This window comes from Rutidosis leptorrhynchoides, chromosome 4 (genome assembly GCF_046630445.1).
Source record: "Rutidosis leptorrhynchoides isolate AG116_Rl617_1_P2 chromosome 4, CSIRO_AGI_Rlap_v1, whole genome shotgun sequence".
NCBI lineage: Eukaryota > Viridiplantae > Streptophyta > Magnoliopsida > Asterales > Asteraceae > Rutidosis > Rutidosis leptorrhynchoides.
Genome location: NC_092336.1, coordinates 155,922,828 through 155,994,916, shown reverse-complemented (window position 1 = coordinate 155,994,916; position 72,089 = coordinate 155,922,828).

Sequence of the window (72,089 nt, the reverse complement as noted above, 5' to 3'; positions counted from 1 at the left end):
GACCTTGGCCAGTGCGTTTAGCTCTCATTCGGTCTTCCATACTTAGAGGTTCCAGATTTTCCATTATCGAATTTGTTGAATCTGAATCACTAGAGGATTCTGTTTTAATGGTTGGTTCCTCAACAATCTCTGTTTGAATGATTGGTGGTTCCGGAGGAAAGATTAGTGGTTCAGGATCTACGAATTATCCCTGAATATTCTCCGGATTCTTAATTGTGAGGTCGGGTTCAAAAAAAAGATTATCGAAAATTTGAATTGGAGTACTTGGTCGACTGGATGACGATTCTAAAGAAAAATCAACGTCGATAATATTTGCTAGATGTCTTGATCGAGTTACAGGTGGTGAACGTACAAAAGGTGATGAACGTTTTGCTCGGTGCATTCACTGAATATCCTATTATTTTTTAAAAAGAAAGAAAAATTATATAAGTTATCAAATTAATAGACTTTTCTGATTTTGCCCACGTTTCGAATAGCCAAAATATGCAGCAGAGGGGCAGGATTAATTTGGTCTCAATATAATTGAGTACTGTTTGGCTCCAATAACCCGGTCCACGTACAAATCCAACTATTACTACGAACCAGAAAATTTTGATGTCTATCAATTTAACCACTTAAAATAATTTTTTGTAATTTAAAGAAATTTTAGAGAAGAAATAGAAAAAAATCTAAGTCCTAAAAACTAGAATGGCGAGAAATAAGAGAGAAAAAGAGCGCGTCGAAAAACGTCGAAAAATAAAAAGGCGAAAAATAATAGGCGTCGAAAAATGAAAATAAGAAAGTAGCGCGTCTAAACTTAAAAAGGCACTAAAAACTAAAAATTAAAAGTTGCGTCTAAAAATATTAAAGCTTAAAAGAAATACTATATCCCAAATGGCAATATCTTAATAAGGTACTAAAATATAAAAACAGCGTCGCAAAATTCTAAAGCACCTAGATCTTAGTCTAAAGAAAAAGCACTTAAGGGATTTTACGGCAAAGCCTAAAAATCTAGAAGTAAAAATAACTATGGCAAAAACTATGTCTTAAAACTAAATATGAGCGAAAAATACAAAAATTACGCTAAAACAATTAAAAGGAGTACAAAATATAAAAAATATACTTAAAGTTGTAAAAAGTACAATTTTTTTTAAAATATTTTTTTTATATTATTTATTTTATAAAAGTATTAATTTTATAATTTATAAAACTAAATAAATTAAAAATACAAAATAAACTTAAACTAATAACTAATTAAATAATAAAACTTAATTAGGGTTAATAATAAAATTAATAATTAATTTAAACCCTAATCGTATTAATTGCTGTACGATGTTTGACCTGTCAGAGGACCTCCGCGAGTGCAGTTAGTCCCAGTTCAAAAGCTCCGCGAGTCGCGGAGGGTTCAGGTTCAGAATTTAATTTTTTTTTCTGTTTTATAAAATATAAAAAATATAAATATAACTTAAATACAAATTTAATTTTAAAACTAAAATAAAAATACTTATTTACTTTATAAATATTATAAACTCTTTAAAATATAAATATATTTTTTTTTTTCTTTTTATATTTTTATTATTTTTAAAACTTATATTTTTATAAAAAGAACTTAATAAAAACTTTTATAAAAATCTTTTTTTTTTCTTTTTTTTTAGCGTTGCGCTTTCGGCGTTTAACCTCCCCGGCATCGGCGCCAAAAATACTTGATGTTATGCGAGGTGTATATGAAATAGCTTATATTTTACTAGGAAAAACTATTAAATATGATACAATTTTACACAAGATATTTATTTATTTATAGAATGGATATACCTAAACTTTGCTACAATACTTATAGGCAGTGTACCTAATCGTACAGTAGTGTAGTTTTTAGTAAGTCCGGTTCGTTCCACAGGGAAATCTTTTAAACAAAGCTTAACGCTATATTAGTTTTATCTTATAAAAATACAAATATATATAAGTAATATTATTATTATAAAAATGGGGTTTTTTTACCGTTTAATGACCGGTTTGTCGATTTTTAAAACTTTAGTCGCAGTTAAAACCTAATGTAAAATATTAAATAAATAAAAGACTTAATTTAAAGCGTAAAATAAATAACGATAATGAAATTGCAATAAATAAAAGTGCGATAAAATAAAATTACGATAATTAAAGAGTACGAAAATTAAAAATGCAATTAAATACAATAACAATAAATAAAAGTGCAATAATTAGAAGTTCAATTAAATATGAAAATAAAGGAATTATGCTTATTTAAACTTCCGTAATCATGATATTTGACGTGTTGATTTTAGTTTATTCCCATGGGTTAATTGTTCTTTGTCCTGGATTATTCAATATGTCCGTCTGGTTTTTGTTCATAACAGTCCATCAGTCATAAATATAAAGTGCGAGTGTCCTCGTCAAATTATCCTTATACCCGAAGTCAAATATTCCAACTAATTGGGGACTTACTTTGTTTAATAATTACAACAGGATATCGACTGCGTGTAATCCAAGGTTTTAATACTTTGTTAACAATTACGCCAAGTGTCCTTGTACATAATTTCACCCCTATTTTAATAATTCTATAGACTATTAATCCATTCCCGTGTCCGGTTAAATGAACGATTATTCGTACATATTAATACCCCGCCCATCGTGTCCGATTGAGTGTATATGGTTATTTATGGGTATGTCCAATTGTAAATCTTTATATTAAAATTAACAAGCTATCATTTAGTTAAACAAATATAAAGCCCATTAATAGCCCATAGTCTAATTTTCACAAGTGTCATTCTTTTGTCCAAACCCCAATTATGGTACACAACCCAATTACCCAATTTTAATATTTTTAGTCAAACATCACGATTACTTCGGCATTAAATAAGCATAATAATAACTTAGCTACGAGACATTAATGAAAATAACATAAACATAACTTACAGTGGGTGTTATTAGCGTAGTGGTACACGGACAGAGTTTCGACTTACAAAACTTTAAAACATTTGACTAATCGATCCTTATTATTATCACTAACTTAAAATTAAAATTACAAATTGAGATTACGATTTGGAGTGATACTTGATACATAAAAAATGGGGAAAGGAAAATATATATAAAATATAAAAGGTATATCAAAACCGTCGAATTGCATGGGCTTTTATAGAATTCTTTGCTCCGCGAGTGCGGTGGATTTTACTCTTCAGAGCTCCGCGAGTGCAGAGCCCACAATTTCAGCTCACCAAACCAGGATCCAAAGCTGCCGACGGTTTTTATTATAAATATAATATAAATATATAATTTATATAATTAATTATATATTATATTATATTTATATACATAATTAATTTATAATTTCCGTTCCGTTGCGTCATACTTTGAAAGCTGGTTCATGTCTCGGTTCCGGATTTTCGAACGTCCTTTCGTATAATTTAATATCTTGTACTTTGCTTTTTGCGTCTTGTACTCTTGTAATTTTGAGACGTTTCTCATCAATAATTTGAACCACTTTGATTGTACTTTGTACTTTTGATCTTTTTGGTCGTTTGCGTCTTCAATTCGTCGAATCTGTCTTTTGTCTTCACCTTTTATTATTTAAACGAATATCACTTGTAAATAGAACAATTGCAACTAAAAGCTTGTCTTTCTTGAGGGATAATGCGATGAAATATATGTTCGTTTTTAGCATTATCACCTGTACTGCGGCTATGTTTGCAGCAAGAAAGGTACAAAATTCCTCTTCGCTCATATTCATCGTTTGTCGAGTAGTCGGTGCCATTTTCTTCAAAATAGCCAACTGAATCGAGTTAATCATACAGAATATTAAGAGTAGTCAATAGTATTTCGTAGAATAATATGAACTCATTTATAAAAGCTTTTTCTTCATATTAGCGTTTTATAAGTTAAAATTTGGGTACTACCTACCCGTTAAGTTCATACTTAGTAGCTAATATACAATTCAACTACTATAATTCCATATGAAAAACTGATTATAATAATATATCATATACAAATATTCTTCAAACTTACAACTTCGCTATATTACATATAGCATGAAATATAGTACACTTTGATACAGGACAGTTTTGAAGATAAACCTAGTTAATACGTAAGTTGTTCAGCAAAGGAAATAAAGACACGTAATTCATAAGTCCAGAAACAAGTCATGCATTATGGTTTTACTAAGACGACTTCCCCTCCTTGGTCTTGTGGAAAATAACCGTTATGACCATTGGCTAGGCAGCATGTTGTAATGTCGTCAAAATGACGAGGGTTTCGTAATGTCCAACAGCCCCGTAATAATCTAAAAACCTTGTTTTTCACCCCAACTACTGAATCCGTCACTTGTGGGAAGGTTTTATTTAAAAGTTGCAATCCGATGTTCTTTTTCTCATTTTGGTAAGAAGCGGACATCACTAACCCATAAGCATAGCATGCTTCTTTATGTTGCATGTTAGAAGCTCTTTCTAATTCACGAAATCATATGTTGGGATATGTCGAGTCAAAATAGGTTCTTAACCCGTAGCGTAAAATTGCATTTGGGTTCCCCGCATTTAACGCTTTAAAGAAAACACGGCGTAACTTACGGTCTCCCCAATGTGATATACCCCACCTATCAAAGGAAAGCCTTTTATAAACTAAGGCATTTCTGGAAAGTCTTTCAAATGTTTGACAAGTTAATTTCGCCATAACTAAATGTGCTGATGAATTCTGACCGACTAAAGACAAGATTTCCTCAATCATATCCTCTGGTAGGTCTTCTAAAATATTCGGTTATCTACCCTTAACGTCCATTTTGTTTTTATACTGTAAAATAGACAAGGATTAGATTCTTAAAAGATAATTAACAAATAATACAAGCAATTTTTACATAGAACATAAAAGTACAAGCACACTACAATACATATAATACACAAAATGATTACAACCCTCTAATCTGAATCAATGGTTTCTTCTTCTTCAGACTTGGTTCGTTTTTCTAATTTTCTAGGAATAAATGGTGTTCCTCTAATACGAGCCGTCATTTTCCATAATGGTTTAGAAAAACCTGGTGGTTTAGAGGTTCCCGGGTCATTGTTACATTTTTGGAAATACGGATGTTTTCGATACATATAAAGTTCATCGGGGTTGGAATCGGGTTTCTCCATTTTTATACCTTTTCCCTTATTATTTTCTTTCGCTTTATTAAATTGGGTCGAGGTAATTTCTATAATATCATCGGAATCCTCATCGGGATCCGATTCATCGAAAAATTGGTAATCTTCCCAATATTTTGCTTCCTCGGCGGAAATACCATTGACCATTATTAACTTTGGTCCGTTGGTTGAGGATTTTCTTTTATTTAATCGAATTACTATAGGTATCAATATTTCTTCCTCTGGAACCTCTTCCTCTTCCGGTTCCTCCTCTTCCGGTTCCTCCTCTTCCGGTTCCTCTTCTTCCGGTTCTTCTTCGGGAATTTGTGAATCTTCCCAAAATATATTCGACTCTTCATTATTATTAGGTTAATCGATGGGATTTGTACTAGTGGTAGACATCTATCACACAATATCAAACACATTAAGTGGTTAATATATCACATAATATTTACATGTTAATGATATATAGTTTCCAACAAGAATGTTAAGCAATTGTTTTTAAAGAAAACACAATATCAGACTTACTAATGTATCCTAACATACTCGATAAGACACACTAATGCAAATTTCTGGTTCTCTAAGACCAATGCTTGGATACCAACTGAAATGTCCCGTTCATATTGATTATAAACGTTCCATATTAATTGATTTCGTTGCGAGGTTTTGACCTCTATATGAGACGTTTTTCAAAGACTGCATTCGTTTTTAAAAACAAACCATAACCTTTATTTTATCGACAAGGTTAAAAGGACACCACCTAGATTATCAGAAATGATAATCTAAAAAATATCCCACTTACACACTACCAATACATATTGGTTTACAATATTAATATGTTACAACAAAGTAAATTTCGAATGGAGTTTTAAACAATATTATACAAGCATGCTGACTCCAAATCTTGTCCATATATTAGCATGCAACAGCGGAAGCTATTAATAATCACCTGAGAATAAACATGCTTTAAACGTCATCAAAAATGTTGGTGAGTTATATGTTTAACCTATATATTTATCAAATCGTAATAATAGACCACAAGATTTCATATTTCAATATACATCCCATACATAGAGATAAAAATCATTCATATGGTGAACACCTGGTAACCGACATTAACAAGATGCATATAAGAATATCCCCATCATTCCGGGACATCCATCAGACATGATATAAAACTCGAAGTACTAAAGCATCCGGTACTTTGGATGGGGTTCGTTAGGCCCAATAGATCTATCTTTAGGATTCGCGTCAATTAGGCGTGCACTAATTCTCAAAATTAGTGATGTTCCCTAATTCTTAGGCTACCTAGCTAAAGGGGCATATTCGACTTCGATCATTCAACCATAGAAGATAGTTTCATGTACTTGTGTCTATTTTGTAAAACATTTATAAAGCTGCATGTATTCTCATCCCAAAAATATTAGATTTTAAAAGTGAGACTATAACTCACTTTCACAGATTTTTACTTCGTCGGGAAGTAAGACTTGGCCACTGGTCGATTCATGAACCTATAACAAATATGTACATATATATCAAAGTATGTTTAAAATATATTTACAAAATTTTTAATACGTTTTAATGTTTTAAATATTTTCAATCAGCTGTCCTCGTTAGTAACCTACAACTAGTTGTTCACAATTAGATGTACAGAAATAAATTGATATATATTATCTTGAATCAATCCACGACACAGTGTATACACATCTCAGGCTAGATCACAACTCAAAGTATATATATTTTTGGAATCAACCTCAACCCTGTATAGCTAACTCCAATATTACTGCATATAGAGTGTCTATGGTTGTTCCAAATAATATATATAGATGGGTCGATATGATATGTCAAAACATTTGCATACGTGTCTATGGTATCCCAAGATTACATAATATATTAGAATACACGTATAATACAATATAAGTTAGCTAGGATATGATTTTTACAGAATTGTTACAATATTTCCCGTAGCTACAACAATAAAAAAATATCCAATCTTGTTTTACCCATAAGTTCTTCGTTTTAAATCCGTTTTGAGTGAATAAAATTGATATGGTTTCATATTAAACTCTATTTTATGAATCTAAACAGAAAAAGTATAGTTTTATAGTCGGAAATATAAGTTAAAAGTTGTTTTTGTAAGAGGTAGTCATTTCAGTTGAAAGAACGACGTCTTGATGACCATTTTGAAAAACATACTTCCACTTTGAGTTTAACCATGATTTTTGGATATAGTTTCATGTTCATAAGAAAAATAATTTTCCCAGAAGAACAACTTTTAAATCAAAGTTTATCATAGTTTTTAATTATCAAACCCAAAACAGCCCGCGGTGTTACTACGACGGCGTATGTCCGGTTTTACGGTGTTTTTCGTGTTTCCAGGTTTTAAATCATTAAGTTAGCATATCATATAGATATAGAACATGTTTTTAGTTGATTTTAAAAGTCAATTTAGAAGGATTAACTTTTGTTTGCGAACAAGTTTAGAATTAACTAAACTATGTTCTAGTGATTTCAAGTTTAAACCTTCGAATAAGGTATTTTTATATATATGAATCGAATGATGTTATGAACATCATTACTACCTCAAGTTTTGCGGATAAACCTACTGGAAATGATAAAAATAGATCTAGCTTCAAAGGATCCTTGGATGGCTTGAAAGTTCTTGAAGCAGAATGATGACACGAAAACAAGTTCAAGTAAGATTTCCACTCGAAATAAGATTGTTATAGCTATAGAAATTTAATCAAAGTTTGAATATGAGTATTACCTTGTATTAGAAAGATATCTTACTGTAAATAAGAAAGATTTATTGAGGTTGGATGATCACTTTACAAGATTGGAAGTAAGCTAGCAAACTTGGAAGTATTCTTGATTTTATGAAACTAGAACTTATAGAATTTATGAAGAACACTTAGAACTTGAAGATAGAACTTGAAAGAGATAAATTAGATGAATAAAACTGAAGAATAAAAGTGGTTTTAGGTGTTTTTGGTCGTTGGTATATGGATTAGATATAAAGGATGTGTAATTTTGTTTACATGTAAATAAGTCATGAATGATTACTAATATTTTTGTAATTTTATGAGATATTTCATGCTAGTTGCCAAATGATGGTTCCTACATGTGTTAGGTGACTCACATGGGCTGCTAAGAGCTGATCATTAGAGTGTATATACCAATCGTACATACATCTAAAAGCTGTGTATTGTACGAGTACGAATACGGGTGCATACGAGTAGAATTGTTGATGAAACTGAACGAGGATGTAACTGTAAGCATTTTTGTTAAGTAGAAATATTTTGATAAGTGTATTGAAGTCCTTCAAAAGTGTATGAATACATATTAAAACACTACATGTATATACTTTTTAACTGAGTCGTTAAGTCATCGTTAGTCGTTACATGTAAATGTTGTTTTGAAACCTTTAGGTTAACGATCTTGTTAAATGTTGTTAACCCATTGTTTATTATATCTAAAGAGATGTTAAATTATTACATTATCATGATATTATGATATATTAATATATCTTAGTATGATATATTTACAGTTAAATGTTGTTACAACGATAATCGTTACATATATGTCTCGTTTCGAAATCATTAAGTTAGTAGTCTTGTTTTTACATATGTAGTTCATTGTTAATACACTTAATGACATGTTTACTTATCATTTATCATGATTAAACATAGTGTATCAATATATTAATATGATTCATATGTATTTAGTAAGACGTTGCTATAACGATAATCGTTATATATATCGTTTCGAGTTTCTTGATTCAATAAACTCAATTTTATGCATATAACACATTGTTAAAATACCTAATGAGATACTTAATTATCATAATATCATGTTAACTATATATATAATCATATATATGTCATCATATAGTTTTTACAAGTTTTAACGTTCGTGAATCACCGGTCAACTTGGGTGGTCAATTGTCTATATGAAACCTATTTAAATTAATCAAGTCTTAACAAGTTTGATTGTTTAACATGTTGGAAACACTTAATCATGTAAATAACAATTTCATTTAATATATATAAACATGGAAAAGTTCGGGTCACTACAGTACCTACCCGTTAAATAAATTTCGTCCCGAAATTTTAAGCAGTTGGAGGTGTTGTCGTATCTTCTGGAAATAAGTGCGGGTATTTCTTCTTCATCTGATCTTCTCATTCCCAGGTGAACTCAGGTCCTCTATGAACATTCCATCGAACCTTAACAATTGGTATTTTATTTTGCTTAAGTCTTTTAACCTCACGATCCATTATTTCGACAGGTTCTTCGATAAATTGAAGTTTTTCGTTGATTTGGATTCTGTAATGACCCGGAATTTTCTGACCAAATTATACTTATGAGATTAATATTTACATAAATTAAACCATACCAACATGATAAGCAATCTAAATTGTTGAGACTTGTGTTTTTGAAAAGAGTTTTGCACAACGCTTGACTGTCCAATATGACCGATGATATCACAAACTATATAACATACGATAATTATACGTTTGTGTATATATATGTATTTATATATATTTAACATGATCTAAGGATAGTTTAACATCTCATTGTGTACTAATGACAATGAGTTATAAGTATATTTTGAAACTACTAACTTAAGTTTTTAAAACGATAACTATACGTAACATTCTTTGATATATATACTTATAATCTATAATGCTTATACATGTATCGTATATATAATATATTTAATCACTTTTTAAGGACTTAAATACATAAAACAATATAAGTATATTCACAAAAGATAGCTATATTTGAATTCTCGTTCCGTTTCCTCAAGATTTCTATACATATATCTAGGGTATATGTACCCGTATCATACCCAGCTTCTATACGTATTTACTATTGGTATATACACATCAAATCAACATCCTAATCAACATTATTATTGCCCTAGATATGAGGTAACTAGGATTTGTCAAGTAGTATGAATTATTAGTAAGAAAACAAAATTAGGAATCCTTTTCTTTCTTTATAAACTAAAAACGTTTTTATAAATGAACACCATTTGTTCACTCCATTTTCTCATACCTACACCCTCATTTCTCTCTCAAAATACTCCTAACTTTATACTTGATCATCTCCAAGCATTTTCCCCATCATTTAGCTTCAATTACAAACCTTAAACACCATAAGAAAACTCTTTCAAGAACATATCAAAATAACCACCCATTTGAAGAAGTTTACTTCCAACCTTTTAATCTAACTCCACAACTCTTTGATTCCAAGATTATTTCTTATCTTTTGCAGTAACTTTATCCAAGTAACTTGAGGTAGTTACCTTGTTCATAATCTTATTCAATTCATATTCATATAGCTATCTTATTTTGTGGTATAAAATTTTCACAACAAGAACATAGTTTGAATGATTTCAAACTTATTTGCAAACTAAATAGATCCTTCTAATTTGACTTTTAAAACACTTCAAGACATGTAATATATCATAATGATATGCTAACCTAACAAGATATAACTTGGTTTTACAAAGAACATCTTAAAAACTGAATCTACGTCGTCGGAGTGCAACCGGGGGCTGTTTTGGGTTGGATAATTAAAAACCATCTTGAACTTTGAATTGGAAGTTCATGTTCTGGAAAAATGATATTTCTTATGAATATGTTAACACGTAAAAATTTCATGGTTTAACTCAAAGTGTAAGTATTTGTAGAAAAATGATCATTAAATGTTGTTTTTATGATGGAAAATGATCACTTTCATAAGTTTCACCAAAGTTTGACCTATAACCTATGATTTAGAATACAAACTAAGGTATTTTAAGTTCATATTCTTAAAATTTGACTCGATCCAAGGAAGTGTCAAGTTGAACCAACAAAAACGGAGTTGTAATGAAGAAACTACGACTAAAACAAGATTGGGTATCCGAAGCTAGTTTAGCTACGAAAATATTTGGAGAAAAAGTAAATTAATCATATATTTTCTAATTAATATGATATCTTGTAGCGACCCCGACAAATCGTCAATTGACGGCGTCGACTACTTAGGTCCCGTTGCGTGGTCATAGGTCTTTAACGTGACGTTTGACCAAAGATATGTCGCATTCCTTTCAAAAATAAAGATTGTTTTAAAGTTTACAAGAATTGTTCATCCAAAAGTTACGTTACAAAGTTATAGTTACATGTGAAACCTATGCGACACAGTTTTAAAGAAAGTCAAAAGACGCTCCATGAAATGCATGTATACTCGACATCCAATGCAAGTATCAAATAATGAGCGGAAGCATGTTTCACATAGCGTTCAAAGACCTGAGAAAAACATAGAAATCTGTCAACGAAAACGTTGGTGAAATCATAGGTTTAAGTAAGTAAGTACAAGTGAACCACAAGATTTGCATCAATGAAATAATAGTAATACATTCCAAAAGTTTGTTTCACGAGCACCCAATTATCAATGCTTAACATTCCTTCCATAGAACCCCATCACTTAGTGCTAGAACATACACTGTTTCTCGAAAATATATTTCATTCGTAAACGGTAGCGAACCGTTTGAATGAGGGTTTGTCAAACCCATATGGATCCATACAACATAAGTTCTCGCTTACACCCGGCAAGTGTAACTAATGATAATCGAATTGAGGATTTTGTTCTAAACTCGTATGTAGAATGTTTGTTTTCCTGTACTTGTGTTCACTTAGTAAAGAAATGTTTATGTTTTCTCATCCCAAATGTAAGTTCAAAAAGAGTAAAAGTGGGACTATGATCTCACCTTGAGTGCACGAGTAGTAAAGTACTTCAACAAGTAAACGTGTGCAAAGAACAATGCTAGTCTTGACCTAAACAATAGGTTGTATCAATAACGGTAAACACGATAGGTCAAAGATGTTCAATTAGTCCTATGGCTCGTTAAGACTCGATCATAATAGCATGTGAATCAAATTGTCATGTTTCATGCAAGGTACAAGTATAAAAACATGTTAGAACGATTGCACAAATATTTGGTTAAGTTTGATTAAAAGTCAACTTGGTCGGGTCAAAGTCAACGAAAAAGTCAATATGTTCGGGTCGGGTCCCGAACTATTTTTCTGAGGTTTTTAATCATATATGAGCATGTTAGAACAAGTTTCATGTGAATCGGAGGTCCGTAGTATGCCAAACATTTTTCGTATTTTGGACATGGAGGTCAGAGCCTGGACACGGCTTATGCCGCGCCGCGACAATACACGGGAGCTGGTACCTGGCCAGTTTCAAATGTTCAAGTCTTGATCCAAAATTCGTTTTAGCACAAAATGCAAACCGTAAACATTTAGAACTCGCACCTTATATCGTTGGAAAGCTCTTTTGACAAAGAACATAACTAAACATGTTTCATTAAACAAAAACATCATTTCCAATGACCGATTTCTCGTCATGTGATCATTTAAAGTCCATTTTCAAGTTTCAAGTTCACAAAATGCATTTTAAGTTTCAGGAATCCAATTCACACATATGATATGCCGTTTTGAAGGTAATGAAACATGCATTACAACTAAACACTAACAATTAACATTTCATGGTATTCAAGCATCAAAAAGTTCATCTCAAGAACGATCAAACCCTAATCAAGAATCACAAAATCATTAATCATGTTTTTGAAGTTTTACAAATCAACCTACACATCAAAATGAAGCTAGTGATACTAGTAACACAATTAAAACATGAACTTTAACAATTTAACAACATTTAATCTTCCAAAATCAAAGATTAAGCAAACCCATTTTCAAGTGTTCAAACTAGTTACTCAAAACAACAAATCGAACAAACAAAACATATATTCATGTTATACACGAGCCATAGACACTAATTAACACTTTTATAATTCAAAAACATCAAGAACACAAAATCTAGTAATTTTAGAAAGTTACCCAAATGAGATGAAATTGGTATCAAGTTGAAGAGGATGAAGAGAGGATTCCAAATATGAAATTGGTTTTGATGTTAGCCTCCAAATCCGAAATTAGATGATGAATCTTGGTTGAGTTCTTGAGAGGAAAATGGAAGTATGAAAAGAGAGAAAGAGAGAAAATGAGAGGAGGAGGTTGAAGGTTTGACTAGTTGACCTAGTCAAATCTTTGGCCTCTTTGCAAGTTTAGTCCCTCTAGTTCGGGTGCGGGCAAACCCATTTTCAAGTGTTCAAACTAGTTACTCAAAACAACAAATCGAACAAACAAAACATATATTCATGTTATACACGAGCCATAGACACTAATTAACACTTTTATAATTCAAAAACATCAAGAACACAAAATCTAGTAATTTTAGAAAGTTACCCAAATGAGATGAAATTGGTATCAAGTCGAAGAGGATGAAGAGAGGATTCCAAATATATAATTTGTTTTGATGTTAGCCTCCAAATCCGAAATTAGATGATGAATCTTGGTTGAGTTCTTGAGAGGAAAATGGAAGTATGAAAAGAGAGAAAGAGAGAAAATGAGAGGAGGAGGTTGAAGGTTTGACTAGTTAACCTAGTCAAATCTTTGGCCTCTTTGCAAGTTTAGTCCCTCTAGTTCGGGTGCGGGTGCGTGAATTAACCAAACGAATTATTTTGAATTACACGAGAGTACGAGAGATGTTAAAATCCAATAACGAAAATATTTTAAGAAGGTTAGCTAATGGAGGCTATGAATCGAGATACTGAGGATAATATTACAATAAAAAGACGGGCGTTAAAAAAATTTAACGGAAAAATGCGGGATGTTACATTACCCACACCTTAAAAGAAATTTCGTCCCGAAATTTAGTTGGAAGCAATAGTCGTTGCTTCTTACTCGAGACCTTACGTTGCCAATGCTATGAATAAGTGAAGATACATCCTTGGGCATTCCCACAAATTTTGACAGTCGAGATTTCAGTTTGTATTAAGACTTGGTTTTACGATCCAAAATTTCAACCAGTTTCCTATGAAGGGGAGTTTGCCATCAATAGTAAGTTTATCTAGGAGAGTAGCACGTTCCTGTTCCGTAAGACACGTCTCTAAGTTTGTTGCATGGAACGTAGGGTAAACGGAAACTTAATTGAGTCGGAAGTTCTAAACGGTAGGAGCGGTTCCAATACGCCCCAAGGTTTCAAAAGGATTAATATTTCGCGGTTTAAACTTCCCTGATTCCTGAAACGGATTTCACATTTCCAAGGTGCGAGGTCTCAATATTACACGGTTACTGACTTGGGATTCGAGAGGTTTACGTCGAATATCGGTATAGTCCTTTTGGCGACTACGGGTCATCTTGAGTCCTTCTCAGACTTGGACGATCTCAACTGTTATTTCTTGAATGAGTTCGGATTCGGTGATTTGCTTGCCACATGCTTTGATCCAACGAATAGGGGTATGACATTTGCGGTCATATAGGGTTTCGGAAGTGCGGCGTTAATACACGAATGGTAACTGCTGTGTGAGAGGAGACAACTAAAGGCAACAATACAAGTTTGTAACATGTCTTTCCAAGATGTGAAACGTACGTTTGTTTGGTCCGTTGATTGTGGATGATACACGGCATTCATGTTTAAACGTGTCCCTACAGTTCCTTGTAAGGCATCCCGAATTTAGAAGTGAGACGAGTATCCCGATCTGAAATTTTAATGGAGATGGTACGCCGTGCCGAGCTAGAATTTTCTTTAATACACGTTTGAACAGGTTTCGTTTCTCAAGAGGTCCGCACCGCGGAAGATCCATCGGTTCCCGAAAGTGGTTGTTAGGACTATTCACCATCGTGGCGAATACTAATATAATGTGAAGAGTTTCTCTCTCCATTGAGAAGTTTTATAAAAAGTTTCCTTACACGGAAATGCGAGCAATAAGATAGGAGTGAAATGAGAACTTAGAATAGGATGAGTTCACACCTTGAGGTAACCATGTCGCGCACTTAGTGGTCGAATGTTGAGGCTTGGTGGGATAACGAGATAGTACACGTAGTTGTATGATAAGTCAAAGAAGAGTGAAGCATCCTTGGATTGGGTGTTATCTTAAGTTCCATTAATATCAGGCGGAAAATGGTGAAATAACAGGGCTATGTAATGTGGCACGTGTTGATGAGAAGGTTGATCGGGTCCATGATTAAGTATTCAAATTTATCGAGCAAATTAACGAATTTCAGTTTCCTTGATTTCGAGTCGAGAGAGTATGTCTTTCGGGCGTTCAAGTAGAAATATTTCCATATTTGAGTTCCAGTGTGCTAAACGAATTTAGCTAGTAAGGTTTGTGTGAAAGATCATGTTCAAAGTTCAGACACGGAGAGGTTTAAATTTTTCCCTCAGTGAGTTAACGAGTTTAAAGGTCGTGCAACACGAGAAAAGTCGGAAATGAATCTTCAGTGATAACCGGCGAGATCTAAGATTTTACGAATACAAGTCTGAGTCGTGAGGGTTTCCCGATTACGTGTGGTTCCGATTGCGAGATGTATTGAGATACTTTGACCACTAACAACATGGTCTAAAAATTGAACTTCGTTTAACCAAAATTCTCACTTGGAGAATTCGGTATAGAGTTGCTCTTTTCTCAAGTGTTCGAGCGTAAGTCGGAGACATTGTTCGTTTTCTTCTTCGCTTGAATAGGTTTAGAACATCAATTATAAGTACGGTAACGATTTGTCTAAATAAGTTTGCACACGCGGCTCCGGAGGTTTATGAATACAGACGTAGCCTTAGATTAATCGAATGGGTTCTCTGTCCTTTCTGCTCAAGACGTCGGCTACCACATTTTTCTTCTCCGGGTGGTAACGAATCTCAAAGTCGTAATCATTCAACAATTTAATCCACTTACGCTGCCTCATATTCAGTTGTTTCTGATTAAATATGTGTTGAAGACTTTTGTGGTCGTTATATATAATACTTTTGACCCCATATAAGTAGTGCCTCCAAGTCTTTAATACAAAAACAACCGCGCCTAATTCCAAATCATGCGTCGTATAATTCTGTTCGTGAATATTCAATTGTCTATACGCATAAGCAATTACTTTTGTTCGTTGCATTAACACACAACCGAGACCTTGCTTTGAGGCGTCACAATATATCACAAAATCATCATTCCCTTCAGGTAATGACAATATAGGTGCCGTAGTTAACTTTTTCTTTAACAATTGAAACTCTTTCTCTTGTTCATCTTTCCATTCAAATTTCTTCCCTTTTATGCGTTAATGCAGTCAAGGGTTTTGCTATTCTGGAAAAATCTTAGATGAACCTTCTGTAGTAACCAGCTAGTCCTAAAAACTGGCGTATGTGTTTCGGAGTTTTCGGGGTTTCCCACTTTTCAACAGTTTCAATCTTTGCTGGATCCACCTGAATACCTTCTTTGTTCACTATGTGACCGAGGAATTGAACTTTTTCCAACCAAAATGCACACTTTGAAAACTTAGCGTACAGTTTTTCTTTTCTCAGCAACTCTAGCACTTTTCTCAAATGTTCTTCGTGCTCTTGATCATTCTTCGAGTAAATAAGTATGTCATCGATGAAAACAATGACAAACTTGTCAAGATATGGCCCACACACTCGGTTCATGAGGTCCATAAACACAACTGGTGCGTTAGTTAATCCAAACGGCATAACCATAAACTCGTAATGACCGTAACGCGTCCTAAAAGCAGTCTTTGGAATATCATCCTCCTTCACCCGCATTTGATGATATCCAGAACGTAAATCGATCTTCGAATAAACAAACGAGCCTTGCAGTTGATCAAATAAGTCATCGATTCTCGGTAGTGGGTAGCGGTTCTTGATGGTAAGTTTGTTCAACTCTCGGTAGTCGATACACAACCTGAATGTACCATCTTTCTTCTTGACAAACAAAACAGGAGCTCCCCATGGTGATGTGCTTGGTCGAATGAAACCACGCTCTAAAAGTTCCTGTAACTGACTTTGTAATTCTTTCATTTTGCTGGGTGCGAGTCTGTATGGAGCACGAACTATTGGTGCAGCTCCTGGTACAAGGTCTATTTGAAATTCAACGGATCGATGTGGGGGTAATCCCGGTAATTCTTTCGGAAATACATCGGGAAATTCTTTTGCGACGGGAACATCACTGATGTTCTTTTCTTCAGGTTTAACTTCCTCGATGTGTGCTAGAATGATGTAACAACCTTTTCTTATTAGTTTTTGCGCCTTTAAACTACTAATAAGATTTAATTTTTCGTTGTTCTTTTCTCCGTACACCATTAAAGGTTTTCCTTTTTCACGCATAATGAGAATCGCATTTTTGTAACAAACGACCTCTGCTCTCACCTCTTTCAACCAGTCCATGCCAATTATTACATCAAAACTCTCTAACTCGACTGGTATTAAATCAATCTTAAACGTTTCATCACCCAGTTTAATTTCTCTATCCCGACATATATTATCTCCTGAAATTAATTTACCGTTTCCTAATTCGAGTAAAAATTTATTATCCAAAGGCGTCAATGGGCAACTTAATTTAGCACAAAATTCTCTACTCATATAGCTTCTATCCGCACCCGAATCAAATAAAATATAAGCAGATTTATCGTCAATAAGAAACATACCAGTAACAAGCTCCGGGTCTTCCTGTGCTTCTGCCGCATTTATATTGAAAACTCTTCCACGGCCCTGCCCATTAGTATTCCCCTGATTCGGGCAATTTCTAATAATGTGGCCCTGTTTTCCACATTTATAACAAACATCGTTGGTATTACTTGCTCCGACACTATTCGTTTCGGCATTACTTGTTCCGACATTATTTGTTCCTTTAGTTCTGTTACACCTGTTGCAAAATGTCGTGCAAAACCCCTGATGATTTTCTTCACACCTATGACATGGCTGTTTTTGGTTTTTGTTGTCGTTGTTGTTATTGAGGTTGTTGTTGGGATTGTTATTGTTGTTGAAACGATTGTTGTAGTTGTTGGTGTTGGGCTGTTTGTTGTGGTTATTGTTAGAATTGCGGTTATTGTTGCGATTGTGGTTGTTGTAACGACCCGTCCTAATCCATTTGGACGAAGTCATCAACATCTGGTCCCATTGCGAGGTACTGACCTAAATATGCCATGAATGAATCCAAGTAACATCTTTAAAATGAGCAAATGCACAGCGGAAGATTTCTTTCATACCTGAGAATAAACATGCTTAAAAGTGTCAACCAAAAGGTTGGTGAATTCATAGGTTTATCATAACAATCATTTCAGTATATTAATAGATCACAAGATTTCCGTTTATAAATATATGTACACTCGCAAGTGTATAAAAGTATTCTATAAGTTGTAGGCACCCGGTAACAAGCCTTAACGTTCATGTTTTACCCTCTGAAGTACACCAGATCATGTGTGTTTAAAATAACCTCAAAGTACTAAAGCATCCCATAGTCAGGATGGGGTTTGTCAGGCCCAATAGATCTATCTTTAGGATTCGCGCCTACCGTACATAGACAAGTAGTTTAATGTTACCAAGCTAAGGGTATGTTTCTGGTTTAAACCCACATAGAATTAGTTTTAGTACTTGTGCCTATTTCGTAAAACATTTATAAAACAACGCATGTATTCTCAGCCCAAAAATATATATAAAAAGGGAGTAATGAAACTCACCATACTGTATTTTGTAGTAAAAATACATATGACGTCATTGAACAAAAGTAGGGTTGGCCTCGGATTCACGAACCTATATTGTTTGTGTATTCATTAATACATATCCTTGTAATCGATCAATTATATATATATATATATATATATATATATATATATATATATATATATATATATATATATATATATATATATATATATATATATATATATATATATATATATATATATTATTAATGATCTAATTTTTATATTAGTAACTTATATATTTCATTATTAATATATATTCATTTTGTTACATATATAAAAATATTAATTTTCGGTATGTTATATGTATTAAATGTGTTTTTAATATATATATATATATATATATATATATATATATATATATATATATATATATATATATATATATATATATATATATTAAAAATACATTTAATACATATAACATACCGAAAATTAATATTTTTATATATGTAACAAAATGAATATATATTAGTAGTAGTAGTTATAATAATATCAAAATAATATCAATATCAAAATTAGAGATAGGAACTACCTAAAGGACCCTTTAAAAAGAAAACTGTCCCAAGCCAGGATTGAACCCGTGACCTCTAGAACACCCGACACCTTCCCTAACCAAAGCTCCAATTCTGATTTCTTGTTATAATCCGTAATACATTTATATTTAATCCCGTATTTCTTTTATTACTTTTATTCTTCTTCTTCCTTATAAATTCAATCGGTCTTTAACATTCAAATCAACACAACATCGCCTTAAATACTTCTAATAATCCTTAACTAATCAATATCAAAAGGTTTATATTTAATAAAAACGAAAAATGAAAAAAAAACAAAAAAAAACACATACCTGTGTTCGTCACAGGTTATAAACAAAAACAATAAATGATTTTCGGTTTTATAAAGTTTTATCAAAAGATTATAAAACAACTTGTGTTTCAAATGATCCATAAAAATGTTTTCGATCATCAATTTCAACAGAAACATCACGAAATTTCCCAATTTGATCTTAGAACAAAAATTGACTTTTTTTTATCAAAAACTTTGACTCAAGAATTAATCCTTGATTTAGCGAATTAGGATTTGAGAATTTGCAGATAGTTTCATTATAAGGTTCCTAATAACTCTGCAATTCCAGTTTTTAACAATTGCTTCGATTTCGATTTTTGATAAAAATGGAGGTGATACAGAGGTGTCGAGCAGAAAAGGAATAAAAGAGATAAAAAAAAATATATGTTTTCCTTCAATTAGTTGTTCGGTTGATATAGAAGGAGTTGGTCGACAATGGCTCACATGCCAAATATAAAGAAAACAGAAAAGGTTAAAGAATAGAAAATGGTAACCAGTGATATCGTGTATTATATATTTAATTAGATTTTTTTATCTGTTTATATTTATTTTATATAGCTGTATATATATCAGTTTATGTACATATATATTTTATTAGATTTCGTAATATTAGTTATTAATATAATTCTATTAGTAATTTTAATAAGATATCTAATAATATTAGAGATATAATGTTGATAATATTAATAATAATAGATAATAATGATAATACATATTCATTTGTAGTAACTAAAATTTGTAATCTTACAACCAATTAAGATATTAATATTGATAATATCAATACTAATAATACTAATAATAATAGTAATGAAAGTAATAATAATATTTTATTAATTATGTAATATTTAATAATCATATAATATTTTATATAGTAACTCTTATTGATTCTTTATTATTTAATTTTTATATATATTATTATACATAGACCTCATATGTCTTTATATATGAAGTCATTTTAGATTGTACTTAATTATTTTGTATCTCATTTTACATCTAAGTCCAATATTTAAATTATAATTTATGATTTCAATTTACTACATATATTTACATTTATATATATACATTTATTTACAAACCATTGTTCGTGAATCGTCGAGAACAGTTAATGGGTAAATGAACAGTTCAAAACTTTGAGACTCAACATTACTAACTTTGCTTATCGTATCGAAATCTTTATAAGATTAAGTTTAAATTTGGTCGGAAATTTTCGGGTCGTCACAGTACCTACCCGTTAACGAAATTTCGTCCCGAAATTTGAGTGAGGTGGTCACGGCTAACCTTAAAAATGTTTTCATGACAAATATGAGTTGATAAATAGAGTTTTATCATCAGTGAGTAATATGAATAAAACAATTCGTTTATGTGAAGAGTACGAGTGAAGCTATCCCAAAAGAGTGGAATGAGAAAAACAAGTTTCATCATAACTTTTGACTAGTCATGGTTGAATTTCGGAATTCAAGGGATTAAAGAGAATCTTTGAAATCTATAAGATTTAATTCTTCGGCGAATAAGAAAATTATGATTCTTTAATTAAATGCGAAGATCTATATTGATTTCACTATCAAATCTTTCACTATAAATTAACTTCTTCCATTCCGTTACTTTTACCATTCCTATACTAAATTCTCAATTTCAAAAGATTATGAAAATGCTTAATCCAGTTCTAATCCTTGTCCTTATCCTTACTATCGCAACACTTATTCTCCTTTTCCAACTTCCACCAGAGGAATCTGCTTATTTCTACTTTGCCCTTGGGGTTATAGTACTTATAGTTCTCCCGTGTCTTTATATTGCGATAAACATTGATATACACGGTTTGTAATTTATGTGTTGTTATAGGGCTTTATATCTCCCCTTATATTTCAATGTCCCTATTTCTGTGTTCTATAATCATTGTCATCCTCAGTTAATGCTTTCTTTTATTTGCTGCGATTTATACTCTAATTTCTATTTCGAAGTTTTGTCCCACCGTTTCTTCTTCTTGCGATTAGTCTTCTCTTGTAATGGTTCAGAATTTGTAGATATAAGTTTCAGAATGAACATTGTTAATGTTCTAAGAAGGGAATGGTAATGGCACGATTTTGATTTGTTAAATTACTAGAATACCCTGGAAAAGACCGAATTATCAAGAAATATTTTCTTGATATTTTAGAGGTTAAAATAGAATACAAGAGTCGTGTAACATAGCACATGATGACGTTATGATCTGTGAATCATCACGTTCCATTAGAAACTCAGCATGACTTACTGTAATATAATCACGTTGATCAAGTGTTATTATATTATACTAACTCATGCATCAGTTCCTAACACTACTTTAAAAAAACATTCATAGTTTAAGCTCGAAAATTTAAAGAATATAGAAACTAACAGTTTCTATATGGTGTAACACTGATAGCACTAATAGATTAATGATTCAGATAAGAATAGTTATGATAATATCTTCAGAAATATGAAGGATATTTATAATGAAAGATACGATGATATCTTGGAATTTCTAATATCGAAGGATGATGAAGAAAATTTGTCCGCAAGAGTTTGGAGTCAGAAGCAAGGTATTCGCTAAAGATTTCATCAGAAACAGAATCATCAGGATTCTTAATGTACAAGTTTAGTCCTTGTGATTTGTTCAGAGACTCCTTCATAGTTTGCTCAATCAGTTTTTCAGTTCCAACTTTTCTGAGTTTTTCCAACATACTATTCTTTATCATCAAACTTCCGACGATTAAGGTCGTTTACGGTTGCCCACAGTTTCTGCTGCTTCATTCAGCTTTTTCAAAGTTCAATGTATTGATTCGTAGGCTGGGTGCTTTTCAAAATTTCAGAATTGAAGATCATACTTCTAAGATATAAATGTTATATGTATACATATAACTGTTGATGTAGAAATGTTACGAGATTCAAAAATACTGATTGATAATTCCCGGTAATTGGTATGGTAATTCTCGTTATAAGATATGGATGAGTATTAGATAAGGCTTTAATGAACAAATATAAGGGTTCTTCGGAGAGACTTAAGCCAATGAGTAATGAAGTTGCTGGTAAGTTTAATGCTAATGTGATGGGATATAAAAGGATTCCCCGGTAACGATGACGAAAGGCAAACTTATATATCAAGGTTATAATAAGACCAATCCGGATGAAAAGTCGAAGTTGACTTGCTGAAGCTGTGACAAAACTGGCTATTTTGGAAAGAGATTGCAAAGTTATTTTCGGTAATAATAACGCTAAAGGAATTAGCACAGCTACGCATTAAACGTTTACATAGGTTCCGAGTGTTTTCAGGTGCATAAGTATATGCATCAATCTCTTCTTCCGTAGATGGAGTGCGGTTGGTTCATCCTATCGATTGAAGTGTTTTCAAGAATTATGAAAGGTTTGAATCGCAGATTGTAATCGTCAAGATACAAATGAGGTTTAAGATGAAATCAAGTGGCAAACTTGAAGAATTGTTTAATTTCATATGTTATAATTAATATTTTAATTCATTTTTAATTGTCCAATCTTGATAGTCCAATAATCGGTTTATATATATATAATCTTAGAATTACCCCACAACGTATTGTATACGTATTGTCTTTGCATCCACAGAGACGTATTGTATACGTATTGTCTTAGAATTAACTAAGACGTATTGTATGCGTATTGTCTTAAGATTTATCAAAACGTATTGTATACTTATTGTGTTAGGATGTACCAAGAATATTATCATACATATATACAATTACCTTTGTATATGTGTCCCGATATTTAAAGTGCGTAAAATAAATAACAGAAATTAAATGACGATAAGTAAAATTGCGAGAATATAAATTGCGATAATTAAATTGTGGTAAATAAAATGTAACCAGTTAGCTAGGAACAGTTAGCTAGGAACTGTTAGCGTGGATTCTTAACAAAATTCTTTATAATTAATTTGTTTGTTTTTAACAAATTTTATTTTGTCCAATGTTTTCTTCATTATGCCACTTGTTGGATTCTGATAAGTTAAAATTCAAATATGAAATTGAATGAAAATGGTTATTCTGTGATGAACGGATACGTTTATCGGTGGATGTAAGTAGGATAATAAATGACTGTTGAATCGGATTGGAAGAATGTACAGTGTAACTTATTAATGTGAAATCTGAATATTCCTCGGGTATTACCTACCCGTTAAAATATTTTCACCATTAACAATTTGTACCAAAGAATTTTTAATTACAATTTTTATGAAAACATATATATACATATATATTTTCTTCAGATGTAATCATGAATTTAATGAGTTAATATGATATTAATCTCATTTGATTTTCCGTTTGAACTAGAATAAGTAATCTCTAAAACTTTTAGAAACCACATATTCTTCGCAGAATATTAATGAAGTTATGGATCAATACTTCATCATTAATTGTTGTTGGTATTCCTTGGTATCTATGGTGCGTATGATGTTGATGTTCTAGGTGTAGATTATGGTGTCGAGACGTGTGATGCGGATGTTGTTGTTAGTGGTACTGGTGCCGCTGGTACTGATGTTGGTGGTACTGCTAGTGCCGGTGATGTTGCTAGTGCTTGTAAGTTTTGAACCATATTCTCCAAGGTTAGCACTCGAGCTTGAAGTTCTTTAACTTCTTCTACTAACCCTGGTTGGTTATCAGTGTGAGGTAGAGATCGGATATCTTCTCTAGTTCCGTTAATGGTAGTCTCAAGACGAAAAATTCTCGCAAAAAGGGTATAAACGGTGTTGCGAACAGGTTCGCCTGTGAGCGGGTCGAGTACTCCAAGGTTAGGTAGTAGATTCGGTTCATGATATGGAGTACCTTCTTCCCTTCTCCATAGGGTGAGTATGTCGCGAACCCACCCCCATTTTATCCAGTAATCACGGTAGTTGATTGGTTGATGTGCTCCTGTCACGCTGTCTTCAGATTCAGAGGAACGTGGTCGATTCGTAGAGGTCATCTTACACGATCACAGAAAAGATTTTTGGTATGAAGAGTTTAGTGACAGAAATTGATAGTTGGATGTATTCTCAATGCATAATATGCATAGATATATATATAGTACCAGGATCCCTTAAATTACGGAGAAATTTACGGGAGATATCAGGCAAAGTTTACCGTAATAGATACGCTAAGATATGAATTGTCAGATACGCTAAGAAATGAATTTTGTCTATACACTATTCATGCAGTCAATGCAGTAAAATGTGTCTAGACTAAGAATAAAGAGCAGGTAATTTTCGACACGAAATGATAAGCAAAACTTTTGACATGCAGACACGGTCAAAGTCCAGACTCACTATTGCATCTAAACAACTATCAGTTAGACATACTAGTGCAAGACCTGGTTCGCTAAGACCACCGCTCTGATACCAACTGTAACGACCCGTCCTAATCTATTTGGACGAAGTCATCAACATCTAGTCCCATTGCGAGGTACTGACCTAAATATGCCATGAATGAATCCAAGTAACATCTTTAAAATGAGCAAATGCACAGCGGAAGATTTCTTTCATACATGAGAATAAACATGCTTAAAAGTGTCAACCAAAAGGTTGGTGAGTTCATAGGTTTATCATAACAATCATTTCAGTATATTAATAGGCCACAAGATTTCCGTTTATAAATATATGTACACTCGCAAGTGTATAAAAGTATTCTATAAGTTGTAGCCACCCGGTAACAAGCCTTAACGTTCATGTTTTACCCTCTGAAGTACACCAGATCAGGTGTGTTTAAATAACCTCGAAGTACTAAAGCATCCCATAGTTAGGATGGGGTTTGTCAGGCCCAATAGATCTATCTTTAGGATTCACGCCTACCGTACATAGACAAGTAGTTTAATGTTACCAAGCTAAGGGTATGTTTCTGGTTTAAACCCACATAGAATTAGTTTTAGTACTTGTGCCTATTTCGTAAAACATTTATAAAACAGCGCATGTATTTTCAGCCCAAAAATATATATAAAAAAGGAGTAATGAAACTCACCATACTGTATTTTGTAGTAAAAATACATATGACGTCATTGAACAAAAGTAGGGTTGGCCACGGATTCACGAACCTATATTGTTTATGTATTCATTAATACATATCCTTGTAATCGATCAATTATATATATATATATATATTATTAATGATCTAATTTTTATATTACTAACTTATATATTTCATTATTAATATATATTCATTTTGTTACATATATAAAAATATTAATTTTCGGTATGTTATATGTATTAAATGTATTTTTAATATATATATATATATATATATATATATATATATATATATATATATATATATATATCATTTGTATATTAGTAGTAGTAGTAATAATAATATCAAAATAATATCAATATCAAAATTAGAGATGGGAACTACCTTAAGGACCCTTTAAAAAGAAAACTGTCCCAAGCCAGGATCGAACCTGTGACCTCTAGAACACCCGACACCTTCCCTAACCAATGCTCCAATTCTAATTTCTTGTTATAATCCGTAATACATTTATATTTAATCCCGTATTTATTTTATTACTTTTCTTCTTCTTCTTCCTTATAAATTTAATCGGTCTTTAACATTCAAATCAACACAACATCGCCTTAAATACTTCTAATAATCCTTAACTAATCAATATCAAAAGGTTTATATTTAATAAAAACGAAAAACGAAAAAGAAAAAAAAACACATACCTGCGTTCGTCGCAGATTATAAACAAAAACAATAAATGATTTTGGGTTTTATAAAGTTTTATCAAAAGATTATAAAACAACTTGTGTTTCAAATGATCCATAAAAATGTTTTTGATCATCAATTTCACAGAAACATCAAGAAATTTCCCAATTTGATCTTAGAACAAAAATTGACTTTTTTTATCAAAGACTTTGACTCAAGAATTAATCCTTGATTTAACGAATTAGGATTTGAGAATTTGCAGTTAGTTTCATTATAAGGTTCCTAACAACTCTGCAATTCCAGTTTTTAACAATTGCTTCGATTTCGATTTTTGATAAAAATGGAGGTGATACAGAGGTGTCGAGCAAAAAAGGAATAAAAGAGATAAAAAATATCTGTTTTCCTTCAATTAGTTGTTCGGTTGATATAGAAGGAGTGGGTCGACAATGGCTCACATGCCAAATATAAAGAAAACAGAAAAGGTTAAAGAATAGAAAATGGTAACCAGTGATATCGTGTATTATATATTTAATTAGATTTTTTTTTATCTGTTTATATTTATTTTATATAGCTGTATATATATCTGTTTATGTACATATATATTTTATTAGATTTCGTAATATTAGTTATTAATATAATTCTATTAGTAATTTTAATAAGATATCTAATAATATTAGAGATATAATGTTGATAATATTAATAATAATAGATAATATTGATAATACATATTCATTTATAGTAACTAAAATTTGTAATCTTACAACTAATTACGATATTAATATTGATAATATCAATACTAATAATACTAATAATAATAGTAATGAAAGTAATAATAATATTTTATTAATTATGTAATATTTAATAATCATATAATATTTTATATAGTAACTCTTATTGATTCTTTATTATTTAATTTTTATATATATTATTATACATAGACCTCATATATCTTTATATATGGAGTCATTTTAGATTGTACTTAATTATTTTGTATCTCATTTTACATCTAAGTCCAATGTTTAAATTATAATTTATGATTTCAATTTACTACATATATTTACATTTATATATATATTTATTTACAAACCATTGTTCGTGAATCGTCGAGAACAGTTAATGGGTAAATGAACAGTTCAAAACTTTGAGACTCAACATTACTGACTTTACTTATCGTATCAAAATCTTTATAAGATTAAGTTTAAATTTGGTCGGAAATTTCCGGGTCGTCACAGTTGTAATTGTTGTTGTTGTACTGGTGACTCTTGTCACCGTTTTCCTCTCACTTCCTCTTGAGTTGTTTCGTGTTGGCTTCTTCGACCGCCTGTTCTTTAATTCTTCCCTCAATCTGATTTATGAGTTTATGAGCCATTCGACTTGCCTTCTGTATAGAAGCGGGCTCGTGTGAACCCACATCTTCTTGAATCCTAACTGATAACCCTTTTACAAACGCGTCGATCTTCTCTTCTTCATTTTCAAATTCTCCCGGACACAATAGGCACAACTCTGTGAATTGTCGTTCATATGTGGTAACGTCGAACCCTTGTGTTCGTAACTCTCTAAGTTCTGCCTTGAGTTTATTAACTTCGTTTCTAGGACGGTACTGCTCGTTCATCAATTGCTTGAATGCCGACCATGGAAGTGCGTAAGCAGCATTTTGTCCTACCTGTTCAAGATAGGTGTTCCACCACGTTAACGCAATACCTGTGAAGGTATGCGTAGCGTACTTAACTTTGTCCTCTTCAGTACACTTACTTATGGCAAACACCGATTCGACTTTCTTGGTCCACCATTTCAATCCAATTGGTCCTTCGGTTCCATCAAATTCCAAAGGTTTGCAGGCAGTGAAATCTTTGTAGGAGCATCCTACACGATTTCTTGCACCGTTAGCTACATTGCTAGATTCAGAGTTATTGTTAGTATGTAGCGCAGCCTGTACTGCATCTATGTTTGCAGCAAGAAAGGTACGAAATTCCTCTTCGCTCATATTCATGGTTTGTCGAGTAGTCGGTGCCATTTCCTTCAAAATAGCCAACTGAATCGAGTTAATCATACAGAATATTAAGAGTAGTCAATAGTATTTCGTAGCATAATATGAACTCATTTATAAAAGCTTTTTCTTCATATTAGCATTTTATAAGTTTAAATTCGAGTACTACCTACCCGTTAAGTTCATACTTAGTAGCTAATATACAATTCAACTACTATAATTCCATATGAAAAACTGATTATTATAATATATCACATACAAATATTATTCAAACTTACAACTTCGCTATATTACATATAGCATGAAATATAGTACACTTTGATACAGGACAGTTTTGAAGATAAACCTAGTTAATACGCAAGTTGTTCAGCAAAGGAAATAAAGACACGTAATTCATAAGTCCAGAAACAAGTCATGCATTCTGGTATTACTAAGACGACTTCCCATCCTTGGTCTTGTGAAAAATAACCGTTATAACCATTGGCTAGGCAGCATGTTGTAATGTCATTAAAAGGACGAGGGTTTCGTAATGTCCAACAGCCCCGTAATAATCTAAAAACCTTGTTTCTCACCCCAACTACTGAATCCATCACTTGTGGGAAGGTTTTATTTAAAAGTTGCAATCCGATGTTCTTTTTCTGAATTTGGTAAGAAGCGAACATCACTAACCCATAAGCATAACATGCTTCTTTATGTTGCATGTTAGAAGCTCTTTCTAATTCACGAAATCATATGTTGGGATCTGTCGAGTCAAAATAGGTTCTTAACCCGTAGCGTAAAATTGCATTTGGGTTCCCCGCATTTAACGCTTTAAAGAAAACACGGCGTAACTTACGGTCTCCCCAATGTGATATACCCCACCTATCAAAGGAAAGCCTTTTATAAACTAAGGCATTTCTGGAAAGTCTTTCAAATGTTTGACAAGTTAATTTCGCCATAACTAAATGTGCTGATGAATTCTGACCGACTCTAGACAAGATTTCCTCAATCATATCCTCTGGTAGGTCTTCTAAAATATTCGGTTGTCTACCCTTAACGTCCATTTTGTTTTTATACTGTAAAATAGACAAAGATTAGATTCGTAAAAGATAATTAACAAACAATACAAGCAATTTTTACATAGAACATAAAAGTACAAGCACACTATAATACATATAATACACAACATGATTACAACCCTCTAATCTGAATCACTGGTTTCTTCTTCTTCTTCAGACTTGGTTCGTTTTCCTAATTTTCTAGGAATAAATGGTGTTCCTCTAATACGAGCCGTCATTTTCCATAATGGTTTAGAAAAACCTGGTGGTTTAGAGGTTCCCGGGTCATTGTTACATTTTAGGAAATACGGATGTTTTCGATACATATAAAGTTCATCGGGGTTGGAATCGGGTTTCTCCATTTTTATACCTTTTCCCTTATTATTTTCATTCGCTTTATTAAATTGGGTCGAGGTAATTTCTATAATATCATTGGAATCCTCATCGGGATCCGATTCATCGGAAAATTGGTAATCTTCCCAATATTTTGCTTCCTCGGCGGAAACACCATTGACCATTATTAACTTTGGTCCGTTGGTTGAGGATTTTCTTTTATTTAATCGAATTACTGTAGGTATCAATATTTCTTCCTCCAGAATCTCTTCCTCTTCCGGTTCCTCCTCTTTCGGTTCTTCCTCTTCCGGTTCCTCTTCTTCCGGTTCTTCTTCGGGAATTTGTGAATCTTCCCAAAATATATTCGACTCTTCATTATTATTAGGTGAATCGATGGGATTTGTACTAGTGGTAGACATCTATCACACAATATCAAACACATTAAGAGGTTAATATATCACATAATATTTACATGTTAATGATATATAGTTTCCAACAAGAATGTTAAGCAATTGTTTTTAAAGAAAACACGGTCGAAGTCCAGACTTACTAATGTATCCTAACATACTCGATAAGACACACTAATGCAAATTTCTGGTTCTCTAAGACCAATGCTCGTATACCAACTGAAATGTCCCATTCATATTGATTATAAACGTTCCATATTAATTGATTTCGTTGCGAGGTTTTGACCTCTATATGAGACGTTTTTCAAAGACTGCATTCGTTTTTAAAAACAAACCATAACCTTTATTTTATCGACAAGGTTAAAAGGACACCACCTAGATTATCAGAAATGATAATCTAAAAAATATCCCACTTACACACTACCAATACATATTGGTTTACAATATTAATATGTTACAACAAAGTAAATTTCGAATGCAGTTTTAAACAATGTTATACAAGCATGTTGACTCCAAATATTGTCCATATATTAGCATGCAACAGCGGAAGCTCTTAATAATCACCTGAGAATAAACATGCTTTAAACGTCATCAAAAATGTTGGTGAGTTATAGGTTTAACCTATATATTTATCAAATCGTAATAATAGACCACAAGATTTCATATTTCAATATACATCCCATACATAGAGATAAAAATCATTCATATGGTGAACACCTGGTAACCGACATTAACAAGATGCATATAAGAATATCCCCATCATTCCGGGACATCCATCGGACATGATATAAAATTCGAAGTACTAAAGCATCCGGTACTTTGGATGGGGTTCGTTAGGTCCAATAGATCTATCTTTAGGATTCGCGTCAATTAGGCGTGCACTAATTCTCAAAATTAGTGATGTTCCCTAATTCTTAGGCTACCAAGCAAAAGGGGCATATTCGGCTTCGATCATTCAACCATAGAAGGTAGTTTCATGTACTTGTGTTTATTTTATAAAACATTTATAAAGTTGCATGTATTCTCATCCCAAAAATATTAGATTTTAAAAGTGGGACTATAACTCACTTTCACATATTTTTACTTCATCGGGAAGTAAGACTTGGCCACTGGTCGATTCACGAACCTATAACAAATATGTACATATATATCAAAGTATGTTTAAAATATATTTACAAAATTTTAATACGTTTTAATGTTTTAAATATTTTCAGTCAGCTGTCCTCGTTAGTAACCTACAACTAGTTGTCCACAATTAGATGTACAGAAATAAATGGATATATATTATCTTGAATCAATCCACGACCCAGTGTATACACGTCTCAGGCTAGATCACAACTCAAAGTATATATATTTTTGGAATCAACCTCAACCCTGTACAGCTAACTCCAACATTACTGCATATAGAGTGTCTATGGTTGTTCCAAATAATATATATAGATGGGTCGATATGATATGTCAAAACATTTGCATACGTGTTTATGGTATCCCAAGATTACATAATATATTAGAATACATGTATAATACAATATAAGTTAGCTAGGATATGATTTGTATAGAATTGTTACAATATTTCCCGTAGCTACAACAATCAAAAAATATCCAATCTTGTTTTACCCATAACTTCTTCGTTTTAAATCCGTTTTGAGTGAATCAAATTGCTATGGTTTCATATTGAACTCTATTTTATGAATCTAAACAGAAAAAGTATAGGTTTATAGTTGGAAATATAATTTAAAAGTCATTTTTGTAAGAGGTAGTCATTTCAATCGAAAGAACGACTTCTTGATGACCATTTTGAAAAACATACTTCCACTTTGAGTTTAACCATGATTTTTGGATATAGTTTCATGTTCATAAGAAAAATCATTTTTCCAGAAGAACAACTTCTAAATCAAAGTTTATCATAGTTTTTAATTATCAACCCCAAAACAGCCTGCGGTGTTACTTCGACGGCGTATGTCCGGTTTTACGGTGTTTTTCGTGTTTCCAGGTTTTAAATCATTAAGTTAGCATATCATATAGATATAGAACATGTTTTTAGTTAATTTTAAAAGTCAAGTTAGAAGGATTAACTTTTGTTTGCGAACAAGTTTAGAATTAACTAAACTATGTTCTAGTGATTTCAAGTTTAAACCTTCGAATAAGGTAGTTTTATATATATGAATCGAATGATGTTATGAACATCATTACTACCTCAGGTTTTATGGATAAACCTACTGGAAATGACAAAAATAGATCTAGCTTCAAAGGATCCTTGGATGGCTTGAAAGTTCTTGAAGCAGAATCATGACACGAAAACAAGTTCAAGTAAGATTTCCACTCGAAATAAGATTGTTATAGTTATAGAAATTGAATCAAAGTTTGAATATGAGTATTACCTTGTATTAGAAAGATATCTTACTATAAATAAGAAAGATTTATTGAGGTTGGATGATCACTTTACAAGATTGGAAGTAAGCTAGCAAACTTGGAAGTATTCTTGATTTTATGAAACTAGAACTTATAGAATTTATGAAGAACACTTATAACTTGATGATAGAACTTGAGAGAGATCAATTAGATGAAGAAAATTGAAGAATGAAAGTGTTTGTAGGTGTTTTTGGTCGTTGGTATATGGATTAGATATAAAGGATGTGTAATTTTGTTTACATGTAAATAAGTCATGAATGATTACTCATATTTTTGTAATTTTATGAGATATTTCATGCTAGTTGCCAAATGTTGGTTCCAACATGTGTTAGGTGACTCAAATGGGCTGCTAAGAGCTAATAATTGGAGTGTATATACCAATAGTACATACGTCTAAAAGTTGTGTATTGTACGAGTACGAATACGGGTGCATACGAGTAGAATTGTTGATGAAACTGAACGAGGATGTAATTGTAAGCATTTTTGTTAAGTAGAAGTACTTTGATAAGTGTATTGAAGTCTTTCAAAAGTGTATGAATACATATTAAAACACTACATGTATATACATTTTAACAGAGCCGTTAAGTCATCGTTAGTCGTTACATGTAAATGTTGTTTTGAAACCTTTAGGTTAACAATCTTGTTAAATATTGTTAACCCATTGTTTATTATAACTAAAGAGATGTTAAATTATTACATTATCATGATATTATGATATATTAATATATCTTAGTATGATATATTTACAGTTAAATGTTGTTACAACGATAATCGTTACATATATGTCTCGTTTCGAAATCATTAAGTTAGTAGTCTTGTTTTTACATATGTAGTTCATTGTTAATACACTTAATGACATGTTTACTTATCATTTATCATGATTAAACATAGTGTATCAATATATTAATATGATTCATATGTATTTAGTAAGACGTTGCTATAACGATAATCGTTATATATATCGTTTCGAGTTTCTTAATTCAATAAACTCAATTTTACGTATATAACACATTGTTAAAATACCTAATGAGATACTTACTTATCATAATATCATGTTAACTATATATATAATCATATATATGTCATCATATAGTTTTTACAAGTTTTAACGTTCGTGAATCACCGGTCAACTTGGGTGGTCAATTGTCTATATGAAACCTATTTAAATTAATCAAGTCTTAACAAGTTTGATTACTTAACATGTTAGAAACACTTAATCATGTAAATAACAATTTCATTTAATATATATAAATATGGAAAAGTTCGGGTCACTACATTACCTACCCGTTAAATAAATTTCGTCCCGAAATTTTAAGCAGTTGGAGGTGTTGTCGTATCTTCTGGAAATAAGTTCAGGTATTTCTTCTTCATCTGATCTTCTCGTTCCTAGATGAACTCGGATCCTCTATGAGCATTCCATCAAACCTTAACAATTGGTATTTTATTTTGCTTAAGTATTTTAACCTCACGATCCATTATTTCGACGGGTTCTTCGATAAATTGAAGTTTTTCGTTGATTTGGATTTCGTCTAACGGAATAGTAAGATCTTCTTTAGCAAAATATTTTTTCAAATTCGAGACGTGAAAAGTGTTATGTACAGCCGCGAGTTGTTAAGGTAACTCAAGTCGGTAAGCTACTGGTTCGACGCGATCAATAACCTTGAATGGTCCAATATACCTTGGGTTTAATTTCCCTCGTTTACTAAATCAAACAACTCCTCTCCAAGGTGCAACTTTAAGCATGACCATCTCTCCAATTTTAAATTCTATATCTTTTCTTTTAATGTCAGCGTAGCTCTTTTTTCGACTTTGGGCGGTTTTCAATTGTTGTTGAATTTGGATGATCTTCTCGGTAGTTTCTTGTATTATCTCCGGACCCGTAATCTGTCTATCCCCCACTTCACTCCAACAAATCGGAGACCTGCACTTTTTACCATAAAGTTCTTCAAACGGTGTCATCTCAATGCTTGAATGGTAGCTGTTGTTGTAGGAAAATTCTGCTAACGGTAGATGTCGATCCCAACTGTTTCCGAAATCAATAACACATGCTTGTAGCATGTCTTCAAGCGTTTGTATTGTTCTTTCGCTCTGCCCATCAGTTTATGGATGATAGGCAGTACTCATATCTAGACGAGTTCCTAATGCTTGTTGTAATGTCTGCCAGAATCTTGAAATAAATCTGCCATCCCTATCAGAGATAATAGAGATTGGTATTCCATGTCTGGCGATGACTTCCTTCAAATACAATCGTGTTAACTTCTCCATCTTGTTATCTTCTCTTATTGGCAGGAAGTATGCTGATTTGGTGAGACGATCAACTATTACCCAAATAGTATCAAAACCACTAGCAGTCCTTGGCAATTTAGTGATGAAATCCATGGTAATGTTTTCCCATTTCCATTCCGGGATTTCGGGTTGTTGAAGTAGACCTGATGGTTTCTGATGCTCAGCTTTGACCTTAGAACACGTCAAATATTCTCCTACATATTTAGCAACATCGGCTTTCATACCTGGCCACCAAAAATGTTTCTTGAGATCCTTGTACATCTTCCCCGTTCCGTGATGTATTGAGTATCTGGTTTTATGAGCTTCTCTAAGTACCATTTCTCTCATATCTCCAAATTTTGGTACCCAAATTCTTTCAGCCCTATACCGGGTTTCGTCTTCCCTAATATTAAGATGCTTCTCCGATCCTTTGGGTATTTCATCCTTTAAATTTTCCTCTTTTAAAACTTCTTGTTGCGCCTCCTTTATTTAAGTAGTAAGGTTAGTGTGAATCGTTATATTCATAGCTTTTACTCGAATGGGTTCTCTGTCCTTTCTGCTCAAGGCGTCGGCTACCACATTTGCCTTCCCCGGGTGGTAACGAATCTCAAAGTCGTAATCAATCAACAATTCAATCCACCTACGCTGCCTCATATTCAGTTGTTTCTGATTAAATATGTGTTGAAGACTTTTGTGGTCAGTATATATAATACTTTTGACCCCATATAAGTAGTGCCTCCAAGTCTTTAATACAAAAACAACCACGCCTAATTCCAAATCATGCATCGTATAATTCTGTTCGTGAATCTTCAATTGTCTAGACGCATAAGCAATTACTTTCGTTCGTTGCATTAACACACAACTGAGACCTTGCTTTGAGGCGTCACAATATATCACAAAATCATCATTCCCTTCAGGTAATGACAATATAGGTGTCGTAGTTAACTTTTTCTTTAACAATTGAAACGCTTTCTCTTGTTCATCTTTCCATTCATTCTTCCCTTTATGCATTAATGCAGTCAAGGGTTTTGCTATTCTGGAAAAATCTTAGATGAACCTTCTGTAGTAACCAGCTAGTCCTAAAAACTGGCGTATGTGTTTTGGAGTTTTTGGGGTTTCCCACTTTTCAACGGTTTCAATCTTTGCTGGATCCACCTGAATACCTTCTTTGTTCACTATGTGACCTAGGAATTGAACTTCTTCCAACCAAAATGCACACTTTGAAAACTTAGCGTACAGTTTTTCTTTTCTCAGCAACTCTAGCACTTTTCTCAAATGTTCTTCATGCTCTTGATCAGTCTTCGAGTAAATAAGTATGTCATCGATGAAAACAATGACAAACTTGTCAAGATATGGCCCACACACTCAGTTCATGAGGTCCATGAACACAACTGGTGCGTTAGTTAATCCAAACGGCATAACCATAAACTCGTAATGACCGTAAAGCGTCCTAAAAGCAGTCTTTGGAATATCATCCTCCTTCACCCACATTTGATGATATCCAGAACGTAAATCGATCTTCGAATAAACAAACGATCCTTGTAGTTGATCAAATAAGTCATCGATTCTCGGTAGTGGGTAGCGGTTCTTGATGGTAAGTTTGTTCAACTCTCGGTAGTCGATACACAACCTGAATGTACCATCTTTCTTCTTGACAAACTAAACAGGAGCTCCCCATGGTGATGTACTTGGTCGAATGAAACCACGCTCTAAAAGTTCCTGTAACTGACTTTGTAATTCTTTCATTTCGCTGGGTGCGAGTCTGTATGGAGCACGAGCTATTGGTGCAGCTCCTGGTACAAGGTCTATTTGAAATTCAACGGATCGATGTGGGGGTAATCCCGGTAATTCTTTCGGAAATACATCGGGAAATTCTTTTGCGACGGGAACATCACTGATGTTCTTTTCTTCAGGTTTAACTTCCTCGATGTGTGCTAGACTGACGTAACAACCTTTTATTATTAGTTTTTGTGCCTTCAAACTACTAATAATATTTAATTTCGCATTGTTCTTTTCTCCGTACACCATTAAAGGTTTTCCTTTTTCACGCATAATGTGAATCGCATTTTTGTAACAAACGACCTCTGCTCTCACCTTTTTCAACCAGTCCATGCCAATTATTACATCAAAACTCCCTAACTCGATTGGTATTAAATCAATCTTAAACGTTTCATCACCCAGTTTAATTTCTCTATCCCGACATATATTATCTCCTGAAATTAATTTACCATTTGCTAATTCAAGTAAAAATTTATTATCCAAAGGCGTTAATGGGCAACTTAATTTAGCACAAAATTCTCTACTCATATAGCTTCTATCCGCACCCGAATCAAATAAAATATAGGCAGATTTATCGTCAATAAGAAACGTACCCGTAACAAGCTCCGGGTCTTCCTGTGCTTCTGCCGCATTAATATTGAAAACTCTTCCACGGCCCTGCCCATTAGTATTCCCCTGATTCAGGAAATTTCTAATAATGTGGCCCGGTTTTCCACATTTATAACAAACAGCGTTGGTATTACTTGCTCCGATACTATTCGTTTTGGCATTACTTGTTCCGACATTATTTGTTCCTTTAATTCTGTTAAACTTTGGTCCGTAGACCTCACACTTTGTTGCGCTATGACCATTTCTTTTACACCTGTTGCAAAATGTCGTGCAAAACCCCTGATGATTTTCTTCACACCTATGACATGGCTGTTTTTGGTTTTTGTTCCCGTTATTGTTATTGAGGTTGTTGTTGGGATTGTTATTGTTGTTGAAATGATTTATGTAGTTGTTGTTGTTGGGCTGTTTGTTGTAGTTATTGTTAGAATTGCGGTTATTATTGCGACTGTTGTTGCGATTGTTGGGATAGTTGTTGCGATTGTGGTTGTTGTAACGACCCGTCCTAATCCATTTGGACGAAGTCATCAACATCTGGTCCCATTGTGAGGTACTGACCTAAATATGCCATGAATGAATCCAAGTAACATCTTTAAAATGAGAAAATGCACAGCGGAAGATTTCTTTCATACCTGATAATAAACATGCTTAAAAGTGTCAACCAAAAGGTTGGTGAGTTCATAGGTTTATCATAACAATCATTTCAGTATATTAATAGACCACAAGATTTCCGTTTATAAATATATGTACACTCGCAAGTGTATAAAAGTATTCTATATGTTGTAGGCACTCGGTAACAAGCCTTAACGTTCATGTTTTACCCTCTGAAGTACACCAGATCAGGTGTGTTTAAAATAACCTCGAAGTACTAAAGCATCCCATAGTCAGGATGAGGTTTGTCAGGCCCAATAGATCTATCTTTAGGATTCGCGCCTACCGTACATAGACAAGTAGTTTAATGTTACCAAGCTAAGGGTATGTTTCTGGTTTAAACCCACATAGGATTAGTTTTAGTACTTGTGCCAATTTCATAAAACATTTATAAAACAGCGCATGTATTCACAGCCCAAAAATATATATAAAAAGGGAGTAATGAAACTCACCATACTGTATTTTGTAGTAAAAATACATATGACGTCATTGAAAAAAAGTAGGATTGGCCTCGGATTCACGAACCTATATTGTTTATGTATTCATTAATACATATCCTTGTAATCGATCAATTATATATATATATATATATATATATATATATATATATATATATATATATTATTAATGATCTAATTTTTATATTAGTAACTTATATATTTCATTATTAATATATATTCATCTTGTTACATATATAAAAATATTAATTTTCGGTATGTTATATGTATTAAATGTATTTTTAATATATATATATATATATATATATATATATATATATATATATATATATATATATATATATATATATCATTTGTATATTAGTAGTAGTATTTATAATAGTATCAAAATAATATCAATATCAAAATTAGAGATGGGAACTACCTTAAGGACCCTTTAAAAAGAAAGCTGTCCCAAGCCAGGATTGAACCCATGACCTCTAGAACACCCAACACCTTCCCAAACCAATGCTGCAATTCTGATTTCTTGTTATAATCCATAATACATTTATATTTAATCCCGTATTTCTTTTATTACTTTTCTTCTTCTTCTTCCTTATAAATTCAATCGGTCTTTAACATTCAAATCAACACAACATCGCCTTAAATACTTCTAATAATCCTTAACTAATCAATATCAAAAGGTTTATATTTAATAAAAATGAAAAATGAAAAAAAACAAAAAAAAACACATACCTGTGTTCGTCGCAGGTTATAAACAAAAACAATAAATGATTTTGGGTTTTATAAAGTTTTATCGAAAGATTATAAAACAACTTGTGTTTCAAATGATCCATAAAAATGTTTTCGATCATCAATTTCAACAGAAACATCACGAAATTTTCCAAATTGATCTTAGAACAAAAATTGACTTTTTTTTATCAAAAACTTTGACTCAAGAATTAATCCTTGATTTAGCGAATTAGGATTTGAGAATTTGCAGATAGTTTCATTATAAGGTTCCTAACAACTCTGCAATTCTAGTTTTTAACAATTGCTTCGATTTCGATTTTTGATAAAAATGGAGGTGATACAGAGGTGTCGAGCAGAAAAGGAATAAAAGAGATAAAAAAAAATATCTGTTTTCCTTCAATTAGTTGTTCGGTTGATATAGAAGGAGTGGGTCGACAATGGCTCACATGCCAAATATAAAGAAAACAGAAAAGGTTAAAGAATAGAAAATGGTAACCAGTGATATCGTGTATTATATATTTAATTAGATTTTTTTATCTGTTTATATTTATTTTATATAGCTGTATATATATCTGTTTATGTACATATATATTTTATTAGATTTCGTAATATTAGTTATTAATATAATTCTATTAGTAATTTTAATAAGATATCTAATAATATTAGAGATATAATGTTGATAATATTAATAATAATAGATAATAATGATAATACATATTCATTTGTAGTAACTAAAATTTGTAATCTTACAACCAATTACGATATTAATATTGATAATATCAATACTAATAATACTAATAATAATAGTAATGAAAGTAATAATAATATTTTATTAATTATGTAATATTTAATAATCATATAACATTTTATATAGTAACTCTTATTGATTCTTTATTATTTAATTTTTATATATATTATTATACATAGACCTCATATGTCTTTATATATGGAGTCATTTTAGATTTTACTTAATTATTTTGTATCTCATTTTACATCTAAGTCCAATGTTTAAATTATAATTTATGATTTCAATTTACTACATATATTTACATTTATATATATATATATATATATATATATATATATATATATATATATATATATATATATATATATATATATATATATATATATATATATATATATATATTTACAAACCATTGTTTGTGAATCGTCGAGAACAGTTAATGGGTAAATGAACAGTTCAAAACTTTGAGGCTCAACATTACTGACTTTGCTTATCGTATCGATATCTTTATAAGATTAAGTTTAAATTTGGTCGGAAATTTTCGGGTCGTCACAGTACCTACCCGTTAACGAAATTTCGTCCTGAAATTTGAGTGAGGTGGTCACGGCTAAACTTAAAAATGTTTTCATGACAAATATGAGCTGATAAATAGAGTTTTATCATCAGTGAGTAATATGGATAAAACAATTCGTTTATGTGAAGAGTACGAGTGAAGTTATCCCAAAAGAGTGAAATGGGAAAAACAAGTTTCATCATAACTTTTGACTAGTCATGGTTGAATTTTGGAATTCAAGGGATTAAAGAGAATCTCCGAAATCTATAAGATTTAATTCTTCGGCGAATAAGAAAATTATGATTCTTTAATTAAATGCGAAGATCTATATTGATTTCACTATCAAATCTTTCACTATAAATTAACTTCTTCCATTCCGTTACTTTTACCGTTCCTATACTAAATTCTCAATTTCAAAAGATTATGAAAATGCTTAATCCAGTTCTAATCCTTGTCCTTATCCTTACTATCGCAACAAATATTCTCCTTTTCCAACTTCCACCAGAGGAATCTGCTTATTTCTACTTTGCCCTTGGGGTTATAGTACTTATAGTTCTCCCATGTCTTTATGTTGCGATAAACATTGATATACACGGTTTGTAATTTATATGTTGTTATCGGGCTTTATATCTCCTTATATTTCAATGTCACTATTTCTGTGTTCTATAATCATTGTCATCCTCAGTTAATGCTTTCTTTTTTTGCTGCGATTTATACTCTAATTTCTATTTCGAAGTTTTGTCCCTCTGTTTCTTCTTCTTGCGATTAGTTTTCTCTTGTAATGGTTCAGAATTTGCAGATATAAGTTTTAGAATGAACATTGTTAATGTTCTAAGAAGGGAATGGTAATGGCACGATTTTGATTTGTTAAATTACTAGAATACCCTGGAAAAGACCGAATTATCAAGAAATATTTTCTTGATATTTTAGAGGTTAAAATAGAATACAAGAGTCGTGTAACAAAGCACATGATGACGTTATGATCTGTGAATCATCACGTTCCATTAGAAACTCAGCATGACTTACTGTAATATAATCACATTGATCAAGTATCATTATATTATACTAACTCATGCATCAGTTCCCAACACTACTTTAAAAAAAACATTCATAGTTTAAGCTCGAAAGTTTACAGAATATAGAAACTAACAATTTCTATATGGTGTAACACTGATAGCACTAATAGATTAATGATTCAGATAAGAATAGTTATGATAATATCTTCAGAAATATGAAGGATATTTATAATGAAAGATACGATGATATCTTGGAATTTCTAATATCGAAGGATGATGAAGAAAATTTGTCCGCAAGAGTTTGGAGTCAGAAGCAAGGTATTCGCTAAAGATTTCATCAGAAACAGAATCATCAGGATTCTTAATGTACAAGTTTAGTCCTTGTGATTTGTTCAGAGACTCCTTCATAGTTTGCTCAATCAGTTTTTCAGTTCCAACTTTTCTGAGTTTTTCCAACATACTATTCTTTATCATCAAACTTCCGACGATTAAGGTCGTTTATGGTTGCCCACAGTTTCTGCTGCTTCATTCAGCTTTTTCAAAGTTCAATGTATTGATTCGTAGGCTGGGTGCTTTTCAAAATTTCAGAATTGAAGATCATACTTCTAAGATATAAATGTTATATGTATACATATAACTGTTGATGTAGAAATGTTACGAGATTCAAAAATACTGATTGATAATTACCGGTAATTGGTATGGTAATTCTCGTTATAAGATATGGATGAGTATTAGATAAGGCTTTAATGAACAAATATAAGGGTTCTTCGGAGAAACTTAACCCAATGAGTAATGAAGTTGCTGGTAAGTTTACTGCTAATGTGATGGGATATAAAAGGATTCCCCGGTAACGATGACGAAAGGCAAACTTATATATCAAGGTTACAATAAGACCAATCCGGATGAAAAGTCGAAGTTGACTTGCTGAAGCTGTGACAAAACTGGCTATTTTGGAAAGAGATTGCAAAGTTATTTTCGGTAATAATAACGCTAAAGGAATTAGCACAGCTACGCGTTAAACGTTTACACAGGTTCCGAGTGTTTTTAGGTGTATAACTATATGCATCAATCTCTTCTTCCGTAGATGGAGTGCGGTTGGTTCATCCTATCGATTGAAATGTTTTCAAGAATTATGAAAGGTTTGAATCGCAGATTGTAATCGTCAAGATACAAATGAGGTTTAAGATGAAACCAAGTGGCAAACTTGAAGAATTGTTTAATTTCATATGTTATAATTAATATTTTAATTCATTTTTAATTATCCAATGTTGATAGTCCAATAATCGGTTTATATATATATAATCTTAGAATTACCCCATGATTTATTGTATACGTATTGTCTTTGCATCCACCCATAGACGTATTATATACGTATTGTCTTAGAATTAACTAAGACGTATTGTATACGTATTGTCTTAGGATTTATCAAAACGTATTGTATACTTATTGTGTTAGGATGTACCAAGAATATTATCATACATATATACAATTACATTTGTATACGTGTCCCGATATTTAAAGTGCGTAAAATAAATAACAGAAATTAAATGACGATAAGTAAAATTGCGAGAATATAAATTGCGATAATTAAATTGCGGTAAATAAAATGTAACCAGTTAGCTAGGAACTGTTAGCGTGGATTCTTAATAAAATTCTTTATAATTAATTTGTTTGTTTCTAACAAATTTTATTTTGTCCAATGTTTTCTTCATTATGCCACTTGTTGGATTCTGATAAGTTAAAATCCAAATATAAAATTGAATGAAAATGGTTATTCTGTGATGAATGGATACGTTTATCGGTGGATGTAAGTAGGATAATAAATGACTGTTGAATCGGATTGGAAGGATGTATAGTGTAACTTATTAATGTGAAATCTGAATATTCCTTGGGTATTACCTACCCGTTAAAATATTTTCACCATTAACAATTTGTACCAAAGAATTTTTAATTACAATTTTTATGAAAACATATATATACATATATATTTTCTTCTGATGTAATCATGAATTTAATGAGTTAATATGATATTAATCTCATTTGATTTTCCGTTTGAACTAGAATAAGTAATCTCTAAAACTTTTAAAAAAACCACATATTCTTCGCAGAATATTAATGAAGTTATGGATCAATACTTCATCATTAATTATTGTTGGTATTCCTTGGTATCTATGGTGTGTATGATGTTGATGTTATAGGTGTAGATTATGGTGTCGAGACGTATGATGCGGATGTTGTTGTTAGTGGTACTGGTGCCGCTGGTACTAATGTTGGTGGTACTGTTAGTGCCGGTGATGCTGCTGGTGCTTATAAGTTTTGAACCATATTCTCCAAGGTTAGCACTCGAGCTCGAAGTTCTTTAACTTCTTCTACTAACCCTGGTTGGTTATCAGTGTGAGGTAGAGATCGGATATCTTCTCTAGTTCCGTTAATGGTAGTCTCAAGACGAAAAATTCTCGCAAAAAGGGTATAAACGGTGTTGCGAATAGGTTCACCGGTGAGCGGGTAGAGTACTCCAAGGTTAGGTGGTAGATTCAGTTCATGATATAGAGTACCTTCTTCCCTTCTCCATAGGGTGAGTATGTCGCGAACCCACCCCCATTTTATCCAGTAATCACGGTAGTTGATTGTTTGATGTGCTCATGTCACGCTGTCTTCAGAGTCAGAGGAACGTGGTCGATTCGTAGAGGCCATCTTACGCGATCACAGAAAAGATTTTTGGTATGAAGAGTTTAGTGACAGCAATTAATAGTTGGATGTATTCTCAATGCATAATATGCATAGATATATATAGTACCAGGATCCCTTAAATTACGGAGAAATTTACGGGAGATATCAGGCAAAGTTTACCGTAATAGATACGCTAAGATATGAATTGTCAGATACGCTAAGATATGAATTTTGTCTATACACTATTCATGCAGTCAATGCAGTAAAACGTGTCTAGACTAAGAATAAAGAGCAGGTAATTTTCGTCAAGAAATGATAAGCAAAACTTTTGACATGCAGACACGGTCGAAGTCCAGACTCACTATTGCATCTAAACAACTATCAGTTAGACATACTAGTGCAAGACCTGGTTCGCTAAGACCACCGCTCTGATACCAACTTTAATGACCCGTCCTAATCCATTTGGATGAAGTCATCAACATCTGGTCCCATTACGAGGTACTGACCTAAATATGCCATGAATGAATTCAAGTAACATCTTTAAAATGAGCAAATGCACAGCGGAAGATTTCTTTCATACCTGAGAATAAACATGCTTAAAAGTGTCAACCAAAAGGTTGGTGAGTTCATAGGTTTATCATAACAATAATTTCAGTATATTAATAGACCACAAGATTTCCGTTTATAAATATATGTACACTCGCAAGTGTATAAAAGTATTCTATAAGTTGTAGGCACCCGGTAACAAGCCTTAACGTTCATGTTTTACCCTCTTAAGTACACCAGATTAGGTGTGTTTAAAATAACCTCGAAGTACTAAAGCATCCCATAGTCAAGATGGGGTTTGTCAGGCCCAATAGATCTATCTTTAAGATTCGCGCCTACCGTACATAGACAAGTAGTTTAATGTTACCAAGCTAAGGGTATGTTTCTGGTTTAAACCCACATAGAATTAGTTTTAGTACTTGTGCCTATTTCGTAAAACATTTATAAAACAGCGCATGTATTTTCAGCCCAAAAATATATATATAAAGGGAGTAATGATACTCACCATACTGTATTTTGTAGTAAAAATACATATGACGTCATTGAACAAAAGTAGGGTTGGCCTCAGATTCACGAACCTATATTGTTTGTGTATTCATTAATACATATCCTTGTAATCGATCAATTATATATATATATATATATATATATATATATATATATATATATATATATATATATATATATATATATATATATATATATATATATTATTAATGATCTAATTTTTATATTAGTAACTTATATATTTTATTATTAATATATATTCATTTTGTTACATATATAAAAATATTAATTTTCGGTATGTTATATGTATTAAATGTATTTTTAATATATATATATATATATATATATATATATATATATATATATATATATATATATATATATATATCATTTGTATATTAGTAGTAGTAGTTATAATAATATCAAAATAATATCAATATCAAAATTAGAGATGTGAACTACCTTAAGGACCCTTTAAAAAGAAAACTGTCCTAAGCCAGGATTGAACCCGTGACCTCTAAAACAAGCGACACCTTCCCCAACCAATGCTCCAATTCTGATTTCTTGTTATAATCCGTAATACATTTATATTTAATCCCGTATTTCTTTTATTACCTTTCTTCTTCTTCTTCCTTATAAATTCAATCGGTCTTTAACATTCAAATCAACACAACATCGCCTTAAATACTTCTAATAGTCCTTAACTAATCAATATCAAAAGGTTTATATTTAATAAAAACAAAAAATGAAAAGAAAAAAAACACATTCATGTGTTCGTCGCAGGTTATAAACAAAAACAATAAATGATTTTGGGTTTTATAAAGTTTTATCAAAAGATTATAAAACAACTTGTGTTTCAAATGATCCATAAAAATGTTTTCGATCATCAATTTCAACAGAAACATCACGAAATTTCCCAATTTGATCTTAGAACAAAAATTGACTTTTTTTTTATCAAAAACTTTGACTCAAGAATTAATCCTTGATTTAGCGAATTAGGATTTGATAATTTATAGATAGTTTCATTATAAGGTTCCTAACAACACTGTAATTCCAGTTTTTAACAATTGCTTCGATTTCAATTTTTGATAAAAATGGAGGTGATACAGAGGTGTCGAGCAGAAAAGGAATAAAAGAGATAAAAAAAAATATATGTTTTCCTTCAATTAGTTGTTTGGTTGATATAGAAGGAGTGGGTCGACAATGGCTCACATGCCAAATATAAAGAAAACAGAAAAGGTTAAAGAATAGAAAATGGTAACCAGTGATATCGTGTATTATATATTTAATTAGATTTTTTATCTGTTTATATTTATTTTATATAGCTGTATATATATCTGTTTATGTACATATATATTTTATTAGATTTCGTTATATTATTTATTAATATAATTCTATTAGTAATTTTAATAAGATATATAATAATATTAGAGATATAATGTTGATAATATTAATAATAATAGAAAATAATGATAATACATATTCATTTGTAGTAACTAAAATTTGTAATCTTACAACTAATTACGATATTAATATTGATAATATCAATACTAATAATACTAATAATAATAGTAATGAAAGTAATAATAATATTTTATTAATTATGTAATATTTAATAATCATATAATATTTTATATAGTAACTCTTATTGATTCTTTATCATTTAATTTTTATATATATTATACATAGACCTCATATGTCTTTATATATGGAGTCATTTTAGATTGTACTTAATTATTTTGTATCTCATTTTACATCTAAGTCCAATGTTTAAATTATAATTTATGATTTCAATTTACAACATATATTTACATTTATATATATATATATTTATTTACAAACCATTGTTCATGAATCGTCGAGAACAGTTAATGGGTAAATGAACAGTTCAAAACTTTGAGACTCAACATTACTGACTTTGCTTATCGTATCGAAATCTTTATAAGATTAAGTATAAATTTGGTCGGAAATTTCCGGGTCGTCACAGTTGTAATTGTTGTTGTTGTACTGGTGACTCTTGTCACCGTTTTCCTCTCACTTCCTCTTAAGTTGTTTCGTGTTGGCTTCTTCGGCCGCCTGTTCTTTAATTCTTCCCTCAATCTGATTTATAAGTTCATTCCACTTGCCTTCTGTATAGAAGCGGGCTCGTGTGAACTCACATCTTCTTGAATCCTAACTGATAACCCTTTTACAAACGCGTCGATCTTCTCTTCTTCATCTTCGAATGCTCCCGAACACAATAGGTACAACTCTGTGAATCGTCGTTCATATGTGGTAACGTCAAACTCTTGTGTTCATAACTCTCTAAGTTCTGCCTTGAGTTTATTAACTTCGTTTCCAGGACGGTACTGCTCGTTCATCAATTGCTTGAATGCCGACAATGGTAGTCCGTAAGCAGCATTTTGTCCTACCTGTTCAAGATAGGTGTTCCACCACGTTAACGCAATACATGTGAAGGTATGCGTAGCGTACTTAACTTTGTCCTCTTCGGTACACTTACTTATGGCAAACACCGATTCGACTTTCTCGGTCCACCATTTCAATCCAATTGGTCCTTCGTTTCCATCAAATTCCAAAGGTTTGCAGGCAGTGAATTCTTTGTAGGAGCATCCTACACGATTTCTTGCACCGTTAGCTGCATTGCTAGATTCAGAGTTATAGTTGGTATGTAGCGCAGCCTGTACTGCGGCTATGTTTGCAGCAAGAAAGGTACGAAATTCCTCTTCGCTCATATTCATGGTTTGTCGAGTAGTCGGTGCCATTTCCTTCAAAATAACCAACTGAATCGAGTTAATCATACAGAATATTAAGAGTAGTCAATAGTATTTCGTAGTATAATATGAACTCATTTATAAAAGCTTTTTCTTCATATTAGCGTTTTATAAGTTTAAATTCGGGTACTACCTACCCGTTAAGTTCATACTTAGTAGCTAATATACAATTCAACTACTATAATTCCATATGAAAAATTGATTATAATAATATATCACATACAAATATTCTTCAAACTTACAACTTCGCTATATTACATATAGCATGAAATATAGTACACTTTGATACAGGACAGTTTTGAAGATAAACCTAGTTAATACGCAAGTTGTTCAGCAAAGGAAATAAAGACACGTAATTCATAAGTCCAGAAACAAGTCATGCATTCTGATTTTACTAAGACGACTTCCCATCCTTGGTCTTGTGGAAAATAATTGTTATGACCATTGGATAGGCAGCATGTTGTAATGTCGTCAAAAGGACGAGGGTTTTGTAATGTCCAATAGCCCCGTAATAATTTAAAACCTTGTTTCTCACCCCAACTACTGAATCCGTCACTTGTGGGAAGGTTTTATTTAAAAGTTGCAATCCGATGTTCTTTTTCTCATTTTGGTAAGAAGCGAACATCACTAACCCATAAGCATAACATGCTTCTTTATGTTGCATGTTAGAAGCTCTTTCTAATTCACGAAATCCTATGTTGGGATATGTCGAGTCAAAATAGGTTCTTAACCCGTAGCGTAAAATTGCATTTGGGTTCCCCGCATTTAACGCTTTAAAGAAAACACGACATAACTTACGGTCTCCCCAATGTGATATACCCCACCTATCAAAGGAAAGCCTTTTATAAACTAAGGCATTTCTGGAAAGTCTTTCAAATGTTTGACAATTTAATTTCGCCATAACTAAATGTGCTGATGAATTCTGACCGACTCTAGACAAGATTTCCTCAATCATATCCTCTGGTAGGTCTTCTAAAATATTCGGTTGTCTACCCTTAACGTCCATTTTGTTTCACTGTAAAATAGACAAGGATTAGATTCGTAAAAGATAATTAACAAACAATACAAGCAATTTTTACATAGAACATAAAAGTACAAGCACACTACAATACATATAATACACAACATGATTACAACCCTCTAATCTGAATCATTGGTTTCTTCTTCTTCAGACTTAGTTCGTTTTCCTAATTTTCTAGGAATAAATGGTGTTCCTCTAATACGAGCCGTCATTTTCCATAATGGTTTAGAAAAACCTGGTGGTTTAGAGGTTCCCGGGTCATTGTTACATTTTAGGAAATACGGATGTTTTCGATACATATAAAGTTCATCGGGGTTGGAATCGGGTTTCTCCATTTTTATACCTTTTCCCTTATTATTTTCTTTCGCTTTATTAAATTGGGTCGAGGTAATTTCTATAATATCATCGGAATCCTCATCGGGATCCGATTCATCGGAAAATTGGTAATCTTCCCAATATTTTGCTTCCTCGGCGAAAACACCATTGACCATTATTAACTTTGGTCCGTTGGTTGAGGATTTTCTTTTATTTAATCGAATTACTGTAGGTATCAATATTTCTTCCTCCGGAACCTCTTCCTCTTCCAGTTCCTCCTCTTCAGGTTCCTCCTCTTCCGGTTCTTCCTCTTCCGGTTCCTCTTCTTCCGGTTCTTCTTCGGGAATTTGTGAATCTTCCCAAAATATATTCGACTCTTCATTATTATTAGGTGAATTGATGGAATTTTTACTAGTGGTAGACATCTATCACACAATATCAAACACATTAAGAGGTTAATATATCACATAATATTTACATGTTAATGATATATAGTTTCCAACATGAATGTTAAGCAATTGTTTTTATAGAAAACACGGTCGAAGTCCAGACTTACTAATGTATCCTAACATACTCGATAAGACACACTAATGCAAATTTCTGGTTCTCTAAGACCAACGCTCGGATACCAACTGAAATGTCCCGTTCATATTGATTATAAACGTTCTATATTAATTGATTTCGTTGCGAGGTTTTGACCTCTATATGAGACGTTTTTCAAAGACTGCATTCGTTTTTAAAAACAAACCATAACCTTTATTTTATCGACAAGGTTAAAAGGACACCACCTAGATTATCAGAAATGATAATCTAAAAAATATCCCACTTACACACTACCAATACATATTGGTTTACAATATTAATATGTTACAACAAAGTAAACTTTGAATGTAGTTTTAAACAATATTATACAAGCATGCTGACTCCAAATCTGGTCCATATATTAGCATGCAACAGCGGAAGCTCTTAATAATCACCTGAGAATAAACATGCTTTAAACGTCATCAAAAATGTTGGTGAGTTATAGGTTTAACCTATATATTCATCAAATCGTAATAATAGACCACAAAATTTCATATTTCAATATACATCCCATACATAGAGATAAAAATCATTCATATGGTGAACACCTGGTAACCGACATTAACAAGATGCATATAAGAATATCCCCATCATTCTGGGACATCCATCGAACATGATATAAAACTCGAAGTACTAAAGCATCCGGTACTTTGGATGGGGTTCGTTAGGTCCAATAGATCTATCTTTAGGATTCGCGTCAATTAGGCGTGCACTAATTCTCAAAATTAGTGATGTTCCCTAATTCTTAGGCTACCAAGCAAAAGGGGCATATTCGGCTTCGATCATTCAACCATAGAAGGTAGTTTCATGTACTTGTGTCTATTTTATAAAACATTTATAAAGTTGCATGTATTCTCATCCCAAAAATATTAGATTTTAAAAGTGGGACTATAACTCACTTTCACATATTTTTACTTCGTCGGGAAGTAAGACTTGGCCACTGGTCGATTCACGAACCTATAACAAATATGTACATATATATCAAAGTATGTTTAAAATATATTTACAAAATTTTAATACGTTTTAATGTTTTAAATATTTTTAGTCAGCTGTCCTCCTTAGTAACCTACAACTAGTTCTCCACAATTAGATGTACAGAAATAAATGGATATATATTATCTTGAATCAATCCACGACCCAGTGTATACACGTCTCAGGCTAGATCACAACTCAAAGTATATATATTTTTGGAATCAACCTCAACCCTGTATAGCTAACTCCAAAATTACTGCATATAGAGTGTCTATGGTTGTTCCAAATAATATATATAGATGGGTCGATATGATATGTCAAAACATTTGCATACGTGTCTATGGTATCCCAAGATTACATAATATATTAGAATACATGTATAATACAATATAAGTTAGCTAGGATATGATTTGTATAGAATTGTTACAATATTTCCTGTAGCTACAACAATAAAAAAATATCCAATCTTGTTTTACCCATAACTTCTTCGTTTTAAATCCGTTTTGAGTGAATCAAATTGCTATGGTTTCATATTGAACTCTATTTTATAAATCTAAAGAGAAAAATTATAGGTTTATAGTCGAAAATATAAGTTACAAGTCATTTTTGTAAGAGGTAGTCATTTCAGTCGAAAGAACGACGTCTTGATGACCATTTTGAAAAACATACTTCCATTTTGAGTTTAACCATGATTTTTAGATATTGTTTCATGTTTATAAGAAAAATATTTTTCCCAGAAGAACAACTTTTAAATCAAAGTTTATCATAGTTTTTAATTATCAAACCCAAAACAGCCCGCGGTGTTACTACGACGGCGTATGTCCGGTTTTACGGTGTTTTTTGTGTTTCCAGGTTTTAAATTATTAAGTTAGCATATCATATAGATATAGAAAATGTTTTTAGTTGATTTTAAAAGTCAATTTAGAAGGATTAACTTTTGTTTGCGAACAAGTTTAGAATTAACTAAACTATGTTCTAGTGATTTCAAGTTTAAACCTTCGAATAAGGTAGTTTTATATATATGAATCGAATGATGTTATGAACATCATTACTACCTCAGGTTTTGTGGATAAACCTACTGGAAATGAGAAAAATAGATCTAGCTTTAAAGGATTCTTGGATGGCTTGAGAGTTCTTGAAGCAGAATCATGACACGAAAACAAGTTCAAGTAAGATTTCCACTCGAAATAAGATTGTTATAGTTATAGAAATTGAATCAAAGTTTGAATATGAGTATTACCTTATATTAGAAAGATATCTTACAGTAAATAAGAAAGATTTATTGAGGTTGGATGATCACTTTACAAGATTGGAAGTAAGCTAGCAAAGTTGGAAGTATTCTTGATTTTATAAAACTAGAACTTATAGAATTTATGAAGAACACTTAGAACTTGAAGATAGAACTTTAGAGAGATCAATTACATGAAGAAAATTGAAGAATAAAATTTTTTGTAGGTGTTTTTGGTCGTTGGTATATGGATTAGATATAAAGGATGTGTAATTTTGTTTACATGTAAATAAGTCATGAATGATTACTAATATTTTTGTAATTTTATGAGATATTTCATGCTTGTTGCCAAATGATGGTTCCCACATGTGTTAGGTGACTCATATGGGCTGCTAAGAGCTGATCATTGGAGTATATATACCAATAGTACATACATCTAAAAGCTGTGTATTGTACGAGTATGAATACGGGTGCATACGAGTAGAATTGTTGATGAAACTGAATGAGGATGTAATTATAAGCATTTTTGTTAAGTAGAAGTATTTTGATAAGTGTCTTGAAGTCTTTCAAAAGTGTATGAATACATATTAAAACACTACATGTATATACATTTTAACTGAGTCGTTAAGTCATCGTTAGTCGTTACATGTAAATGTTGTTTTGAAACTTTTAGGTTAACGATCTTGTTAAATGTTGTTAACCCATTGTTTATTATATCTAAAGAGATGTTAAATTATTACATTATCATGATATTATGATATATTAATATATCTTAGTATTAGTATGATATATTTACAGTTAAATGTTGTTACAATGATAATCGTTACATATATGTCTCGTTTCGAAATCATTAAGTTAGTAGTCATGTTTTTACATATGTAGTTCATTGTTAATACACTTAATGACATGTTTCCTTATCATTTATCATGAATAAACATAATGTATTGTCATAACCCGTCCTAAACCATAAGGACAAATATAATAACATATGATTTCATCGCGAGGTATTGACCTCTATATGCGACATTTTTCAAAGAAAACTGCATTCGTTTTTACAATACAAACCATAACTTTTATTAAAAATACAAAGTTTAAACAACATAATAATGATTATCGTTTAGCGATAATCTTAGCCTTACAAACTTTACATGTGATGATAACAACACGATTTCCAATGTATTTTACATTACAACTTCTCCGATATGCAGTTTTATTTTTGACACAAATATGCATACTCAAGATCTTGCTTAAATTCAACATGTTGCAGCGGAAGCTTTTAGTTATCACCTGAGAATAAACATGCTTAAAACGTCAACATAAAGTTTGTGAGATATAGGTTTAATGCCGGCAGCGTTATAAATATAGACCACAAGATTTCATATATAAACGTTTTAATAAAGATATTCTAAGTTGTTGAGCACTTGATAACCATACTTAACATTTAATCAACGTCGCATATTCCCTTTATTATAAAATCTTACTACACCGTACCAAGTGTAGTCACCGAAACGAAGTACTGTGAAACCGTTGAATACTGGTCATCCAGTCCGGTTGGGGTTGTCAGGCCCGATAGATCTATCAACAGGATTCGCGTTTACAATACCTCATGTAAATAGTAGTTACCAAGTTACAGGGAAGTATGCCAGTGGTACAACTCAACGTAGAATATATATTTTTAATCACTTGTGTCCATAACATAAATCATAAAATACGTTAGTTTGTATTCGAAATCACAGGTTATAGGTCAAACTTTGGTGAAACTTATGAAAGTGATCATTTTCCATCATAAAAACAACATTTAATGATCATTTTTCTAAAAATACTTACACTTTGAGTTAAACCATGAAATTTTTATGTGTTAACATATTCATAAGAAATATCATTTTTCCAGAACATGAACTTCCAATTCAAAGTTCAAGATGGTTTTTAATTATCCAACCCAAAACAGCCCCCGGTTGCACTCCGACGACGTAGATTCAGTTTTTAAGGTGTTCTTTGTAAAACCAAGTTATATCTTTTTAAGTTAGCATATCATTATGATATATTACAGGTCTTGAAGTGTTTTAAAAGTTAAGTTAGAAGGATCTATTTAGTTTGCAAACAAGTTTGAAATCATTCAAACTATGTTCTTGTTGTTAAAATTTTACAACATAAAATAAGATAGCTATATAATTATGAATCGAACAAGATTATGAACAAGGTTACTACCTCAAGTTACTTGGACAAAGTTACTATAAGAGATAAGAAAAAATCTTGGAATCAAAGAGTGGTGGAGTTAGATCAAAAGGTTGGAAGTATACTTCTTCAAATGGGTGGTTATTTTGATATGTTCTTGAAAGAGTTTTCTTATGGTGTTTAAGGCTTGTAATTGAAGCTAAATGATGGGAAAAATGCTTGGAGATGATCAAATATGAAGTTAGGACTATTTTGAGAGAGAAATGAGGGTGTAGGTATGAGAAAATAGAGTGAAGAAATGGTGTTCATTCATAAAAACGTTTTTATTTTATAAAGAAAGAAAAGGATTCCTAATTTTGTTTTCTTACTAATAATTCATGCTACTTGACAAATCCTAGTTACCTCATATCTAGGGCAGTAATAATGTTGATTAGGATGTTGATTTGATGTGTATATACCAATAGTAAATACGTATAGAAGCTGGGTATGATACGGGTACATATATCCTAGATATACGTATAGAAATCTTGAGGAAACGGAATGAGAATTCAAATATAGCTATCTTTTGTGAATATACTTATATTGTTTTATGTATTTAAGTCCTTAAAAGTGATTAAATACATTATATATACGATACATGTATAAGCATTATAGGTTATAAGTATATATATCAAAGAATGTTACGTATAGTTATCGTTTTGAAAACTTAAGTTAGTAGTTACAAAATATACTTATAACTCATTGTCATTAGTACACAATGAGATGTTAAACCATCCTTAGATCATGTTAAATATATATAAATACATATATATACACAAACGTATAATTATCGTATATTATATAGTTCGTGATATCATCGGTCAAATTGGACGGTCAAACGTTGTGTAAAACTCTTTTCAAAAACACAAGTCTCAACAATTTGGATTGCTTATCATGTTGGTAAGGTTTAATTTATGTAAATATTAATCTCATAAGTATAAAACGATTGGAAAAATCCGGGTCGTTACAGTACCTACCCGTTAAATAAATTTCGTCCCGAAATTTTAAAGTTGTACCTATTTTGCGTTGTCGGGAAACAAATGTGGGTACTTTTGTTTCATCTGATCCTCTCGTTCCCAAGTAAACTCGGGACCCTTCAAGCATTCCAACGAACCTTAACGATTGGTATGTTGCTCTGCTTGAGTTGTTTAACTTCACGGTCCATGATTTTGACTGGTTCTTCTATGAATTGTAGTTTCTCGTCGACTTGGATTTCTTCAAGAGGAATGGTGAGATCTTCCTTTGCAAGACATTTCTTGAGGTTTGAGACGTGAAATGAATTATGTACTCCGGCGAGTTGTTGTGGTAACTCGAGTCGATAAGCTACCGGTCCTATGCGTTCGATGATCTTGAACGGGCCTACATACCTTGGGTTCAGTTTACCTCTTTTTCCAAAACGTATTATACCTTTCCAAGGTGACACCTTTAGAATAACCATGTCACCGATCTTAAACTCTAATGGTTTCCTTCGGACATCGGCGTAGCTCTTTTGGCGACTACGGGCTGTTTTCAATCTCTCCTTGATTTGTACTATCTTCTCAGTAGTTTCATGTATGATCTCGGGACCAGTTAATTGTCGATCTCCTACTTCATTCCAATAGATAGGGGATCTACACTTCCTTCCATATAGTGCTTCGAATGGTGCAGCTTTAATGCTCGCATGATAACTATTATTATACGAGAATTCTGCTAATGGTAGATACTTATCCCATCCGTTTCCAAAATCGATCACACATGCCCTGAGCATGTCTTCAAGAGTCTGAATTGTTCTTTCACTCTGCCCGTCAGTTTGTGGATGATATGCGGTGCTCATATCCAAACGAGTTCCCAGGGCCTCCTGTAGTGATTGCCAAAACTTTGATGTAAATCTACTATCACGATCGGATATAATGGAAATCGGTATTCCATGCCTTGAAACAATTTTCTTTATGTATAATCGTAATAGTTTCTCCATTCTATCCGTTTCCTTTATAGGAAAGAAATGTGCAGATTTGGTGAGACGATCAACTATTACCCAAATGGTGTCATAACCCCAGGCAGTCTTAGGTAACTTTGTGATGAAATCCATGGTAATACCATCCCATTTCCATTCTGGGATTTCTGGTTGTTGAAGTAACCCTGACGGCTTCTGGTGTTCTGCTTTAACTTTGGAACAAGTTAAACATTCCCCAACATATGTTGCAACGTCTGTCTTTAAATTAGGCCACCAATAATGCGTCTTAAGATCTTGATACATCTTTCCAACTCCAGGATGTATTGAGTATCTTGTCTTATGTGCCTCATTCAATATCAACTTCCTTAATCCACCCAACTTTGGTACCCAAATACGGTTTGCAAAATATCAAATTCCGTCTTCCCGTATAACAAGTTACTTCTCATACTTCTTCATTATTTCATTTCCAATGTTTTCTTTAGTAAGAGCTTCTCGTTGAGCCTCTTTGATTTGTGAGTTGAGATTCATGCGAATTTTTATGTTCATTGCTCGTACTCGAATTGGTTACCGTTCCTTTCTGCTTAAAGCGTCAGCCACCACGTTCGCTTTCCCGGGATGATAGCGAATTTCACAATCATAGTCATTTATCAGCTCGACCCACCTACGTTGCCTCATGTTCAGCTGTTTCTGATCAAAAATATGTTGAAGGCTTTTATGATCAGTAAACACAGTTCATTTAACCCCATATAAATAGTGTCTCCATATCTTCAATGCAAACACTACTGCTCCCAATTCTAAATCATGCGTCGTATAATTCTTCTCGTGAATCTTCAATTATCGGGATGCGTATGCAATAACCTTCTTTCGTTGCATAAGGACGCAACCAAAACCTTGTCGCGAAGCGTCACAATATATCTCAAAATCATCGTTCCCTTCAGGTAACGATAAAATAGGCGCCGTAGTCAACTTCTTCTTCAGTAATTGAAATACACTTTCCTGCTCAGAGGTCCATTCGTACTTCTTCCCTTTTTACGTTAACGCTGTTAATGGTTTAGCTATTCGGGAAAAATCTTGAATAAACCTTCTATAATAACCGGCTAAACCCAAAAATTGGCGTATCTGCGTTGGTGTCTTAGGAGTCTCCCATTTTTCAATGGCCTCAATTTTAGCTGGATCAACCTGAATTCCTTTGCTACTAACAACATGACCAAGAAATTGCACTTCTTTCAACCAAAATGCACATTTAGAAAATTTGGCATATAACTGTTCTTTTCTTAACAATTCTGATACCAACCTTAAATGCTGCTCATGCTCTTGCTCATTTTTGGAATAGATGAGAATATCATCAATGAAAACGATAACAAACTTATCTAGATACGGACTACAAACTCGATTCATGAGGTCCATGAATACAGCTGGTGCATTCGTTAATTCAAACGGCATGACCAAAAATTCGTAATGACCGTAGCGTGTCCGGAAAGCAGTTTTCGGGATATCTTCTTCTTTGACACGTAGTTGATGATAGCCCGATCTTAAGTCGATTTTCGAGTACACACATGATGAAATGTCTCGTTCATATTGATTATAAACGTTCCATATTAATTGATTTCGTTGCGAGGTTTTGACCTCTATATGAGACGTTTTTCAAAGACTGCATTCATTTTTAAAACAACCATAACCTTTATTTTATCAATAAAGTTTTCAAAAGCATTACGTAGATTATCAAATAATGATAATCTAAAATATACTGTTTATACACGACCATTACATAATGGTTTACAATAGAAATATATTACATCGACATATGTTTCTTGAATGCAGTTTTTACATAATATCATACAAACATGGACTCCAAATTGTGTCCTTATTTTAGTATGCAACAGCGGAAGCTCTTAATATTTACCTGAGAATAAACATGCTTTAAACGTCAACAAAAATGTTGGTGAGTTATAGGTTTAACCTATATATATCAAATCGTAACAAAAGACCACAAGATTTCATATTTCAATAAACATCCCATACATAGAGATAAAAATCATTCATATGGTGAACACCTGGTAACCGACAGTAACAAGATGCATATATAAGAATATCCCCATCATTCCGGGACACCCTTCGGATATGATATAAATTTCGAAGTACTAAAGCATCCGGTACTTTGGATGGGGTTTGTTAGGCCCAATAGATCTATCTTTAGGATTCGCGTCAATTAGGGTGTCTGTTCCCTAATTCTTAGATTACCAGACTTAATAAAAAGGGGCATATTCGATTTCGATAATTCAACCATAGAATGTAGTTTCACGTACTTGTGTCTATCTTGTAAATCCTTTATAAAACCTGCATGTATTCTCATCCCAAAAATATTAGATTTTAAAAGTGGGACTATAACTCACTTTCACCGATTTTTACTTCGTCGGGAAGTAAGACTTGGCCACTGGTCGATTCATGAACCTATAACAAATATGTACATATATATCAAAGTATGTTCAAAATATATTTACAACACTTTTAATACATTTTGATGTTTTAAGTTTATTAAGTCAGCTGTCCTCGTTAGTAACCTACATCTAGTTGTCCACAGTTAGATGTACAGAAATAAATTGATATATATTATTTTGAATCAATCCACGACCCAGTGTATACACGTCTCAGGCTAGATCACAACTCAAAGTATATATATTTTTGGAATTAACCTCAACCATGTATAGCTAACTCCAACATTACTGCATATAGAGTGTCTATGGTTGTTCCAAATAATATATATACATGGGTCGATATGATATGTCAAAACATTTGCATACGTGTCTATGGTATCCTAAGATTACATAATATATTAGAATACATGTATAATACAATATAAGTTAGCTAGGATATGATTTGTATAGAATTGTTAATATTTCCCGTAGCTACAAAAATAAAAAATAACCAATTTTGTTTTACCCAAAACTTCTTCATTTTAAATCCGTTTTGAGTGAATAAAATTGCTATGGTTTTATATTGAACTCTATTTTATGAATCTAAACAGGAAAAGTATAGGTTTATAGTCGAAAATATAAGTTACAAGTCATTTTTGTAAGAGGTAGTCATTTCAGTCGAAAGAACGACGTCTTGATGACCATTTTGAAAAACATACTTCCACTTTGAGTTTAACCATGATTTTTGGATATATTTTCATGTTCATAAGAAAAATCATTTTCCCAGAAGAACAACTTTTAAATCAAAGTTTATCATAGTTTTTAATTAACAAACCCAAAATAGCTCGCGGTGTTACTACCACGGCGTATGTCCGGTTTTACAGTGTTCTTCGTGTTTCCAGGTTTTAAATCATTAAGTTAGCATATCATATAGATATAGAACATGTGTTTAGTTGATTTCAAAAGTCAAGTTAGAAGGATTAACTTTTGTTTGCGAACAAGTTTAGAATTAACTAAACTATGTTCTAGTGATTACAAGTTTAAACCTTGGAATAAGATAGCTTTATATGTATGAATCGAATGATGTTATGAACATCATTACTACCTCAAGTTTTCTGGATAAAGCTACTGAAAATGAGAAAAATGGATCTTGCTTCAAAGGATCCTTGGATGGCTTGAAAGTTCTTGAAGTAGAATCATGACACGAAAACAAGTTCAAGTAAGATTTCCACTCGAAATAAGATTGTTATAGTTATAGAAATTGAATCAAAGTTTGAATATGAGTATTACCTTGTATTAGAAAGATATCTTACTATAAATAATAAATATTTCTTGAGGTTGGATGATCACTCTACAAGATTGGAAGTAAGCTAGCAAACTTGGAAGTATTCTTGATTTTATGAAACTAGAACTTGTAGAATTTATGAAGAACACTTAGAACTTGAAGATAGAACTTGAGAGAGATTAATTAGATGAAGAAAATTGAAGAATGAAAGTGTTTGTAGGTGTTTTTGGTCGTTGGTATATGGATTAGATATAAAGGATGTGTAATTTTGTTTACATGTAAATAAGTCATGAATGATTACTCATATTTTTGTAATTTTATGAGATATTTCATGCTAATTGCCAAATGATGGTTCCCACATGTGTTAGGTGACTCACATGGGCTGCTAAGAGCTGATAATTGGAGTGTATATACCAATAGTACATACATCTAAAAGCTATGTATTGTACGAGTACGAATACGGGTGCATACGAATAGAATTGTTGATGAAACTGAACGAGGATATAATTGGAAGCATTTTTGTTAAGTAGAAGTATTTTGATAAGTGTTTTGAAGTCTTTTAAAAGTTTATGAATACATATTAAAACACTACATGTATATACATTTTAACTGACTCGTTAAGTCATCGTTAGTCGTTACATGTAAATGTTGATTTGAAACCTTTAAGTTAACGATCATGTTAAATATTGTTAACCCAATGTTTATTATATCTAATTAGATGTTATATTATTACATTATCATGATATTATGATATATTAATATATATTAGTATGATATATACATTAAAATATCGTTACAACGATAATCGTTACATGTAAGTCTCGTTTCGTAATTCTTGAGTTAGTAGTCTTGTTTTTACATATGTAGTTCATTGTTAACACACTTAATGATATATTTAAATATCATTTTATCATGTTAAATATAGTGTATCCATATCTTAATATGATACATATGTATTTAGTAGACGTTATCATAACGATAATCGTTATATATATATCATTTCGAGTTTCTTAACTTAGTATTCTCATTTCTTATGTATATCACACATTGTTAATATACTTAGTGAGATACTTACTCATCATAATCTCATGTCAACCATATATATATGTCTATATATACCACACCATGTAGTTTTTACAAATTTGTAACGTTCGTGAATCGCCGGTCAACTTGGGTGATCAATTGTCTATATGAAACTTATTTCATTTAATCAAGTCTTAACAAATTTGATTGCTTAACATGTTGGAAACATTTAATCAAGTAAATATCAATTTCATTTAATATATAAAAACATGGAAAAGTTCGGGTCACTACACATGATCCTTGCAGTGGATCAAATAAGTCCTCAATTCTCGGTAGTGGATACCGATTCTTGATAGTTAACTTATTTAATTCACGATAATCTATACATATCCTAAAAGATCCATCTTTCTTTTTAACAAATAAAATTGGAGCTCCCCACGGTGAAGTACTTGGTCGTATGAATCCTCGGTCCAGTAATTCTTTTAACTGACTCTGAAGTTCTTTTAACTCGGACGGTGCAAGTCTATATGGAGTACGAGCAGCCGGTGCAGCTCCTGGTACAAGATCTATTTGAAATTCTATAGACCTGAAAGGAGGTAGTCCCGGTAATTCTTCCGGAAATACATCGGGAAAGTCTCTTACTACATTTACATCGTTAATATTTTTCTCCTTTTCTTCAACTTTCTTTACATGTGCTAGGATGGCATAACATCCCTTTTCTAAGCACTTTCGAGCTTTCAAACAGCTAATGAGATTTAGGTTTGGGTTACCTTTATCTTCGTAAATCATTATCATTGATTTATCCTTTCGAGGAATACGAATTGCCTTTTCAGCACACACCACTTCGACTCCTACTTTGGACATCCAGTCCATGCCTATAATTACGTCAAAACTTCCTAATTCTATGGGTATCAAATCAATCTTAAATGTTTCTCCGGCTAAATTTATTTTACAATCACGGAAAATTTTATCGGCTTTAATTAGTTTACCATTAGCTAACTCAATCATGTACTTAGCATCTAGAGGTAATGATGAACAATTCAATTTAGCGTAAAAGTCTCTACACACGTAACTTCTATCGGCACCAGTATCAAATATAATAGATGCTGATAAGTTATTAATGATAAACGTACCCATAACAAGCTCCGCGTCTTCACACGCCTCTCTAGCATTAATTATAAATGCTCTTCCATGTGCAGGTCCGTTATTCTTCTCTGGATTCGGGCACTGGCTCTTATAATGACCCTGTTTCCCACACCCATAACAAGTAACAGTGGCCAAGGTAGTTCTATTTGCATTGGTGGCAGGAGTCTTGGTGCCATTGGTATTTGTCACAGGAATCCTACAATCTTCATCAAGATGACCCCTTTGATTACAATTATCGTACACCACATTACAATAACCATAGTGATGTTTGTGGCATCTGTTACATAAAGGATTTCGTCCTTTGTAACCTGAGCTGGAACCACTACCCACACCTTGCGTGGTTTCTTTTTTTCTTGTTGGATTGTTGATTACCTTCCCACTTTCTTTTGTTTTCTGATGTCTTGACATCAGTGTTCTTATCCAGAATAATCTGATCCATTAACTCGTTTGCCATGGTGATGGCTTCGTGAATAGTCTTGGGTTTCGATGCTGTAACATTTGTTTTGACATTTTTAGGCAAACCATTTTTGTACAGTTCTATCTTCCGTTCTTCGGTTGGTACCAATTCGGGACATAGCAAAGCTAATTCCATGAATCGCTGATTGTAGTTGGTGAGTTCAGTACCAACAACTTTCAGGCTTCGTAATTCAGTTTCCAACTTCCTAACCTCATTCCTTGGACAATACTCGTTGATTAGCATTGTTTTGAATTCTTCCCAGGGAGTATCATAAGCTACATCTCCTCCTACGGCCTTCACATAGTTTTTCCACCATGTGAGTGCACTATCTTGTAAGGTGCACGATGCATACTTGGTCATGTCCTTCTCAATACAACCACTGATTTTAAACACAGACTCAATCTTTTCGATCCACCGGGTTAAACCGACCGGTCCTTCTGTTCCACTGAATGATGAGGGCTTGCAACCTTGAAAAGTTTTGTAAGTACATCCCACACGAGGATTTAGGTTAACTGCAGCACCTCTTGCAGCCTCGACCCATAACATTCTGTCGTCCACTCGCTGATTGATGAGTTCCTGGATTTCTTGTTCCGTCATTCGGTTCAATCTCGCCATAATCTTCAATAAGAATGAAAAAAATAATTATTCACATGGAATATTATAGATGTAGTATGTATTTATAGTACATCGTAGCTTATTAATAATATGAACCAGTTATTATTATAAAAGCCTTTTCTTCTTATTAGCATTTTATAATTATATCTAGGGTAATACCTACCCGTTAAAGTTCATACTTAATAGCTTAGTACAGAAATTAATTACTACCATCCAAATAATACTCAACCATGGAAAATTATTGCATTTCACACTTCACTATTTTACATATGCTTATCTTACATCAAACATTAAGCAAACCACACTAGTAATATTATACAAAACGTTATATGATCCCATGGTTTAAAACAACAGCGCATCATTTAACCCAAAACGTTTGTGTTCAAAGAAATCGCTTAAAGGTTATCTTGACTGTCTCCCTGCGTTTTGGCTGAGGGGCTGAAGAACTGGATGCCGGGATAGAACTAATAGGAATAGCGGGAATAGGGGTGGAAGTGTCTGGTGGAGTTGGTGCCACAACATCCTCACTAAACACGGGATTTGGATTTTCCAATTCAGTAGCCTTTCGTTTCTTTCCTCTTTCGAACTTGTCTTTCGTAATTTCCTGTATTTCTTCCTCCTCAGGATCACTTTCCGGTTCCTCTTCAATTGATTCATCCGAAAATTGTGAGTCTTTCCCAAAGGTGTCGTTTTCATCATCGGACAGGTTAATGACTGGAACACCATCTGAAGATTCTGGTTCGGAGTCGCTGAATGTGATAACAAGTTCTAATCCAGACATCTATCACATAACAACTAGAACGTTAGTACCACATAATATTTACATATTAATTTTTAACCAACAAGGATAAGCAATAGTTTTCAAAATCAAACACAGTCAAAGTCCAGACTCACTAATGCATCCTAACAAACTTGATAAGACATACTAATGCAAATTTTTTGGTTCTCTAAGACCAACGCTCTGATACCACATGTCATAACCCGTCCTAAACCATAAGGACAAATATAATAACATATGATTTCATCGCGAGGTATTGACCTCTATATGCGACATTTTTCAAAGAAAACTGCATTCGTTTTTACAATACAAACCATAACTTTTATTAAAAATACAAAGTTTAAACAACATAATAATGATTATCGTTTAGCGATAATCTTAGCCTTACAAACTTTACATGTGATGATAACAACATGATTTCCAACGTATTTTACATTACAACTTCTCCGATATGCAGTTTTATTTTTGACACAAATATGCATACTCAAGATCTTGCTTAAATTCAACATGTTGCAGCGGAAGCTTTTAGTTATCACCTGAGAATAAACATTCTTAAAACGTCAACATAAAGTTGGTGAGATATAGGTTTAATACCGGCAGCGTTATAAATATAGACCACAAGATTTCATATATAAACGTTTTAATAAAGATATTCTAAGTTGTTGAGCACTTGATAACCATACTTAACATTTAATCAACGTCGCATATTCCCTTTATTATGAAATCTTACTACACCGTACCAAGTGTAGTCACCGAAACGAAGTACTGTGCAACCGTTGAATACTGGTCGTCCAGTCCGGTTGGGGTTGTCAGGCCCGATAGATCTATCAACAGGATTCGCGTTTACAATACCTCATGTAAATAGTAGTTACCAAGTTACAGGGAAGTATGCCAGTGGTACAACTCAACGTAGAATATATATTTTTAATCACTTGTGTCCATAACGTAAATCATAAAATGCATGTATTCTCATCCCGAAATATTTAGAGTTTAAAAGTGGGACTATATACTCACTTTTGCCTTGAAGGTATTTAACTCGACTTGGTCTCCGATAGATATCACGAACCTAACCATATATATAATATATCAACATATTTTCTTTTCAAGTAATCGTTATATATATATATATATATATATATATATATATATATATATATATATATATATATATATATATATATATATATATATATATATATATATATATATATATATATATATATATAATACTTTCAATATTTTCTTAGTCCGTAGTAAGCAGTCCGATATTAGTGGTCCACAATTAGTTGCTCAATAAAATAAATAAAGACCCCATCATATTCGTATTGATCAGAATTAATCTCGACCCATGGTACCATGTTGTCAAATGACGTGTTGTGTACATAAAGTACCGTGTTGTCAAATGACGTGTTGCGTACAATCATGAGGTCTTATGATTAATCTTCTCGTGTTGTTTACGGGTGGTCCTGAAATATATAAAATCAAATCATAAGTAATTATATATAAAATATCATATTAATTAGAAAATATATGATTAATTTACTTTATCTCCAAATATTTTCGTAGCTAAACTAGCTTCGGATACCCAATCTTGTTTTAGTAGTAGTTTCTTCATTACAACTCCGTTTTTGTTGGTTCAACTTGCCACTTCCTTGGATCGAGTCAAATTTTAAGAATATGAACTGAAAATACCTTAGTTTGTATTCGAAATCACAGGTTATAGGTCAAACGTTGGTGAAACTTATGAAAGTGATCATTTTCCATCATAAAAACAACATTTAATGATCATTTTTCTAAAAATACTTACACTTTGAGTTAAACCATGAAATTTTTATGTGTTAACATATTCATAAGAAATATCATTTTTCTAGAACATGAACTTCCAATTCAAAGTTCAAGATGGTTTTTAATTATCCAACCCAAAACAGCCCCCGGTTGCACTCCGACGACGTAGATTCAGTTTTTAAGGTGTTCTTTGTAAAATCAAGTTATATCTTGTTAAGTTAGCATATCATTATGATATATTAAAGGTCTTGAAGTGTTTTAAAAGTTAAGTTAGAAGGATCTATTTAGTTTTCAAACAAGTTTGAAATCATTCAAACTATGTTCTTGTTGTTAAAATTTTACAACATAAAATAAGATAGCTATATAATTATAAATCGAACAAGATTATGAACAAGGTTACTACCTCAAGTTACTTGGACAAAGTTACTGTAAGAGATAAGAAAAAATTTTGGAATCAAAGAGTGGTGGAGTTAGATCAAAAGGTTGGAAGTATACTTCTTCAAATGGGTGGTTATTTTGATATGTTCTTGAAAGAGTTTTCTTATGGTGTTTAAGGCTTGTAATTGAAGCTAAATGATGGGTAAAATGCTTGGAGATGATCAAGTATGAAGTTAGGAGTATTTTGAGAGAGAAATGAGGGTGTAGGTATGAGAAAATGGAGTGAAGAAATGGTGTTCATTCATAAAAACATTTTTAGTTTATAAAGAAAGAAAAGGATTCCTAATTTTGTTTTCTTACTAATAATTCATGCTACTTGACAAATCCTAGTTACCTCATATCTAGGGCAGTAATAATGTTGATTAGGATGTCGATTTGATGTGTATATACCAATAGTAAATACGTATAGAAGCTGGGTATGATACGGGTACATATACCCTAGATATACGTATAGAAATCTTGAGGAAATGGAATGAGAATTCAAATATAGCTATCTTTTGTGAATATACTTATATTGTTTTATGTATTTAAGTCCTTAAAAAGTGATTAAATACATTATATATACAATACATGTATAATCATTATAGGTTATAAGTATATATATCAAAGAATCTTACGTATAGTTATCGTTTTGAAAACTTAAGTTAGTAGTTTCAAAATATACTTATAACTCATTGTCATTAGTACACAATGAGATGTTAAACCATCCTTAGATCATGTTAAATATATATAAATACATATATATACACAAACGTATAATTATCGTATGTTATATAGTTCGTGATATCATCGGTCAAATCGGACGGTCAAACGTTGTGTAAAACTCTTTTCAAAAACACAAGTCTCAACAATTTGGATTGCTTATCATGTTGGTAAGGTTTAATTTATGTAAATATTAATCTCATGAGTATAAAACGATTGGAAAAATCTGGGTCGTTACATGTATCAATATCTTAATATGATTCATATGTATTTAGTAAGACGTTGCTATAACGATAATCGTTATATATATCGTTTCGAGTTTCTTAATTCAATAAACTCAATTTTATGTATATAACACATTGTTAAAATACCTAATGAGATACTTACTTATCATAATATCATGTTAACTATATATATAATCATATATATGTCATCATATAGTTTTTACAAGTTTTAACGTTCGTGAATCACCGGTCAACTTGGGTGGTCAATTGTCTATATGAAACCTATTTAAATTAATCAAGTCTTAACAAGTTTGATTGTTTAACATGTTGGAAACACTTAATCATGTAAATAACAATTTCATTTAATATATATAAACATGGAAAAGTTCGGGTCACTACATCTATGTTCATCACTAACCCAAACCCTAACCCTTAGACAAATTAAAAATAGGGAAATCAAGGTTAGAACATACCACCATAACCGAGATGTAGCTAAAGGCTAGATGAACAACTTTAATACTCGAGCTTTAACCCGGATCAAGCTTCTTCCTCCTTGATTCAAGCTTTCTCTCTCTTAAAGTGTTTCTCACTCTAGAACTTGATTTGGGGTTGAAGATAAGGTTTGTGAATAAGTTAAGTGTGTTTCAACCACTCTCGAACTGGCCATCTAATGCCCTAACTCGTTTTCATGTGAAAAGACCACAATGCCCCTCATTCAACCTTGAATTAAAAGCTGGAAACCGCCAACAGTAGCAGTGCGTGGCGCGCACCACTACATCTGCACGGCGCGCATAATGGCCTGGGCAGGCCCTGACCTCTGTTTAATTACCCCCTGCAGCCCACACTTTATGCACTCTATTTACAGTCTGTACAACAAATATTTGGGTGTTACATTTGACTTTGTGACATCATTGATATGACCTACTGATGTAGTTTACTTAAGTTGACCAACTTGACCAAGTTTGATTTTTGTTGACTTGATTAACTAGTTGACTTCTATGTTGACTTTTACTATACGATTGCGTCGGTCTGAGCAATAGGACAACTGTACCGTGAGTCGGTCTTTTGAAACAAATTTATGTAACTGCGTATTGGTACAATTAGGTTACATTACTCGGTCATAGTGTTCAACTACTCTTTGCTTGTGAATTATCAAGTGCACTCAAGGTGAGTCTATAGTCTCATACAATTTTAATTTTTGGGATGAGATAACATGCTATTTTGAAACTATTTTACGCATTAGACACGAGTACAAAAACTGAATATACACAATGAGTTTGATCCAAAAGCCCTTAGCTTGAATATATTTTTTACGTACGTAAGGCTCGAACTATAAGAACGGATCCGTAGGTTTGACAAGCCTCACTCAACAGACTGGGTGCTTAAAACTTTGTTACGATATGCTTGATCGGCGTATGCTATATAGGGTAAAGGAAGTCGTGTAGCGCAATAGCTATCCGCGGGTTAAAGCTTTATATTCAAGTGCTCATAACAGATGTATAACTTTTGCAACCCTTAGGTTGTTCGCTAGAAATCTCGTGGTCTAAAACAAAGAATCATTACTCTGAATACTGTTTTTCAGACTCTGCTTTATGCTACCTAAACTTGGGATTCACAAACCTAAAACTAGACATGGTATTGTCTACAATCATTTGAAACATAACCTTTTTGATGTCACACACAGTTGAAAATTGACATCGCTGATTACAAACAGTTTAACACTTGACATTTGATGTAGGCAAACTTTTGACATTAAACCTTGGTGGTGTTATACTGATAAATGTTTACTGATTTCTGAATACTGATTTTCGGATACCAATTACCGATAAACTATTCTGACAACTGATTTTTCGATAAACGAATTTTGGAAACTGTTTTATGAAACATACGATGAACTATTTACTTAAACCTGTAGATTCACTCAACTTTATGTTGACCCGTTTTGCATGTTTTATCTCATTTATTAATTGCTTCCACTATAGAACGTTGCTGTTACATAGAAGTCAAGCCAAGCACTGGACCAGAGTTAACATTACCGTTAATGGATTTTGAAGGGGTGTTATATAAACGGACACAGTTTCGAGATAGGTAAATACTATCTTTATCGTTATACGTATTATTATATAGCACATCTATATTTATATTAAGATAATATATTTTTTTTTTTTTGAAAAGCAAGCAAAAATTTTATTAAATATGTGAACTATATATCTATACAAGGAAGATGGTAATATCCCGGTATTAATATCTGTTACAAGCCTAAAGCAAATATGCATGCAAACGAACTTGGTCACAAGCTGGCAAGATGCTACCAACAGTACCGAAAAAACTCAATGACAAAGTTGGGAGCAAATTACCATTTAATCTTGAGTGCATACTTCCTAATGTGGTTGACTAGAAGTAGAATAGGATATAACATAAGAAACAGAATTACAAACAGCATAGGAATAAATGCTGCCATCTGAATTGAGTTTGACAATGGGATTCATGAGATACCCGTGTTAACCGATGCCCGTTCGATGTTGGTTTGAGCCAACATAATAAGTGGGATTTATTAACCATTATTGCCATTCGAGTGTTGTTTTCTTTGCACGTTTGGATAACCAAGAGAAAGATTGAGTTTGAACTTCGGATATGATTGTTGTAGGACACCATTCTTTTTTGCTAAAGACCTTAAGATTTCGTTGTTTTCAAATTATGTAAACTGAGACCCATTTAGTAGCTTGACATATGTAGGATCCTTGTGGAGTGTTGGCTATTGGATGATTGATAGCGTAGACGTCATCTAGATTTGTAATGGAGTTTAATGGTTGGTTCCACCAACGTAGCAACAAGTTCCAAATGTTTATGGATGCCGAACATTGGAGTATGATATGTTCGATGGATTCGACTTGGGAATTGCATAATGGGCAAAGTATTGTGTCGAGATCGACGCAATGGTTGTCAAGCTTAACCCGAGTTGGGATTCTTCCAAGTTTAAGTCTCCAAAGGAAGATGTTTATTTTTTGCGCTAACAGTTTATTACGAGGTGTTGCGTCACTTGAGGGAGATGTTGCAAGCTTTAGGTTATCAAGTAGGGAAGCTAAGGTTTTTGTGGTGAATGTGTCGGTTGGATCTAAAGCCCATTTCCATGAGTCGGTTTTGTCCGTTAAACGACATGTTGAGATTAAGTTGTTGATTTCTGTAACCTCATTAAGGAAACGAACATTGGGGGGACGTATCCAATTCCAATTTCTGATTGAAACAGAGTTATGTGTTGTAATTCTCTCAGCAACAGTTGCAAGTTTGTTGGACTCGAGCATGAATAGTCTTCTAAACATGTGACAGAAACTCTCCGAGCCACACCAACTTTTAGTTCAAAAATTGGTGCTAGTGTCGTTTCCTATGTGTTTGGTGATTGAACTTGTGAAGTTTACCCCAATGCTATCCGATGTCGACCCGGCTCTAATAATTCCGTTCCAAATGGTGCGACCTGAAATTTTCCTGCAACAAACATTAGTGTATAGCCACCCCTCCCCGTATATACTAGATATTATTTTTACCCATAGCGCGTTTTTTTCATTATTAAATCGCCACCACCATTTGCAAAGGAGAGAAATGTTTTTACAAAATAGTGATCCTACATTTAAACCGCCTTTGTCGTAAGGGAGAAGGATATGATCCCATTTAATCCAATTAATTTTTTTGTCTGCATCAGCCCCACCTCAATTTTTTTTCGTCTTTTAGATTCAAGAATATTAGAAAAATAGTAGAGTGGGATACTAGTGAGGATGGATTTGATTAATGTGAGTCGACCTCCAAAGGAGATAGATTTAGCTTTCCAGTCCGAGAGTCTTTTGTCGAATTTTTCAAAGATTGGTAACCAAGATGAGGCCTTGGATGTGCGTACTCCTATGGTTAAACCAAGATATGTAAAGGGGGTTGTTCCAGCCGAACATTCAATATAATTTGCCATTGTTTCAACATCATTTTTCGAAACCCAAATTCCATTTAAATTACTTTTAAGGTTAACTTTAAGACCCGAGATGTTTTCGAAGAATTTGAGTAGTTTAGAGATGTTTTTCGCATTTCGTTTACTCCACTCACCGAAGAAGATTGTATCGTTCGCATATTGTAAATGGGAGATCTCAACCTTATCATTACTGACCTTTATGCCACGAAATTGATTGTTTATGATGGCACGTTATGTTAGGATATTAAGACCTTCGACCTCGATGATGAAAAGGAAAGCTGATATTGTATCACCTTGTCTTATACCCCGCCCCGGGGGTAAACTCTTTGGTTAGTGAACCATTTATTAGAATAGAGATGGAAGAAGAGGAGAGACATGCTCGGATAAAACTAATCCATTTACTTCCGAATCCCATACTTTTCATGGTATAAAATAGGAAATCACATTCGATACAATCTAATGCCTTTTTGAAGTCGACTTTGAAAATGAGGCATTTATATTTTTTTTCTTTTAAGTTCATCAATGATTTCGTTCACAATTAGTACGCTATCAAGTGTGTTCCTACCTTTTAAGAAAGCGGTTTGTTCAATTCCGATGACCTTATGAATTACTTTTGAGAGGCGATTAGATAAGATTTTGGTTAGAATTTTGTATTAGCTTCCGATGAGACAATTTGGGCGATATTCGTTAAAACCAATGGGGTTATCTTTCTTTGGGATTAGTGTGAAGAAGGAGGCGTTGCAACCTCTTGAAATCTCGAAGTTGAGCCAGAACCATTCGAGTGCATTAATGAGGTCCTCTTTAATCATCCACCAATATTTTTTAAAGAATTTTATATTAAAGCCGTCTGTTTCGGGGGCTTTTGAACTTTCACAATCATGAAGTGCTTCAAAAATTTCTTGTTCGTTAAAACGGGCTTCTAGGATTAGGTTGTCGGAGTGGGAAATATATTCGAGATTTCATTTTATGATAATATTTAATAATTATTTTTTGTTTAATTTAAAAATATCATATAAAGCATGGGCTTCTTCACGGGCTTTTTCATAGAGGATTATCGTGTAACGATTCTATTTTATTTACATTTTCATGTTCTCAATTATAGGCTACATTTGATCGGTAACATCTATAATTTTCGTCTATACTAACGATTTAAAAAAAATAATATTTATAGTTTTCGTCTAACGGACAGTCTCTTAAAACTAGTATATATATGTATTTAGAAGATATATACAACAAATTTAATTTCTCTGATTTGATTTATATACTTGAAAAGGTTTAATGAAACTTTGTTTTGTCCCCAGCCTTTCATGAACACAATTTCTTAATATTTTTTGGGACCTATCATGTAATTACGACCTTTCGATACA